Source organism: Vigna umbellata, chromosome 11 (assembly GCF_029865625.1).
Source record: "Vigna umbellata cultivar VRB3 chromosome 11, Vumbellata_1.0, whole genome shotgun sequence".
Classification (NCBI taxonomy): Eukaryota; Viridiplantae; Streptophyta; class Magnoliopsida; order Fabales; family Fabaceae; genus Vigna; species Vigna umbellata.
This window is the reverse complement of record NC_142175.1, coordinates 20,159,528-20,231,616: the sequence shown is the minus strand read 5'-3', so window position 1 is coordinate 20,231,616 and position 72,089 is coordinate 20,159,528. Positions and strand designations below refer to the sequence as shown.

Genomic DNA, 72,089 nt, shown 5'->3' with positions numbered 1-72,089 from the left:
AATTGTTTTGGTATATACTCTTACATTCCTTTCCAACTTTTAAGGGATTCAAGATAATCACAATGATTTGGAGTCAAAACTAGATTTTTTTAATAATTCATAATGTCAATAAATATAATATTTAATATTAAAAGGTCTATCAATTTGAAATGGACGAATAAACAACTAATTTTCTTCTTGATGAGAAAGAAGTTTGTGTCGTGTAAATCTCTCATTTCTTGCTATTTCACATTCCAACGAGACTACTCATTAGAGAATTGAACCAAAAAAAAAAATACAAAACTACCCTTTAAGTTTAGCAAAACTCTTAATCATAGCATTACACTATGCATATAATCTACAAATTTTTTATGTTATTAATTATACGTTATAAGAAAGGTCAGAAAAGAAAAAAAAAACATGATGGTAATTACATTAGTTGAGACATGTTTGTGAACTGAGAAAAAGAAAAGATGAAACAACAGTGAAATACAGAACAAAGAGAAACAGAAAAACACTTGAAACTCTAACTTCGCATCATGCATCGAAATTCTTGGAAGTCTACAAAGCCATCTCCATTCTTATCAACACCTTTGATCATACGTTTGCAGTCTCTGAGACTGCAGTTTTCAGACCCTAGATTGAAGAGAACTCTGTGCAGTTCCTTCGCTGAGATGAGACCATTCTTGTCAGTATCAAAGACAAGAAAAGCATCCATCAGATAATCATCAATCTTTTCTTCTTCTTCTTCTTCTTCTTCCTTTTCTTTCTCCATGCCATTCATGACAACAACCATGAACTCATCCAAGTCCACAAACCCATCTCCATTGAAGTCCAACACTCTCACCATGCCTTCGGCTTCCTTTGCAGCACTGCACTTGTTGTATCCAAGGCATGCAAGCACTTCACTCAGCTCAGCGGTTGAGATCTTCCCATCCCCATTAGAGTCAATCAGCTTGAAAACTTGATGAAACTGAGAGGAAAGCTCCATGTGAAGGAAAGAAGAGGTTGTTGACATGCAAGAAAATTTTCTCTTGGGTAGCTTTTCTTTACAGCATGCACTCATCATGATTCTTGGTTGCTTCAACATGGATTTGGCCTTCCTAAGAAGAAAGGTGAAGGGTTGCAACATAGTTGATAAAGAGAGATTGAAGATAAGAACTGTGACGATATATAGTTGAGTTGACTAAAGGAAATCTTGTTGAGCATGTGTGTAGTACTGTAGGGTAGGGTGACTTTATTTATGACATACCCTTTTTGTCACCTTGTGAATTGTAACACTTGTCCAACTTTTATTCCAACTTTGCAAAAGGCTGAACCCTTTCTGAGACAAAACATGGGGTCTTCATATTCTCTTCTCTTTCTTCTTGTGTGTTGCATCAGCTGGTTTTGAAACTGTGGTTGATTAAACCAGATACAACAGCTTTAGATAAGGATTAGAAAAGGTATTAGAGAGTGATGATAACGTAGGTTTTGGGTTTGATGAAGGTCTTAATTGGTGGCTGATGTAGAAAAGTCATCAAGTATTATTATCATCGACGTATTATTACTATGTGCTACCAACTTTCGCTTTCACAGGCCTACAGTATCTGTTGTGGTTTTCGAATGAAATTGACCAAGCATTTCTTGGTGACTGTGTATTTGGATTTTTCCATGCAAGAAGACAAGTTAATCATCTTTTGTGACGAACTTGTGTTCTGTTATAAGCAGTATTAAGATGGTTATTTTGATTCTTAAAGTGACAGGTTCTGTTATTCAGGTCAGTTACTAAAATTGAAATATATTATGGAATTAGTTAAATGATGGTTTGATTATGTTTTTAGTGTGTCAAATTTAGGACAAGAAAATTATAGTTTTGGTTGCTCAAATTTTATGATTCTCTTTAGTTCTTTTAAATTTCACAAATCTATATATTGTTTTACGAAAATAAGTTCTAACATTGAACCCTAATTTTAAATCTTAAAAGACTTATTTTAGTTTTTCAAATTAACTAGAATCATTTTTTTTTTCATTTTGAAGAAATAAAAAAGTTAATTTAAAATACAATTCAATCTTAATATTATATATTACTTATTTTCGTCTTTAAATATTTCTAATGTTATCATTTTATTCTTACTTTTTATTTTTAATCAATTTAGTTTTTGATTTATATTCGAGATTATTGAGAATTATATTATCATGGACTAAAATATCGGGAAAAGAAACTTGTTTCCCTGATCTTTAATACTTTATGGTTGCATTTATTTTTAATTTTTTAAATTTTAATAAGATATTAATAGATTGGTTGCATTCAAATTCAAACAAAAACATGATTGGTGTCGATGCTTTTAAGGTAATTTTCATATAATAATATCCCACCTTGTAATGAGAATGAATAGAATGAAACATTAATATTTGCAATTGCTTCCCTTATATTATTAGCATGCCGGCCTAAAAGGTGGTACTGTTGTATATACATCAATTATGTGAATTATTTTTTTTATCGTCTAACTATATTTCTTATTGTTTCGGTAGATACTTTTAGGGACCGAGAGACTAACCTGCTGACGCGTCTGGGCTGCTCGCTCGCTTCCAAACTCCTCCTGTTGGCCGATCGGTGTTGGCGCAAACCGATCGATCTCCTTCTTGACGAGGGGGATGTACCTGCAAAAGGTACTCCGACGCCCAAGTTAGGCGTGTGATTTGAAGAGCCTCGGCTCTTGGTTGAATATTTAGTGAATAGTTATCACTATTGAGTATTTGAGAGTCATGTAGAGTAAGTGGAACCTACCTGGCTTTTGGTCCTGGCTTTGTATTTATAATTTACCTCATGGATCCTGAGCTGATATAAGCCCAATAAAATATAAACAGAATAAGATATAAACAGATTACCTAAATATCTGGTTGGTTGTTTGTAACCGCTCGGTTAATATTTCATACTATACATTATCCCCCCCAAGTCCGAGTTAAGCGTTTGGCTTTAGCCGTGGTTAACTATAGGACTTATGAGTTTGAGGGAGGGTGTGTTTGTTGTATTGGTGAGCTTCTGCCGCTCTTGTCGGTGGTTGAAGAGAGTTCTTTTTAGAACTTTTTCCATGTAAAGACAAACCGATGGCGTTTTACCGCTCGTCCTTCAACATGAACCGAGAGGAATTTACCTCTCGCTCGTCAACAGGAACCGAGAGGAATTTTACCTCTCGGTCTTCGACAATAAGCGAGCGGATTTTACCGCTCGACAATCGACGCTCGACGATCGACACTAACCGAGCTGGATTTACAGCTCGTCCTTCAACAGGAACCGAGAGGAGTGTACCTCTCGGTCTTCGACAATAAGCGAGCGGGTTTTACCGCTCGACGATCGACGCTCGACGATCGACACTAACCGAGCTGGATTTACAGCGCGTCCTTCAACAGGAACCGAGAGGAGTTTACCTCTCGGTCTTCGATAATAAGCGAGCGGGTTTTACCGCTCGACGATCGACGCTCGACGATCGACACTAATCGAGCTGGATTTACAGCTCGTCCTTCAACAGGTACCGAGAGGAGTTTACCTCTCGGTCTTCGACAATAAGCGAGCGGGTTTTACCGCTCGACGATCGACGCTCGACGATCAACGATCGACACTAACCGAGCTGGATTTACAGCTCGTCCTTCAACAGGAACCGAGAGGAATTTACCTCTCGGTCTTTGACAATAAGCGAGCGGGTTTACCGCTCGACGATCGACGCTTGACGATCGACACTAACCGAGCTGGATTTACAGCTCGTCCTTCAACAGGAACCGAGAGGAATTTACCTCTCGGTCTTTGACAATAAGCGAGCGGGTTTACCGCTCGACGATCGACGCTTGACGATCAACGATCGACACTAACCGAGCTGGATTTACAGCTCGTCCTTCAACAGGAACCGAGAGGAGTTTACCTCTCGGTCTTCGACAATAAGCGAGCGGGTTTTACCGCTCGACGATCGACGCTCGACGATCAACGATCGACACTAACCGAGCTGGATTTACAGCTCGTCCTTCAACAGGAACCGAGAGGAGTTTACCTCTCGGTCTTCGACATTAACCGAGAGGGCTTTACCTCTCGACCTTCTACTTTAACCGAGAGGGATTTACCTCTCGACCTTCGACTTTAACCGAGAGGGGTTTACCTCTCGACCTTCGACTTTAACCGAGAGGGGTTTACCTCTCGACCTTCGACTTTAACCGAGAGGGATTTACCTCTCGACCTTCCACATTAACCGAGAGGGATTTACCTCTCGACCTTCAACATCAACCGAGAGGGATTTACCTCTCGACCTTCGACTTTAATCGAGAGGGGTTTACCTCTCGACCTTCGACTTTAACCGAGAGGGGTTTACCTCTCGACCTTCGACTTTAACCGAGAGGGGTTTACCTCTCGACCTTCGACATTAACCGAGAGGGATTTACCTCTCGACCTTCAACATTAACCGAGAGGGATTTACCTCTGCTTTGAGCTAGGAGTGTTGCCTAGTGAACGGGATTTACCGTTCGTCGTTGAGAGGGCTTTACCTCTCTCCCGAGGGGGATTTACCGCTCGGTCTTCGACCTAGGAGTGCTTCCTAGGGAACGGGCTTTACCGTTCGGCTTGGAGAGGGTTTTACCTCTACTTTGAGCTAGGAGTGCTTCCTAGTGAACGGATTTTACCGTTCGTCGTTGAGAGGGCTTTACCTCTCTCCCGAGGGGGATTTACCGCTCGGTCTTCGACCTAGGAGTGCTTCCTAGGGAACGGGCTTTACCGTTCGGCTTTGAGAGGGTTTTACCTCTGCTTTGAGCTAGGAGTGCTTCCTAGTGAACGGAATTTACCGTTCATCGTTGAGAGGGCTTTACCTCTCTCCCGAGGGGGATTTACCGCTCGGTCTTCGACCTAGGAGTGCTTCCTAGGGAACGGGCTGTACCGTTCGGCTTTGAGAGGGTTTTACCTCTGTTGGCTGAAATTCTTGATCGACATTGGTAACCGATGATCGAGCGTGAATTGCTCGGTTTTATTCATTGCACAACGAAAGTTTAATAACAAAAGTCTAAATCAAAAATTTAAAGATGACATTAAATAGAGATTTGGATTGCTATCTTCAGTTTATAACTCCGCGAACCGATCGTTCACGATGACGAGCAGGACTGCGACTATAGTCTCGCCTGCGTTCGTTCTTCCGATACGCTCGTTCGGGACTTCTTCTTGTTTCTTGTATGTAATTACGGAGGTGTCCTGCCCGAATGAGACGTTCTATTTCGTTTTTCAGCGTAATGCATTCTTCTGTGGTATGCCCCCGATTCTGATGGAAATGACAACTCTTCCTTTCATCTGCGTATCTTGGAGATGGCTTCGTTTGGAGTGTGAGAAGTTCAGCGTTTAGAGCTTCTTCAAGAACTTTTGCCCTAGGTGTGTTGAGGGGTGTATAGTGATTAAATTTAAATGTTCGGGAAAGCTCCCCGCTTTTACCATTATTGCCGAACGGTCGTTTACCGTCCTTTCTCCCTCCACTTGCCTCAGTTTCTTGTTGTCGCTTTCGTTGTGAAATTCGCATGTCCTCCATGCGGATGAATTCGGCTATCCGTTCTTGGAGCTCCTCCATTGTTTTTGGCGGTCGTGCATACAATTTCTCAGCAAAGTACCCTGGTTTTAGACAGGAAGGCAAATTGGTGATGATAAAAGATTGACTTACCTCTTTGACTCGTCGTGCAGTTTCCATATACCTTTTCATAAAGGCCTTCAAAGTTTCTCCCTTTTCCTGTTTAGTATTTACCAATTCCGCTGGCGTTACCTCCTGATTACGATTGGAGGCGTATTGCCTTTTAAAAAGGTTTTCCACAGTGGCGAAGCAATCCACTGTGTTTGGGGGAAGAGTGTTATACCACTCTAATGCTTCGTCCTTGAGTGATAAGGAGAAGGCTCTGCACATAACCGGATCACTGTCCGTGTAGAACACCATTGCATTGGTGAAAATCCTGAGATGATTGTCGGGATCTGTCGAGCCATCATACTTATCCAATACAGGAGGGTTCTTTTCTGGCATTGGAGTTTGCATGATGACCGCAGTGAAAGGGAGCAGACTGGAGGGCCGATCGGTTCGTAAAGGGGATGGTTCCCTTCTTCCCCGATCGTTCGGGTCAGTATGCCGAGATGGCTGCTGAGTACGACTTCCAGCGTTATCATTGTGTTGGTTGTTACCCCGATCGGCTGTAGACTCCGAGTGCTGCGCGGACTGTTCGGCACGACCGCGCTCTGCTCTCAACATTGCAATTTCTTCTGCGTGCCTTCGTTGCATCTCTTGTTGTGCGTGCGTCTGTGCTTGTATGGTTCTGGCTTGTGCCTGTATTTGCGCCTGCATCTGCGCTATCAAATCTCTGGTCTGTTGTTCTTCCTCCATGCTCCTCGTGGTCACCATTTGGGTTTGCCGCTCGGCCCCACGGTGGGCGCCAAAATGTTTCGGTAGATACTTTTAGGGACCGAGAGACTAACCTGCTGACGCGTCTGGGCCGCTCGCTCGCTTCCAAACTCCTCCTGTTGGCCGATCGGTGTTGGCGCAAACCGATCGATCTCCTTCTTGACGAGGGGGATGTACCTGCAAAAGGTACTCCGACGCCCAAGTTAGGCGTGTGATTTGAAGAGCCTTGGCTCTTGGTTGAATATTTAGTGAATAGTTATCACTATTGAGTATTTGAGAGTCATGTAGAGTAAGTGGAACCTACCTGGCTTTTGGTCCTGGCTTTGTATTTATAATTTACCTCATGGATCCTGAGCTGATATAAGCCCAATAAAATATAAACAGAATAAGATATAAACAGATTACCTAAATATCCGGTTGGTTGTTTGTAACCGCTCGGTTAATATTTCATACTATACACTTATGAATCAATTATTAATTAGTGTTACACGAGTAGTAAGCATAGAATAAAAAAAAGATCAATTTCAATCACTTGATTGTTTTTTATTATATTTTTAATATAACATCAATCATAACGAGTTAATGAAAAAAATAATTATTTTATTATTATTTATATTTTATATTTTAAAAATAAAAAAATTAGAAATCTATATAATATGGTATCACAGAGTCACATTTCAATTTATAATTGATTGGTATTTTACATTACATTAACTTTATATTCTTATTAACTTGTCTGGAAATGTTATTTATATAGATGAACTTCACCCATATCAATAGTTCAGCTATTAACACTAGTACAGATAAAAGAAATGGCACCGGTTATTTTCACTGATAGGCACCGGTTCATGAATCGAGGTATATTCAGGCGAGGTAAAAAGTGATAGACTTTATGCCTCGGTTTTAAAACGAGACTGTCAATACCAAATTTCGTCCGGATTGTTTTTTTGGCTTTTACTATAGTTTATGTTCCTATTTTTTATTTCTATTTTGTTTACTGTTTTACTTTATTTTGCTTTCTATCCTTTTATTTTTATTGATTTACTTATTTTATGATTTTTTATTTATTATGTTCCTATATTATTTTTATCTTTATCTTTATTTTTATTTCTCACCTTACTTATTCTTTTTCTTTTTTTCTCTTTTTATTTTTATTGTTATTATTTTATTTTATTTTTATTATTATTTTTGTGGTTTTATTCCACTTATATTCTATTTTGTTCTAATATTATAAAAAATAAATAAATAAAAAATAAAAAATAAAAAGAAGAAAAAGGTATTTTTGTCTTTTAGTAAGATGAAAAAAAAAGAAAAAAAGCAGAAAAGAATGTTTGGAAGTTAGGAGACAGGGTACGGGGTGTGCGTGTTGGAAGGGAAGAGCAGAAAACCGTGGCTGCGAGTGGCGGGGTGACAGAAACGTTTTGGTTTTTACGTACGAAATTGGGTACGGAGCGATTTGGGGGAGGGGACACAGAGAGAATTGCAAAAACACAGAGAGAATTGCAAAAGCACAGAGAGAATGGAAAAAGCACGGAGAGAATCGCAAAAACGCAGAGAGAGCAGAGGGAAGGCATTATTATTCTGGTTTTGGAGAGCAAGAAGGGGAGGATTTCACACACTGCCTTCACCATTGACACTTGCAAAGAAGGACCAGAGACATTATTCACAGCAAAGAGAAGGGAGAAGTCGGCCATTCAAGGGAGAAGGGGATTCATTGGAAACGCAAGCTTACCATAGTAAGTGGATCTTCGAGAGGTAAGTAATGTTGTTTTAGTGAGTTGTTTGCTTGCTCTGGCACATATGCACATATGTATGTTGAAGTTGCTGGGCTTGCCTATGACTGTCTTTGATTGCTCTTAGTGTTGTGGATATTGGTTCATGTTCACTGTTATCGATCATCATCATCCTCCCCAGACCCACTCCTATCTGCTTCTTTTGTTCCACTTCAATCAAAATAGGCTTCCACGCCTCTGCCCATTTCCAACCATCAACATTGAAATTGAAGCAGTAAATGGGATAACAGAGATAATAGAACAGCGTCTTCATCCTCACCGAACCATTCCGTTCTCCACTGGAACCGCCCTCCCAACCACCGAGAACTCCCTCGGCGTGTCACTCCCCCTCCCTGAATCATCAACCATATTCATTTGCCACCCCTCGGCTCATCACTCCCAACCACACGCCCCTGCCAAATCCATTTTCTTCTCCGTGCAACACCTCCTTCGAACCCCATATCTTCCTCTGCCTTCATCTCCGATTCCTTCGAGTCACCAACACCTATCATCTTCATCTTACTCTCCATTCATCATTCGCCTCTGACCACTCTCCATCATCTCCAACCCCGTGAACACCTCCATCAAAGAACATAACCCATCATCCACTGCACCTATCATCGCGCAAAAACACCATTGAGGCCTCTATTTCACTCTTCAGATATCTCCTTCATCCATTCCCAACAACCCAAACACGCCTCACGACCTTCAACAAGAGACCAATACTCTTTTTGCAGGATCCAAACCTGTAAACTGATATCCTTCATACACAATTCCATACCAATGCCATTTTCAAAATTTTTTAACCCAAACACCCACCAAGGCTGTCCCCGTTATCACTGGCGCCGAATCTGGAGCTTCCCCAGCAACCGCGTGTGTTGGCGGTGAGCCTGGGTCTTGCGTGAAGAAGAAAAGGAGAGGAAGCAGAAACCCGTCTTCCAGCCGCACGAGAAGAGAAGGAGCTGGCGGACTCTGCTTGGGCTGACGAGGGCTCCGGCGGCACAAGCGGTGGTCGATCTGGCAGAAACGTCAGTGTGCGCGCAGAGGTGGTGACTTTCACTAGGGTTCTTGGTCAGAGAGAAGGAGATGTTGGCCTCATTTGAGAGGAACGGCGTGAATGAGTAAATGAGGATGGGAGGGCAGAACCCCTAGGGGAATTCTAGGTTAGAAACCACCTGGGTGGGCCAAGCCCATAATTAAACGCACGTTAGGCCTTTTTCGAGCGTGCGTCACCGATTTCCCTCATCTTCACAACGAACGCTCGTCCATAACGAGCGTTCGTCATCAATTTCTCTCATCTTCACAACGAACGCTCGTCCATAACGAGCGTTCGTCATCAATTTCCCACATCTTCCCAACGAACGCTCGCCCATAACGAGCGTTCGTCATCCAACCTCATCTTCCCAACGAACGCTCGTCCATAACGAGCGTTCGTCATCAACTTGCCACATCTTCCCAACGAACGCTCGTCCATAACGAACGTTCGTCATCCAGCCCAATTTTCTCAACGTACGTTCACCATCTCCCTAACGAATGCTCGTTCCCCAACGAGCGCTCGTCTTTCAGCCTCGTTTCCCAGCGTCCGCTCGTCCCCCAACGAGCGCTCGTCCTTCAGCCTCGTTTCCCAGCGTACGTTCACCATCTCCCCAACGAACGCTCGTCCACAACGAGCGCTCGTCCTTCAGCCTCGTTTCCCAGCGTCCGCTCGTCCCCCAACGAGCGCTCGTCCTTCAGCCTCGTTTCTCAACGTACGTTCGTCAACTTTCCCCAACGAGCGCTCGTGATACTGATTCCCCCCAACGCTCGTTCCTCCTCATTCTCAACGAACGTTCATTAATCCACCCAACGAACGCTCGTTCTTTCTCCCCACTTTCAACGAACGTTCATTAATTCCCCCAACGCTCGTTATTTCTCCTCATTCTCAATGTCCGTTTATGATCCACCCAACGCTCGTTATTTTTATTTGTTTGTTTTTCTTATTTTATTTTATTCTATTATTTTTGTCTATCTTATTTCATTTGTCTTATTTATTTCTTTTATTTTTATTTTTATTTTTATTTATTATTTTATTTTGTTCTATCTACTTATTCTAGATATTTACTTATCCTAAAATATATATTTAATAATGCAATATTTACAATTTAAATAAAGGAATTTATAAAAATACGTTTTAAGGGTTTAGGCACATGTGTGATCGCACGCATCGTCCTTGTGCTGAAAACCTTTTCTCTTTCTTAATTGAAATTACAAAAAAAATGTTTTAAGGGTTTAGGCACATGTGTGATCGCACGCATCGTCCTTGTGCTGAAAACCTTTTCTCTTTCTTAATTGAAATTACAAAAAAAAATGTTTTAAGGGTTTAGGCACATGTGTGATCGCACGCATCGTCCTTGTGCTGAAAACCTTTTCTCTTTCTTAATTGAAATTACAAAAATATGTTTTAAAGGTTTAGGCACATGTGTGATCGCACGCATCGTCCTTGTGCTAAAAACCTTTTCTTTTCCTTAAGTAAAATTAACCAAAAAATATGTTTTAAAGGTTTATGCGCATGTGTGATCGCACGCATCGTCCTTGTGCTAACAACCTTTTCTCTTTCTTAAACAAAATACAAAAAAAGGTATAAAATCTTCAAAAAACCCGAAAACATCAACAATTTTAAACAACAAATAGTCTTGCTACCCAGAACTACGTGATCCTTGATTCTCCATCAAAAGTGGAGATACGTAGGAGCAAGGCCAGCCCTTGTCAGGTTCACTTTCCCAAAAATCCAAATTTATCCATAATCATTTTCCAAACAAAATTTTCTAAACAATTTTCAAACCAATTTTCAAAGCAGTTTTCTAAAAGAACTACGTAACCCTGATTTCTCATTTTGAATGAGAATACGTAGGAGCAAGGTCAATCCTTGTCGGGCCCAAAAAACTAAAAAAATATGTTTTGTTTATTTTAGAATTTTATTTTAGGGGATAGTTAAACATTTTGAAAATCACATCATATTCGTGCATTTAGTTAAAGGTACTGCCTTAGGGCAGGCGTTGTGGGGTGCTAACACCTTCCCCACGCGTAACCGACTCCCGAACCCAATCTTTGGTTTTCGTGGACCGTGCTTTATCGTTTTATGGTTTTTCCGTAGTTTTCCAGAATAAACTATGGTGGCGACTCCCAAATCTCTTTTCAAAACCGATTTCTTTTTTGGATCGTCGTCCCGTCGCGATTCCGGTTGCGACAGATGGCGACTCCACTGGGGACTATATCGAGAGTCAGGCCATTTAATTAGATGCGCGAACTTGACATGATTTTTCTTTGTGTTTTTCTTCCCCTGTTTTTTTTCTTTATTTGTGTTTGATAGTTGGAATAACTGCATGTGAATTGTTGAATATGGAACCCTAGGGTAGAAAACATGTTTATATCTGCCTGGGAATTTTTTCTGGTTGTTTTGCAGGTGAGGGTTTGGGTATGCATTGCATTCTCCCTTCACACACACACTTTGTGCATATCATGAGTGGGGCCCTATACCCGGGTCTGAGCGCAACTTAGAATTAGAGGAGTTGTGTAGCGGTGTCATTCTGGGATGTACTTCCTGTCTGGCTATCGTGAGAACTCCAGCTAGAGTTTGTTCTCTTCACTTGTGTCCCCTCATCTAGTTGATTACTCGACTGTTGTGGAGATGCTATGAAGGGGGCCATAGCTCTAGTGCCCATTGACCTCTAGGTTCAGGAGACCATCCTTGTGAGATTGCATATACTTGACCTCGAATCCAAGCCATTGAACCTTTATTAGGGCACAAAGGGAGAAACGTGTATTCTTGTAATCCTCACGCTGTTCGTTCTCTTTCGAAAATTATGTTATTGCATTTTCATGCCATGCATGCATTTGATTCGTCGTGTTGTTTTATTATCATGCATCATATTCATGCATCATTTAGTAACATGTTGGTTTTAGGGGAAATCACAGGTATACTCTTGACTTCACACGAGATGGATATTGGCACCAGATCTGATGCTACACTGCATACCAACTCCGCCATTTTAAGAAAGAAGTCTAGCCTAAGGACACATGTTGGAAATTTGACCGGGTTGATAAATTTAGGCCGAAGACTCAAGACCATACAGAGAGAAGCCTTCGTGAAGAAATATGGAAATTTGTTGAGTTTAATGGAGGTGAAAGTACAGTTGCCCGCTATTACAGCTCTAGCTCAGTATTATGATTCTCCCCTGAGATGTTTTACCTTCCAGGACTTCCAGCTGGCGCCAACTGTAGAAGAATTTGAGCATATTTTGGGCTTGCCATTAGAGGGTACCAAGCCATATCAGCACTTGGAGCATCATGCCTCTGTTTCTACCCTTGCTGCTATAATGAAAATACAGCCCAATGAATTGGAGAATCGGTTAATAACGAGACATCAAATGCGGGGGCTGACACAAGGATACCTTGAACAGTATTTGCATGACCTGGGCAATAGGGAAGAATGGGAGACCTTCATGGATGTACTAGCCCTCACTGTGTTTGGCATTGTCCTGTTTCCCAAACTGGAAGACTTTGTAGATTACACTGCTATTGATGTCTTCGTGGCAAAAAAGACAAGATCAGAAAACCCCGTAACAGCAGTCCTTGCAGATGTGTATGGGACTATGAGTTTTTGCCAGGAGAGAAAAGGGAAGAGGATTCTTTGTTGTTTGCCGGCATTATATGCGTGGATGACGGCACGAGTATTTAAGGGGGTAGTCGATGTTAGAAGTTCACCTGAGAATCTGTCGCATCAAGGAGGTAATGGGTGGGCTCTTTTCTTTGCCGGTTTGAGAGAGGGAAACGTAAAGTGGCGCCTTCCTTGGCTTGAGACTAAACCATCTATCCAACATTGTGGCAACTTCCCTAACATACCTCTCATAGGCGCTAGGTATTGTATTAACTACAACCCTATTTTGGTCCAGAGACAGTTCGGATATCCTATGAAGGGAGCGCCTTCACCAGATTATCTCACAGCCTTCTTCATCTACTATGAGGACGGACATTGTACTGAAATGTTGAGGAGAGTCAGAAGTGCCTGGGAAAATGTGGTGCGAGCAGAGAAGGACCTGAGGAGTGGAGTGATGGATAGTAGGGTTAGTTACCATACCTGGATTCTGGAGAGGGTAAGAGAAGTCAAGTTGCCTTTTAAGCCCATCAATGATCAATCGGCAAGTGAAGAAACATCCCAAGCCCCAGAAAGTGAAGAGGTGAAACAGCTGAAGGTTGAGGTGGAGAAATTGAGGGTGAGGAATGCTAGGTTGGAAAATGAATTACAGAAAGCTCGCAATGATTTTGTGGATATGAGGAATGATAACGAAGAAAAGTCACGGGCTTATGAAAACATTGTCAAAAGCCAGAAGGCAGAGAGAGATTATACATTCCGAGTAAAACAGGATCTTGCGGCCGCAAGTAAGGAGTTATCCATGAGGGTGAATGAGAAGAATGTGGCTCTAGAAGAGAGCAGACAGTGGAAGCAACTCTATGAAGAAGCCAAGAGGGATAAGAGGGAAGCCCTAAAAAGACTAAGGGAAGCGCAAGTCCAAGTACAAGAATCGGGGCATCAAATGAAGGAAATGGCTACATCATTTGAAGCGGAGTTGAATCAGGAGCGCTGGAAGCTGGCAGAGGCTGAAGGGGAATATCGAGCCATGTTAAAGCAGATGGAGGATTACATCGAGGAGCAGGAGGAGCGATGGAGGTCGATGGAATTTGAAGAAAGGCATCAGGCCTTGATAAAGCGAATGAAAGAGCACATCGCGGAGCAAGAAACGACCGTAAAGCATTGGAAGGAAAGCTTCTCTCGGTTGGCTGCTTTGGCAAATGGGGCAATTGAAGACATCCCCAGAATGGTGTCGGAAGCTGAAGCGAGTACCCACTTTTATAGCCCACCAGTAGAGATAGAGCTTTTTATTAATCACTGTAAACAGTTGATAGACGAGATGAAATCCCTCATCACTCGGGATAGGAATTGATGTATTTTGAGATCTTTATGATTTGTTTCCTGTAAGAAATGTAATGAACTTGTTTCCCTTTAAATGAAAGGTGTGGGATGTTGTTTAGCATCTGCTTGTGTTAATTTCCATCAGTGATGTCATTACAATCTTGTGATTTCCCCCTATTACTAGCATGCATCATCTTTTCTTTTGTTCAGCATGTTTCATTTCCATCTAATTAATTAAAATAATAAAGCAGTACGCGTGAGAAAAAACGACGACCAAATTTCCACGACACCCCTACCGGACCCGGGCAAATTCAAAAGCCATGGCAAGCTGGGAGGAGTCACAGGAGTCTCTCAAAACGGATGTTGGCCAGTTGAAGGACCAGATCGGCCAGATCTTGGCGACGCTTGAATCCATGAAGACTGCTGGAGAGTCTTCATCTACGCATGTTGGGGGGAATGCTCACCCTTATCCTCCAATGTTCAACGCTGCGAGCCAATCTGTTCCTTTCCCACTGTATGGTTTACCTCCGGGTTACACTCCTCCTGTAGGAGAGTACTCAGAAGTTGAGCACGCTTCATTCTCGTTCCCCGCGACTGTCAATATACCACCAACCACCGGCACTCAGGGACCTGTCTTAGTGTCGGCTCCCATGGTGGGCACGGGAATGAATGAGACCAACACAACTGATGGAATTCGGGTGACCCCAGTACCGCCTGTGGTTGCTAGGGAGGATTTTTCAGCCGAAGCTGCACCACACGCCACGGTGGTTGGGGGATTCGGTAGCCTCGTTGGAGCTACAGGTAGGTTGGAAAGTCTGGAGGCGAGGTTGAGAGCTGTTGAGGGAGTTGAGAGCTACGGGTTTGGAGATGCGGCCAGATTAAGTTTGGTTCCGGGCTTGAAAATCCCGCCTAAGTTCAAGGCGCCGGAGTTTGAAAAATATAGGGGTAACACTTGCCCTAAAAGCCATGTGACCATATACTGCAGAAAGATGGCTGCGTATGCTCATGATGAGCAGCTACTCATCCACGTTTTCCAGGAAAGTTTGGCTGGGGTGGCATTGAACTGGTACACCCACCTAGAGCCATACCGAATTCGTTGTTGGGCGGATCTAGCTGACGCCTTCGTAAAACAATATGTATACAATACTCATGTTGCTCCGGACCGTCTGCAGCTGCAGAATATGACAAAAAAGGACAATGAAACTTTCAAAGAGTACGCCCAGCGATGGAGAGAGTTGGCTGCGCAAGTTGAGCCGCCGTTGTTTGATAAGGAGATGGTGTCGATGTTCGTAAACACACTCCAGCCGCCATTTTATGAGCATATGGTTGGGAATGTATCTGTCAATTTTGCTGACACCATCATCATTGGTGAGAGGATAGAAATTGGATTGAAAAACGGGAAGATAGCATATGGCCCACCTGCAGCTACAAACTACAAAAAGCCCAGCTTCAATCAGGGGAAGAAAAAAGAGGGGGAGGTACATGCTGCGTCGGTAATGCCTGCGTGGAGAGGACGAGCTCCCAATCCTAATTATCGACCATACTTAAACCCACCTCCTTATGCTGCTAACACCACGTTTGTTCACCAAGCTAGGCCTCAACAACAACAAGCGTATTATCCACCGCAGCGTATCCCAACCGAAGCTGCAAGACCGGTCGCAAACATGGGCCCAAATCTGAATGTGGGTCACAACAACAACCCAAGGGGAAATCAATTTGTTAGGTTCACCCCAATCCCTATGACCTACACGGAATTGTTACCTAACCTAGTCAAAAAGGGTCTGGTCGCCATTTGTCCGATGAAGCCTGTACAGCCGCCGTACCCTAGGGGTTATGACGCGAATGCCAGGTGTAGTTATCATGCAGGAGGCGTTGGCCACTCGACCGAAGGATGTATGGCTCTCAAATACAAAGTTCAGGCTCTGATAGATTCGGGTTGGTTAAAGTTTCAAGAGGACCAGCCCAGCGTCGATACTAATCCATTGTCCGGGCACGGGAGTTCCTCGACGAACGCCGTCGAGGTTGGAAACCGTGATCTGATAAGAGATGTGGGCGAAATCCGAAGTTCTAGGAGGTTTATCTTTGAAGCTTTGTTGAAGAAGGGCCTAGTGAAGGGCGATTATGATCTAGGTATAGCGTGCGCACTCCATCCGGAGGCCGGGCACTCTATTGAGGAATGTATGGAATTTGAGATTTTTCTACAAGACTTACTTGATGGAAATCTGATGCAAGTGTGCCGCAAGGTCAGAGAGGAGGAAGTATTTGCACAAATTGGTGGAGAATCTGATGTGACTCTACCCGAACCTTTGGTGATCCATTTTACTAGGACCACCCCTGCACTGGTAACTGAAGGAAATCCGTCTGTGGTCATCCGAGTGCCAACTCCTTTCCCTTATAAGAACGAGAAAGCCGTCCCATGGAGATATGGGGCAACTGCATTAGACGAGGGAGAATATGCAAATCCGACTGTGGAAAACATATCAGGCATTGGTGGAATGACCAGAAGTGGTCGAATCTTTACACCACCAGAATTGGCGAGAGAAAGAACCAATGATAGGGAAGCAACAATGGCTGCAAAAGCAAAGGAGTTCTGGAGGGGGAAGAACGTGGAGGCCGAGGAGACCCCCAACACAGAGGAGAAGAGGGAAATATCTGAAGAAGAAGTTGGTGAATTCCTAAAGTTCATACAACAGAGTGAGTACAAAGTGGTGGAACAGTTGAATCGCATGCCTGCCCGGATCTCCTTGCTAGAATTACTCATGCACTCTGCCTCGCACCGAAAGTTGTTGATGAAGATACTCAGTGAGGCTCATGTAGAACAAGGTATTTCTCTGAACAAGTTCGAGGGCATTGTTGGCAACATCGTTGCTAATAATTACCTCACCTTCACTGATGAGGAGATACCCACTGAGGGGAGAGGGCATAACAAAGCCCTTCATGTCTCTGTGAAATGCCTGGATCACGTTATAGCGCGTGTCTTGGTGGACAATGGCTCCTCTCTGAACGTCATGCCAAAATCGACATTGGAGAAGCTCCCCTGTGATGGAATGCATATGAAGCCGAGCTCTATGATTGTGAGGGCATTTGACGGCAGTAAAAGGGTAGTGATGGGAGAAATTGAATTGCCCGTTCAAGTCGGTCCTTGTGTCTTTCAAGTGACATTCCAAGTCATGGACATCCTTCCGGCTTATAGCTGTTTGTTGGGTCGCCCGTGGATCCATTCTGCAGGAGTTGTGCCTTCCACACTACACCAAAAGCTGAAATATGTTATGGGAGATAAGCTGGTGATAGTATCAGGAGAGGAGGACCTCCTTGTGAGCGGACCATCATCCTCCCGTTATATTGAAGTAGCCGAGGAAGCTCTCGAGGCAACTTTCCAATCTCTGGAGATCGTGGGAAACACCTACGTGGAGCCATTCGCGGTCAGCCCACATCTGTCGCGTGCTTCTATCATGATGGCCAAAGTCATGTTAAAAGAAGGTTATATGCATGGGAAAGGTTTGGGTAGGTATGGACAGGGGCGAGCTTTCCCTCTGGAGGTCGTCGAGAACAAGAATAGGTATGGCCTGGGATACAAGCCCACCAAGGAGGATAGGAGAAGGATGATAGAAGAAAGGAGGGAGCGCAGTCTGGCTCGGATGGAAAGACGGGAGCCCAAAGTGGGAAGAATTCGTATCTGTGACCTCAAGGAGAGCTTTCGCAGTGCTGGTTGGGTTAACACTGGCCACATAGCAGCTGTGGGAGATGAAGATGGATCGGAAGGTTCCAGTTTCGTGTGGGCCTGCTCCCCGGATGCACGACTCGACAACTGGGAGATGCTGGATTTGCCCGTGATGCTTAATTTGAATAAGATGTAATAACTTTAATTAATCCTATAGCTTTACCCGGGGCTTTAGGATTCATGACTTACGGGTTGACGCTTTTAGTTTGTTATGCTCAGCGCGATAATCAAAGTGTGTTTGTTTGTGTTTTATCATCATTTTGCATTCCTCGTCGTTTTTCGTTTATTTATTTTCTTTTCATAAACTCAAATAATGCAGATATGACAATGAATGTTTTGAAAGTAATTATGTTGATATTCCTGATTTTGGGCGCCCCGTCAATAATACGGAAGATGATTGTGATGATGACCCGGAACCCCCTCCTGAACTGTTGAGACTAGTGGAACAAGAGTGTAAGGAGATGAAACCTCACCAGGAAGATGTTGAAGTACTCAATTTAGGGAATGGGGATGAGGTAAAGGAGGTGAAGATCGGTACAGCCATGAAAGCAAAAGTGAAAGAAAAATTGCGTGACTTATTGAGGGAGTTCAGGGATGTGTTTGCTTGGTCTTACAATGACATGCCAGGCCTCGATACAGATATTGTACAACACAAGCTCCCGCTCAAGCCGGAATGCCCACCGGTAAAGCAAAAGCTAAGAAGGATGAAACCGGAAATGTCCTTGAAGATCAAGGAGGAGGTACAGAAGCAATTCGATGCAGGGTTTCTAGCTGTGGCGAGATACCCAGAATGGGTAGCAAACATTGTACCGGTGCCTAAGAAGGATGGTAAAGTTCGGATGTGTGTCGATTATCGAGATTTGAATCGCGCAAGCCCAAAGGACAATTTCCCATTACCACACATCGACACCCTAGTTGACAATACAGCCAAGTATTCACTGTTTTCGTTCATGGATGGTTTTTCGGGGTATAACCAGATCAAGATGGCGCCAGAAGATATGGAAAAGACTACTTTTATTACATTGTGGGGCACATTTTGTTATAAAGTGATGTCTTTTGGACTCAAGAATGCTGGGGCAACATATCAAAGGGCGATGGTGGCACTTTTCCATGATATGATGCACAAGGAGATTGAAGTTTACGTGGACGACATGATCGCGAAGTCCGAATCAGAAGAAGAACACGTCCTCAACTTGAGAAAGTTATTCGAGAGATTGAGGAAGTATAAGCTTAGGCTGAATCCCGCCAAATGTACATTTGGAGTGAAATCCGGGAAATTGTTGGGCTTTATTGTCAGCCAGAAGGGGATAGAGGTGGATCCAGACAAAGTGCGAGCAATAATGGAAATGCCTGCGCCTCAAACGGAAAAAGAAGTTCGAGGGTTTTTGGGTAGATTGAATTACATTGCTAGATTCATCTCCCACTTAACTGCTACTTGTGAACCACTGTTCAAGTTGTTACGAAAGAATCAGGCTGTGGTGTGGAATGAGGATTGTCAGGCCGCTTTTGAGAGAGTCAAACAATACTTACAAGACCCTCCTATATTACGTCCACCGGAACCAGGAAGGCCACTCATTTTGTATTTGACTGTATTGGACAAGTCAATGGGTTGTGTGTTGGGTCAACATGATGAGGATGGCAAAAGAGAGCACACTATATATTACTTGAGCAAGAAGTTCACAGACTGCGAACAACGATATTCATCGTTAGAGCGGACTTGCTGCGCATTGGCGTGGGCCGCTCATCGTTTAAGGCAATACATGTTGAGTCATTCCACATGGTTGATATCCAAGATGGATCCTATCAAGTATATTTTTGAAAAGCCTGCTCTTACTGGAAGGATAGCTCGATGGCAGATGCTATTGTCAGAGTATGACATCGTATATGTCACTCAAAAATCTATCAAGGGTAGCGCACTAGCAGAATACCTGGCTCATCAACCCCTTTGTGATTATCAACCAATGCAACCTGAATTTCCTGATGAGGATATCATGGCTCTATTCGAAGAGAACAAAGAAGACCGAAACGAAAAAGCGTGGACGGTGTTATTCGACGGAGCCTCGAATGTGATGGGACATGGAATAGGGGCAGTGCTTATCTCCCCAGAGCGTCAGTATATACCAATGACGGCAAGGTTGTGTTTTAGCTGCACAAATAACATCGCTGAATATGAAGCCTGTGCCATGGGTATTCGAGCAGCAATTGAGTCTAAGGCAAAAATTCTGGATGTGTATGGAGATTCGGCTTTGGTCATCCATCAACTGAAAGGAGAATGGGAAACTAGGGATACAAAATTAATTCCCTACCAAGCTTACATCAGGGGATTAATGGAGTATTTCGATTCTATCACATTTAACCATATACCTAGAGAAGATAATCAATTAGCAGACTCACTGGCCACCTTGTCGTCAATGTTTGAGGTTGATCAAGATGCAGAATTACCAAAAATCAAAATGAAAAGCCATGCAGAGCCAGCATATTGCCACTTCATCGAGGAGGAGTTAGACGGTAAGCCTTGGTACTTTGATATCAAGCGTTATCTTAAAACCCGAGAATACCCTGAGGATGCATCTGAAAACGATAAAAGAGCACTAAGAAGGTTGGCCGGCAGTTTCATCTTAAGTGGGGATGTTTTATACAAGAGAAACCATGACATGGTCCTCCTCAGATGTGTGGATGCAAAGGAAGCCGAGTTGATATTGAAAGAAGTGCACGAAGGTACATTTGGTACACACATGAATGGACATTCGATGGCCAGGAAGATCTTAAGAGCTGGTTACTTCTGGTTGACCATGGAAAACGATTGTTGCATACACGTGAGAAAGTGTGAGAAATGTCAGATATATGCAGATAATATCAATGTGCCACCCACTGCTCTGAACGTGTTGTCTGCACCATGGCCATTTTCGATGTGGGGAATAGATGTCATCGGAGCTATAGAACCAAAAGCGTCAAATGGACATCGCTTCATACTAGTCGCAATCGACTATTTCACCAAGTGGGTTGAGGCTGCTTCGTATGCCAACGTGACTAGAAAGGTTGTGGTTAGATTCATAAGGAAGGAGTTGATCTGTAGGTATGGGCTACCTAACAAGATCATCACTGATAACGCTACCAACCTAAACAATCAGATGATGGCGGAGTTATGTGAGGAATTCAAAATTCACCACCATAATTCCTCTCCTTATCGTCCAAAGATGAATGGGGCAGTAGAGGCTGCTAACAAGAACATCAAGAAGATTGTGCAGAAGATGGTGGTCACCTACAAGGACTGGCACGAAATGCTTCCTTTCGCTTTGCACGGATACCGCACATCAGTACGAACATCAACTGGGGCCACGCCGTTCTCGCTAGTGTATGGGATGGAAGCGGTACTTCCATTTGAGGTCGAAATTCCCTCCTTACACGTGTTAATGGAAACTAAGTTAGAGGAAGCTGAGTGGGTTCAAACCCGATTCGACCAACTCAACCTTATCGAAGAGAAAAGGTTAACAGCAGTGTGTCATGGACAGCTGTATCAAAGGAGAATGAAAAAGGCGTTTGACAAAAGGGTGCACCCAAGAGAGTTTCATGAAGGCGAACTGGTGTTGAAGAGGATTTTGCCCATCCAAAAAGATCATCGAGACAAGTGGACCCCAAACTATGAAGGGCCGTTTGTGGTGAAGAAAGCATTCTCTGGTGGGGCACTAATTCTCACAAGGATGGATGGGGAGGAATTACCGTTACCGGTTAATTCTGATGCGGTCAAAAAGTTCTACGTATGATGATTCCGTGATAAGGGTTGCCGTTAGCGAATATTAACATCGCCTTTCAAATTGTTGTAATCTGTGTTATTTCATTCAATAAATACCGCATATTAAATTTTTGTTCATACTTTCTGAAATTATTGCATGTCGCGCTAAGCTGTTTAGGTAAATAAAGAGGAATGAAAACGAAAATAATTGAACGAATGTCAATAAAAGCATCACGGGTATTCAGTCGGCTTAGCTCGGTCCTGGTGGGTGTCGTAAAAAAGTAAAAAAAAAAAATAAAAAAAAAATAATAAAAAAAAGGCAAAAGAAAAGACACATGTTGAATTCGTTGTCAATGAGGTTGTCAAGGGCGTAGTGTTTTCGAGAAGCAAAAGCAAAATAAATTTTGAAAATACCAAAGTTGGGTCTTCTCCTGATGCAAGGTTTCGGGGGTAACCATTGTTCTTTTCCTGCTAGAGCATCTGCATTCATATTACTTGAACCCTCAACCTTTTCATTTCCCATTAAAACAAAGGGTTGTCATGAATACAATACTGGGGCAGTGTTCATCATGGTACACATCCCCAACGATCTGTTGATTGGGAGATAAAAAAATAAAAAATAAAAAATAAAAAAAAAAGGAAAAAAAACAATGAAGTCGATGTGTCAACCACTACCGAGTTTTATTCCAGGGCTAAGGTCGCGAGAAAGTAAGGTAAGCAAAGATTCAGAGTGACGTGTGGCCATTTTTTCTTTATCCAAACGTTAAAAGAAGTTTATCCAATTGCACCCCTTTTGAGCCATAAATTATATTTGTTTTCATCACCCCCGACAAGAATCATTAGCACATCGATGTCAACCTAAAGGGTACATCAAGGGCATCCGAAATCAAGGAGGGGATTTCTAAAAAAAAAAGAAGAAGGAAAAAGAAATAAAAAATATATAAAGTCTCGAAGAAGTACACAACAGAGACCACGAAGCAAGCGACCCAAAAGGGGAAGAAAAGAAAGAAAAAAACAGCAATGAAAATAAAAGGATGCCCGAAGTTTCAAATCTTTAGGAATAGTTGACTCGACACCTTGCAAATGATTCTTGTTGAAACAATTTAACCGCCAAACACTTATTTGAGCCTTCATTATCCATTTCTTTCAAAACCCTTTTACCTTTAGCCACGGTACAAGCCAATAAAAGTCCACGCTGACTGAAGACTGTTTGTCCTAATCTTTCTCACGAATTTAACCCTGAAACGAAATGATGTGGTGAATGGCACAATCACTCAAAAGAAAAGAAAAAAGAAGGAAAGAAAATAAAAACATCGAAAAAAAGGGAAAAGACAAAAAATGTGAAGTCTCCCCGTCAATCAAGAATCGCCCAATTGGGGCAATCCTTCCTACCCGAACCTTTCCACCTCTCCAAATCAAGTTTACTATACGCAACAAAGTTGGGGCAGCCCTTGCGGGCCATGCATGTGTAGATACTAACAACACTTCCCAATGTAAGAAAATTCAAATGCTAACGTTACCCACAGGTAATCATTCAACCATCCACCTTTCATACTCATCTCCCGCACCTTTTCAGGTTCAAGCTAGTGCTAGAGGGAATTTGAACCCCTAGTTACGTTCTCTTCCTTTCATCAAAGAACCCACTGCTTCTTGACATTATTTTGATTGAATGCATTTCGAACGTACATCGCGTTTGACGTCAACATTGACAACGGATTCCAAGCATAGAATTTTCACAAAAAAAAAAAAAAAAAAAAAAGAAGAAAAAAGTGCAAGAAAGAGAAAGCGCGAGCAAAAGAAGGGAACGAAACCAATGGCTCATATGCATTCATGCACCATCATAACATAACATCATTTCATAGAAAGCAAAGAAAATTGTTCAAAAATCCGTAAAGGGAAAATGGAGTGGTGAAAAAGGTTAGCAGACCTTTATATCTAAATCTCTCTAATGTTTTGCTCAGTATTTACCAATGTTTCTTCAAAAAAAGATCTGAATCCAAGAGTTTCTTCTGCGATAGCTCACCTCAAGGCACTCGTCGAGCCTATTGATCCTCATTCCATTCATCCATAGGGTTTGTACACCCTCCACGAGGTTAGTACACCTCACATCATTCATCCATAGGGTTTGTACACCCTCCACGAGGTTAGTACACCTCACATCAGTCATCCACAGGGTTTGTACACCCTCCAAGAGGTTAGTACACCTCACATCATTCATCCACAGGGTTTGTACACCCTCCACGAGGTTAGTACACCTCATATCATTCATCCACAGGGTTTGTACACCCTCCAAGAGGTTAGTACACCTCACATCATTCATCCACAGGGTTTGTACACCCTCCAAGAGGTTAGTACACCTCACACACAGTCATCCATAGGATTTGTACACCCTCCACGAGGTTAGTACACCTCACATCATTCGTTCAGGGTTTGTACACCTCATTCCCCTCAAGCACGGTTTTGGTTCAACGTTTTAAGCCCAGTCTTGTCTGGCGCCTCTAGTTTTTCTTTGATTTTGGGCCCCTCTGCTCGGCAATGATCGTTTATGTTGCAATCTCACATCCTTCATCGATTTGTTTAACTTATGTTTCGTATTCATTTTGCTTCCTTAGAAATCCAGACGAAATTAGTATTTCTATCTTTACTTATCTTTTACTAAATAATATGAAGACATTACATTGTCATATTATCTAGTAAAATCTAAGTAAAGAGGGGCAGCTGTCAATACCAAATTTCGTCCGGATTGTTTTTTTGGCTTTTACTGTAGTTTATGTTCCTATTTTTTATTTCTATTTTTTTTACTGTTTTACTTTATTTTGCTTTCTATCCCTTTATTTTTAGGTTTAATACGTATTTTGGTCCCTCTTTTCGTAGGGTCTGTTCAAATTGGTCCTACTTTTTTTCAAAAGTTCACTAAGATCCCACTTTTCGCAAAAACGATGCACGTTAGTCCTTTTTTAGGTTTAATACGTCTTTTGGTCCCTCTTTTCGTAGGGTCTGTTCAAATTGGTCCTACTTTTTTTCAAAAGTTCCCTATTTTGATCCCTATTTTGATCCCTCTTAGTGAACTTTTCGTATTTTGGTGAGCTGTACATTTTGATCCCTCAAAAGTTCACCTCAACGAAAAATGTACAGCTCACCAAAATACGAAAAGTTCACTAAGAGGGATCAAAATAGGGATCAAAATAGGGAACTTTTGAAAAAAAGTAGGACCAATTTGAACAGACCCTACGAAAAGAGGGACCAAAACACGTATTAAACCTAAAAAAGGACTAACGTGCATCGTTTTTGCGAAAAGTGGGATCTTAGTGAACTTTTGAAAAAAAGTAGGACCAATTTGAACAGACCCTACGAAAAGAGGGACCAAAATACGTATCTATCCTTTTATTTTTATTGATTTACTTATTTTATGATTTTTTATTTATTATGTTCCTATATTATTTTTATCTTTATCTTTATTTTTATTTCTCACCTTACTTATTCTTTTTCTTTTTTTCTCTTTTTATTTTTATTGTTATTATTTTATTTTATTTTTATTATTATTTTTGTGGTTTTATTCCACTTATATTCTATTTTGTTCTAATATTATAAAAAATAAATAAATAAAAAATAAAAAATAAAAAGAAGAAAAAGGTATTTTTGTCTTTTAGTAAGATGAAAAAAAAAGAAAAAAAGCAGAAAAGAATGTTTGGAAGTTAGGAGACAGGGTACGGGGTGTGCGTGTTGGAAGGGAAGAGCAGAAAACCGTGGCTGCGAGTGGCGGGGTGACAGAAACGTTTTGGTTTTTACGTACGAAATTGGGTACGGAGCGATTTGGGGGAGGGGACACAGAGAGAATTGCAAAAACACAGAGAGAATTGCAAAAGCACAGAGAGAATGGAAAAAGCACGGAGAGAATCGCAAAAACGCAGAGAGAGCAGAGGGAAGGCATTATTATTCTGGTTTTGGAGAGCAAGAAGGGGAGGATTTCACACACTGCCTTCACCATTGACACTTGCAAAGAAGGACCAGAGACATTATTCACAGCAAAGAGAAGGGAGAAGTCGGCCATTCAAGGGAGAAGGGGATTCATTGGAAACGCAAGCTTACCATAGTAAGTGGATCTTCGAGAGGTAAGTAATGTTGTTTTAGTGAGTTGTTTGCTTGCTCTGGCACATATGCACATATGTATGTTGAAGTTGCTGGGCTTGCCTATGACTGTCTTTGATTGCTCTTAGTGTTGTGGATATTGGTTCATGTTCACTGTTATCGATCATCATCATCCTCCCCAGACCCACTCCTATCTGCTTCTTTTGTTCCACTTCGATCAAAATAGGCTTCCACGCCTCTGCCCATTTCCAACCATCAACATTGAAATTGAAGCAGTAAATGGGATAACAGAGATAATAGAACAGCGTCTTCATCCTCACCGAACCATTCCGTTCTCCACTGGAACCGCCCTCCCAACCACCGAGAACTCCCTCGGCGTGTCACTCCCCCTCCCTGAATCATCAACCATATTCATTTGCCACCCCTCGGCTCATCACTCCCAACCACACGCCCCTGCCAAATCCATTTTCTTCTCCGTGCAACACCTCCTTCGAACCCCATATCTTCCTCTGCCTTCATCTCCGATTCCTTCGAGTCACCAACACCTATCATCTTCATCTTACTCTCCATTCATCATTCGCCTCTGACCACTCTCCATCATCTCCAACCCCGTGAACACCTCCATCAAAGAACATAATCCATCATCCACTGCACCTATCATCGCGCAAAAACACCATTGAGGCCTCTATTTCACTCTTCAGATATCTCCTTCATCCATTCCCAACAACCCAAACACGCCTCACGACCTTCAACAAGAGACCAATACTCTTTTTGCAGGATCCAAACCTGTAAACTGATATCCTTCATACACAATTCCATACCAATGCCATTTTCAAAATTTTTTAACCCAAACACCCACCAAGGCTGTCCCCGTTATCACTGGCGCCGAATCTGGAGCTTCCCCAGCAACCGCGTGTGTTGGCGGTGAGCCTGGGTCTTGCGTGAAGAAGAAAAGGAGAGGAAGCAGAAACCCGTCTTCCAGCCGCACGAGAAGAGAAGGAGCTGGCGGACTCTGCTTGGGCTGACGAGGGCTCCGGCGGCACAAGCAGTGGTCGATCTGGCAGAAACGTCAGTGTACGCGCAGAGGTGGTGACTTTCACTAGGGTTCTTGGTCAGAGAGAAGGAGATGTTGGCCTCATTTGAGAGGAACGGCGTGAATGAGTGAATGAGGATGGGAGGGCAGAACCCCTAGGGGAATTCTAGGTTAGAAACCACCTGGGTGGGCCAAGCCCATAATTAAACGCACGTTAGGCCTTTTTCGAGCGTGCGTCACCGATTTCCCTCATCTTCACAACGAACGCTCGTCCATAACGAGCGTTCGTCATCAATTTCTCTCATCTTCACAACGAACGCTCGTCCATAACGAGCGTTCGTCATCAATTTCCCACATCTTCCCAACGAACGCTCGCCCATAACGAGCGTTCGTCATCCAACCTCATCTTCCCAACGAACGCTCGTCCATAACGAGCGTTCGTCATCAACTTGCCACATCTTCCCAACGAACGCTCGTCCATAACGAACGTTCGTCATCCAGCCTCATTTTCTCAACGTACGTTCACCATCTCCCTAACGAATGCTCGTTCCCCAACGAGCGCTCGTCCTTCAGCCTCGTTTCCCAGCGTCCGCTCGTCCCCCAACGAGCGCTCGTCCTTCAGCCTCGTTTCCCAGCGTACGTTCACCATCTCCCCAACGAACGCTCGTCCACAACGAGCGCTCGTCCTTCAGCCTCGTTTCCCAGCGTCCGCTCGTCCCCCAACGAGCGCTCGTCCTTCAGCCTCGTTTCTCAACGAGCGCTCGTGATACTGATTCCCCCCAACGCTCGTTCCTCCTCATTCTCAACGAACGTTCGTTAATCCACCCAACGAACGCTCGTTCTTTCTCCCCACTTTCAACGAACGTTCATTAATTCCCCCAACGCTCGTTATTTCTCCTCATTCTCAACGTCCGTTTATGATCCACCCAACGCTCGTTATTTTTATTTGTTTGTTTTTCTTATTTTATTTTATTCTATTATTTTTGTCTATCTTATTTCATTTGTCTTATTTATTTCTTTTATTTTTATTTTTATTTTTATTTATTATTTTATTTTGTTCTATCTACTTATTCTAGATATTTACTTATCCTAAAATATATATTTAATAATGCAATATTTACAATTTAAATAAAGGAATTTATAAAAATACGTTTTAAGGGTTTAGGCACATGTGTGATCGCACGCATCGTCCTTGTGCTGAAAACCTTTTCTCTTTCTTAATTGAAATTACAAAAAAAATGTTTTAAGGGTTTAGGCACATGTGTGATCGCACGCATCGTCCTTGTGCTGAAAACCTTTTCTCTTTCTTAATTGAAATTACAAAAAAAAATGTTTTAAGGGTTTAGGCACATGTGTGATCGCACGCATCGTCCTTGTGCTGAAAACCTTTTCTCTTTCTTAATTGAAATTACAAAAATATGTTTTAAAGGTTTAGGCACATGTGTGATCGCACGCATCGTCCTTGTGCTAAAAACCTTTTCTTTTCCTTAAGTAAAATTAACCAAAAAATATGTTTTAAAGGTTTATGCGCATGTGTGATCGCACGCATCGTCCTTGTGCTAACAACCTTTTCTCTTTCTTAAACAAAATACAAAAAAAGGTATAAAATCTTCAAAAAACCCGAAAACATCAACAATTTTAAACAACAAATAGTCTTGCTACCCAGAACTACGTGATCCTTGATTCTCCATCAAAAGTGGAGATACGTAGGAGCAAGGCCAGCCCTTGTCAGGTTCACTTTCCCAAAAATCCAAATTTATCCATAATCATTTTCCAAACAAAATTTTCTAAACAATTTTCAAACCAATTTTCAAAGCAGTTTTCTAAAAGAACTACGTAACCCTGATTTCTCATTTTGAATGAGAATACGTAGGAGCAAGGTCAATCCTTGTCGGGCCCAAAAAACTAAAAAAATATGTTTTGTTTATTTTAGAATTTTATTTTAGGGGATAGTTAAACATTTTGAAAATCACATCATATTCGTGCATTTAGTTAAAGGTACTGCCTTAGGGCAGGCGTTGTGGGGTGCTAACACCTTCCCCACGCGTAACCGACTCCCGAACCCAATCTTTGGTTTTCGTGGACCGTGCTTTATCGTTTTATGGTTTTTCCGTAGTTTTCCAGAATAAACTATGGTGGCGACTCCCAAATCTCTTTTCAAAACCGATTTCTTTTTTGGATCGTCGTCCCGTCGCGATTCCGGTTGCGACAGAGACAAAAAATAGTCTGATTCGACCTCGGTTAACAGAATCGAGATTGTTCTTCTCCCTCTGCTGCCTCGGTTGGAGGCTGAAACGAGGCAGTAGGGTATTTTTTTTTCGTTATAATTTTCCTAGTATTCTGGCAGTGGCAAGCGTTATTATGCTCAAACGTTATGCTCAAACGTTATGCTCAAACAAATTACACACAAACTTGCCCAGAGAAAATGCACACAAATAATCTACCTTAGTTAATTTTCATTAACAAATTACACACAAACTTGCCCAGAGAATTTATAGTTGCAAATTACACAAATAAGAAACTTTGAGAGAACTGGATTAAGCAAAACCATGGAGTTCTTCATTTTTCTCCCCTCACCCCTTTTGCAGATCTGAGCACTAGCCTGCTTAGAAAATGATGGCAAATTAACACAGGAATTTAATTTTGGTGCCTCGGGCAAATTAACACAAGCAAATTAACACATTTACCTTTTGCAGATTCGCAAAACCCTAATCTGACCCCAATCTGACCCTAATCTCAGATTCGCACCACCACCACCACCACTATCACCGCCGCCACCATTGACGCACCACCACCGCATGCTCTTCCCTCCAGAGGCGACGCACTCGTAGGAGAGAGCGAGACCGAGAGAGAGCGAGACCGAGAGAGCGACGGAGCGAGAGCGAGGGGAGGCGACAGTGAGGGGAGGCGAGAGCGAAGGGAGGGAGGCGAGAGCGAGGGAGGCGAGACCGAGGGGAGGGAGGCGAGACCGAGGGGAGGGGAGGCGAGACCGAGACCGAGGGAGGTGAGACCGAGGGGAGGGAGGCGAGACCGAGGTAGGCAAGACCGAGGGGAGGCGAGGCCGAGGGAGGCGAGACTGAGGGGAGGGAGGCCAGAGCGAGGGAGGCGAGACTGAGGGGAGGGAGGTGAGAGAGGCGAGGGCGAGGGGTGAAGGGGGCTAGGTCTTCGTGTTTGGGGAAAATGTCTGGGGAAATAAGAGGCTTATATGCCTCGGTCCTTTTCGGCCTGAGGTAGTAGAGGCTTATACGCCTCGGTCCTTCTTACCAACCGGTGCAGTATACCCCTTTTACCTCGGGTTTCTCTTAACCGCGTCAGAAACCGTGTCAGAAACCACTAATTAGGCACCAGTTGTTTTCACAACTGAAGTGGTATTCCTCTTTGGCACCGGTTTAGTCTGAACCGAGGCCTATAAGGTCTCGTTAATTACAAAACTGCCACCGTGTCTGAATAGACAGCGGTTTGATGTAAACCGAGGTTTATTGTGCGAGTTTAAAAGCACATTTTGTACTAGTGTAAAGACATTTAGTTTGTAGTATCTTTCATAAGTCTAATGATATAAGACAAAAAATAGGTATGAAATATGTCATCATTTAGTGCTCTAATTTTTCAAAAGAGGATTTTCCTCTTTTCTCACATGATTGAGGATAAGTTGTATTGGTTGAAGGTATTCGTGGAGTTCAATGAAGAAGAAGAAACATGACTACTCAAATATTATGTGTAGGGTGTTATTGGTCTACCCTTAAAAGTTGATGTTAAAGAGTAATATGCATAGTTTACCTTCAAAGTCTTTATAGATAAAAATGTTTGGTTGACAATCTTACTAAAAATACATTCATTTTACACTCTTCATAGTAATATAATAATATGTATTATAATTTTAAATTAAAAAATAAAATAAACACAATTCAAATATTATTATTTTTTAATGTCAAATATGTAATTTTGTTTGTTTTTTCATATAACCATCGAAGATGAAGAAATTATTTGACATTCTTGTTTAAAGATTTGAACATATTTTGGAGTAACCTAGAATCAAATATTAATCTTTTGCAGTCAAATATCCTCATACAAAAGTAAAAAAGAAAAAAAAGTATAATAAAGTCATATTTCAAAAACTTAAAAATATGCTAGTTCAAGCTAAAGATTTGTAGGTCAAGGAGATATCATGCATATTATGAAACTGTCATTACACATCACAAGTACAAAAGAGGATCATTTTGAGTTGCATACGGAACATGTGCCATGATTTCGATCGAAATGAGTGAAACATATTGACGACAACAATTTGACAACAGTCATAATGATGAAAGGTTAAGGGCCAAACTAGATTTGATCAATGAAATCGAAGAAACAATTCAAATACAAGATGAAGCTATTAATGAAGAGATTAATATTTATGTCAATCACCAAAATTTTAATACATGTAAACTCGTTTGTGAAAAACTCAAAGATATTCGTTGAGATTAGAAATAGGATAAGTTGGTACTATATTTAAATCACCTAATACCAAGTTAGACTTCTATAAAAGTGTGCATATAAACTTAGAGAATTGACTAAAAAAGTAATAGTAAAAATTTAAAAACATTTTATAGTTAACCATTACTAGAAAAATAAAGTCACATAAAAGATCAATAAGGAAATCAACTACTATTAACATATCAATTGATAAACGTATAAAACATAAAGTTTAATAACTTAATTATGTTCTATTATACCTCCACTATAATATATTGATAATAAATCAACAAAAAGATAAATATTTATTATTATTATTATTATTATTATTATTATTATTATTATTATTATTATTTATATCTTATAATCTAAAAGTAAGGAGTCAAGAAATCTATATAATAACACATTTACAGCAAGAAGTAAAACTTCAATTCAAAATACTTTATATTATAGTTATTATTTCATATTGATTTGGACCTATTAATATTATGAAGCTTGATTGTGTAGTTATGAGATGTTATTCTTCATTTTGCCATATAATCAACTCTATATAAGGTTTGAAAGATACAAAAAAAATAAACATATTTTCCTACTGTAGTGTGGACGTAAGCATACATTAAACCACGTTAAATTCTTAACATTAGGTATCATGAGCCAATTTCTTAGTATGCTTATGATTTCAGCTTTGTCTGATCTTCCCCATCAAAACATCAAAAAATATTTAGTTCTCTTGTTCTTCGAGTAATGGCATTAGAAGAAGGAAAGGTGAAGATTGAGAAGTTCGATGACGGTAACTTTAGGTTTTAGAAGATGCAGATAAAGGACTACCTATATCAGAAGTTATACATACCCTTAAGAGGGTAGATGTCAAACGACATAAAGTAGTCAGATTGGGAGTTGTTAGATCGACAGACACTTAGTGTGATCCGATTGACATTAGTCAAGAATATTGCGTTCAACATCATTAATGAAGTCATTTGCAACCAATAAAGTGTATTTGATGCACAAACTAGTTAACCTCAAAATGGGTTTAGTTACTCATCATATTAGTGAGTTCTAATTCAGTTTCAGCATTGAGTACTGAAAATAAAAGAAGTAGGCATAAAGGTCATAATCAAGGACAAAACAAACCAAAGTCTAGAGAAAGACCACAAACAAAATTTTGAAATGATGTCACAAGCTTGAATTGTCGGAAAGAGGGCTACTTTACAAATCAATTTTAGGCTTCAAGGAAAAATAACAACAAAAAGAAGCAAGATGATAATAAATTAACAAATGCAGCAACATGTGAAATTGCATATGTACTAATATGTAGTTTAGATAGTTCCATTGACTCATGGATTAAGGACTGAAATGCATCATTTCATACTATACCTTCCTAAGAACTATTATCTAACTACGTTTCAGGAAATCTTGAAAAGTTTACCCTATAGGAAAGTTTGGAAGGTTTACCTTGCTGGAAAGTTTGAATGGTTTACCATGCAAATGGGAAATTTCTTATTATAAGGGAGGTGATATTAACATCAAAACCTCTAATGGATGAAATAACTGGAAAACACTAGAAAGGGGTTGATTAGTGTCTTGGAAAACTTTTTTCCAAAAGGTAGTTTAACAATTTTGTTAAAGATTAAGCGATTTACACAAGTTGTCAAATGCTTGAGTTATAAAGTTCTGTTTGAACTGCAAGTTCAGAGATAAAATGTTTTTCAATTGTTTAGGCAAATATACTACAGTGCTTTGAGAAAGACAACTCTTAATAAGGATAGCGTTTAGTGACAACAGATTTTATAAATAGTTGTGTTAGCAAGCAACAATAGAGTTTATAAGTAAAACGTTTTACAGGGTTGAAGTAATAAACACACAATTATTTTATACTAGTTCATTCCACTGAGTTACGTCCAGTTCTTCTCTTAGAGAGTTCCATTATAATCTTCAACAAGATTACAATCTAGTATTCACATCACTCCTAGTATCACCTAGTCAATCCCAATAACCCTCATTACTCTTACTAGAACCGAGTATCACCCATTCTTGGTTGTGTAGTATTCTTCACCACTCATGGTATCCTTAGACAATCTCGGTATCTTCCTGATACGCTATCTAGTTGAGTTTCACACACTTCTGGTTTCCACTAGACAAACCTGTTTAGCTACCGTTTAACTCCACTGAGTTAACCATTAAGTGTTTGTATTCTCTTCAAAATGTGCAATCAATCAAATCGCTTATATGTTCTTAGACGATTACGTTCACAGAGAGGATGCGTTTACAATACAATTCAATCTAACAAACTTTTAGAGTTTTCTCTCTTACCAATGTAAGCTTATGATTCTATAAAACTTGGGAGTATTTTCTTTTCTTTTAAGCTTGCTTTTCTTCTCAGATGATCTCTTTTGTATTCATGTGCTTATTCTCTTGATCTTCTATTCAAGGATATTCAATTTATAGGCTTTAAGAAAATGATCGTTAGATAATACTTGTTTTTTATCTTCAGATTTTCTTAGCCTTTTTGTAGGTAGTAGTCGTAGATTAAAGCCAACTTGTCAAAACAAGCACGCTTTTTCATTACTTTATCAAAAGTAGGTTGTATGAACTCTTCAACGCGACTTTTGATGGAAAGAACATTCATTGAATGTCTTCTTTGTCTCTAATACTCACTTCTGACTTGTACATGATAGAGAGCATGTGGATGCTTAACATATGTAATTTGCAAATAGTAGAGTAGATATGCATGCATGCAAGTATGTCCTTTTTCATATCACTTTTGTTGTTTTGAAACATTGAATTTAATGCTCTTTAATGCATGTTCAGAACAACTATAAACTTTTCAAATTTTTTATTGTTCAAATAAGATTTGATCGTTTAAGCATTTCTATATAGATACCAAGCAGTTTATAAAAGTTTCTTCGTTTAAGGTATTGTTTACATTTTTACGTTTGAGAGAATATCTGGATGGTAGAAAAAGCACATGTTACATTTTTAAGTTAGGTGGTGCAACTATCATTGGAAGTTTAAACTTTCTCCTCTTAACCATTGAGGTTGCGTATGTAGCTATCTCAAAAGCAAGAAAGGAGATAATATAAATGAAGAACCTTATAAAATAATTAAGGAAAAAGAAATATGACTCTTTGTTGTTTAGTGACAATGAGAGTGCTATATATCTTGCTGAAAATCCAATTCGTCATTCTAGATACGAGCATATTGAATTGAAGTATCATTTTATGAGAAACCTAATAAATGATAGAAATTTGTATTTGTCAAATATTCCAAGTGCAGAAAATTCAGCTGATATATTGACCAAGATTGTTAGAACAGATAAAATGAAGATTTGTATTGCCTCAACTGACTTTTAAGAATAATTAATGATGAAGGCAATTACACTAGGTGATAACCGTAAATCAAATTTCAAGGGAAAGAATTGTTAATATTATGAAACTTGATTCAGTCCCACATTATTTAGTATTGTGAAAGTTTCTCAATTTTTTTCTTATACAAGCAACACTATATAAGGTTTGAAAGATATACCATACATTAAATTCTTATATTGTTTATTTTTCTATACTTCTATTGTCACCTCCATTTGATTTTCACTCATACTTGATTAAGGTTCTTTCATTATTGGAATCCACATATTTACAAAGCTTAAAGATTTCATGTCATCAACAGGTTGTTGCATGCAAATAAATAATATATATAAGTTACTACTTAGTTGTGTTTAATAATTCTGTATGCATAGTTTTTATTTTATATAAACTACTTTCATTATGACATCTGAGTCAACCATTGTTGAACCTAAGCCGCAGGTAAAATCAGATTATTAGCCCCCCCGGTTTTCTAAACACGATACAAGTTGAAGGAATCTCTCCGTAAAATTGAAAAGCTAAAAATGCTGGGAACGTGTTACCTATTCCAACAGAAAACTTGGACCACCAAGCCATATAATAGCACAAACTAATCTTATAATTTTATAAAAACCAGATATCTTTTCCCTCACGAGGTATAAGATTTCTCTTATAGATTTTCAACATAAATCATTTATTAAAATAAAACAAATTCAAATGAAAGACAATTATTAATTACGACTTATGTGTGATAACCAGAAAATTTATCACCACAGCTAGAACTTCCCCCTACAGAATATACTGCTGCAAAACTAATTCTTTTTTTTTAAATGAATAAAACGTAAAAAATACAACAATGAGACTCATGGTAATACAAATCAATTCCGACCGGAGAAATTAGCTTCTAAAATACAGAAGTTAGGAAGGTGTGGCTAAGAGAAAATACTACTACGAACTTTTCATACACGGTCATGGTATATTATTGACACGTAATCCAAGGCAAAGGAGAACAGAGAAAATTATGAACAGAAAGATTTAAACAAAAAAATCGTACATCTGAAAATGCAGGTTGAACTTTACCAATATGATCCATCAACATGACTGTAGCAAAACAGGACCAACTGATAAAGTAAGCATGTCACTGAGAGCAACCTGGACGTCCTTGGACCCATGCTCACAGCTTATCAAGCTAGAAATAAGAGGGAAGAAATGAGACAGGTTCTTCTCAAAGGAAACATCTCCCAAACTACAAATAGCGTGCAGAGTAGCCACAACGAGAGGTGAACGAGAAGCCAATTCTCTACTCTTCCCGGAGCCCAAGGGAACATACCAATGTGGCACTCGACCATGAGAAGATTCAGATTTTAGTCCAAAACCTGCAACTTCAATATAAAACTCCAAAACCTCCTGACAAAGCCGAATGAGATGAGATTCGACCTCATGCGCTTCATAACTAGTAGGCTTGTCAAGGGCAAGGTTTTGTAAAAATGTAAGGCAGATCTGATACGATTCATTCTCAAGCCGTAAGAGTGGAGGGTCTTGCATTTGACTCATAGAGCCAAACTCTAGGAGCTTTGAACGTAATATGGCATTGTTGTTAATCTGATGCGCGTGTAACGCTATTTCGTGCAACGCATCAAATAGGACTATCATGGCTTTTGCTGAAAGGTGAGAACGATACATGTTATAGATCTCCGTCACCGCCTGCCAATTTCAAAAACGAGAGTTAACACCATTTTTCAACATTACATACATATATTTTGACTAGGACGCAATAGGAAAGGCACAGGCTCCCCATCAGGTGCATAAATTAGTAAGGATTTAATGTAACTTTTAATAACAATTCATCTTAACCAAGCAGTCCCAGACCTTCTGGATAGACTAAATACCACAGCAACAGCACTTGGGCTCCCCCGTTATATCTTTCTACTCGGCATTCTAATATATTTTGGGGGAACAGAATATAAAATTACCTGAATCAGTAAAAGCTGAACAGCAGCTCGACACTTTGCATCAGTTAAATGAGCATAAACACCACGATTTCTCAAGTGTGTTAAATTATCTGGGAAGCCAGATTCAGCAAAATCTCTATCATCAGCGATTGAAGCATCCTCGTCACTTCCAGTTAAGTCCTCGATTTCCAGAAACAAAAAGTTAGGAAGTGTTGCCTTTGCTGCTGCTTTTAATGAGAAAACTACTTCTAACCACTTTTCATCAGAAAATAGCTCCCCCGCATGAGTCATCAAGCGAACAAAAGCCGCAATACCAATGCCTGCAAGGCTTTGATGAGGACGATTTATAAAGTTAACCAGGAGCATCAGCACCTTTCTCAAAAGTGGATTGACAGTGTCGTAGAAGTTAACAAAAAGATCTACAACCAATTGGAGGGCTAATGTGCATGTCTCGTAAAGCCAGACATCTTGATCAAGCTCACCATGATCCGCCTCTTCTTCATTGACTGGTGAACTACTTCCTGAAGGATCAATACCATGTCGAACATAATCGAAAATTGGAAATAAGACAGACTCAAATACTCTTTCCCATAAAGTTAGCGAAAAGAGATGGCCATAGTTACGTAAGGTTTCAAACAGGACTTCCAAGGCACTCTTCCTAATCTCAGGTCTTGGGTCAAAGCTAAGCTCAGACAAACCTGCAGAAAATAAGCAACAAATAAGTATATATCTGTAATAGCTTAGCTTCTAAAGACATGAAGCAAGATGATAACAAAGGAAGCACTAATCATTTGACAATGATATGCAACATAAGTTTATTACTTTTTCCGTAATATTTATGCCTAGATAAACTTCATATAATGCCTTCACCTGCCAATAAAGGAAACCAAAAATAGAGATGATCATCCTTGTCAGCAGCCTCTCCATTATCACTTTTCCCCTCCTTTGCTGTTTGAAGTGAAGAAGGGGAAACCTTTCCAGAAAGTTCCTTATCCTTACTCCTTGATGATGAGCCAAGGTCCCCCGCTGCTAGTTTTGTTGCACAAAACCGGAGAAAAGCAATGGCATTTAGGCTAATCTCTTTATTGAATTTACTACTGGTAAACGCAATTAGACAGTTTACACAGTCAGTGAAGGTTGTAGTTTCAGTCTCAGTGATGTAAGGGAAGTAATCGCGAATAATCTTCTCAATAATTTCAAAAGCCAAGAGTACAATGTTTTTGTGGTCATCGTAAGCTGCTGTTGTGAATACCTGAAATCAGGTCTATGAGCAATAAGTACATTAGATAAAAAAATTCAACAAACATTTTGTTAACTGAAGCTCTCTATAGACAATAAGAGTTTATCAGCTATACCATGAACATGCTCTTCCATCCTGATTTGACATTGTTGACACGAGATAGAACCATTTGAGAGACACATCTGATGATTAACTCTCTAATTTCAACCGCACTACTCTTTCTCATAACAATGACAAAAGGCTTCATAAACTCATTTTGAAAATTATAATTAGCCAGCTCTTCCCGCTCCAGAAATTTCATTGACAACTGACGTAAGGAATCCATTGCAAAAATTGCAATTGAAAGGTTTGCAGAACAGCCAATAGTTACAAAGAAATCCGAGAGAACATGCCAGATGCTTGACCACACAAGCCTTATGCGGTTCATATTGTAGTGCCTGTTATATAATAATCATGTCAAATAGTATAAAAAACAGTATATAAACATCAATCAATCATGCAAAACAAAAAAATCATATGCTTCATGCTCTGCCTAAACATTTGTTTTCCAAATGAATCACACTTTCCCACCTTGATCTTTGGGCACACTTATAATGTCCTTCTTTTCAACAAAATTAAGCACTTTATCCCTTGGCTCACCATCTGAACCAAAACTGAGCGTCAAAACACATAGGTGACCTCTTGACATGCAACCTCGTGATATTTTATCAGAGTTCAACAGAAAATACAGTTCAATTCAACAATTTTCTCAGACTACAAAAATGTGAGCAAGAGAGTTGGGGATTTAATCAACCAAAAAGAGAAAAAAAGGTTGCCAATATGCTCAGTTTATAAACAATAAAATAAATATTGTCCAGCACTATTAACTGTGCTTCTCTTGTAGAAGACCCCAACCAATGAACCCCATGATCCATGAGAAGTTAACAGTTTAGATATAAGGCAAAGACGTAGCATGTTTGAAGTACTAGGTGACAAATACTTACGCAATCTCAACAATCTTTGTAAGGCTAAAAACACGTGGATCAGATGGAGATCTCAGTTCCTCCATGGAGACCTTGCACAGAGCCTTAACAAAATCTATTATGGCCTCACTGTTCAACTTCTGACTCCGAGTGAATATACGGCTCATTTCAGAGTTTCCAACTTGTTCCAACATATTTAAATTAGAAACTAGATTGTTCACCTGTTCTGAAGTGACTCCAGAACCATTACTACCAATTCCAGCACTATCATATGAACCCCGCATCAATGAAGCAGCTGCATACTGCATCCTCCCAAGTCCCTTCTTCTTCAAAACAGGAAGAATGGTTGACTTCGCTTGCTTTGTTTTTTCTGAATCATTCTGAGGAAATGCAAAGAATGTGGCATCTGGTGGAGCCCCCTCTCCAAGAAGATGTAAATGCTCAAACCGAGAAACACAAGTCAACATATGTTCCCAAGCTTCTTGTAAGTAATTTCCATCTTCATCAGCAATAACAACTATTGCCTAGTAACAAACAGATGGTAAGTTTAGTCATATAACGTAATCATTAAAACCTGAACATTGAGTTCAAGTACCATGAATACATTATCCATAACTTAAGAAAGATCCAATAAATAATGACTATAATATGCCTTTAGACATTGTTCCCAGAACCATTTTCAGCAAATACAACAAACCTCCACAAAAATATTATATTAATTTGGTAATTATCATATATGAAGAACAAGAGACTGAAGTCCAAATGCAGAGAGTGTAGCTTTGGACACGATAAAATCATGCACTAAAGAGAAAAATGTACATATGAACTTGAAATGATAAAAGATGATATGGCAATGTAATAATACACCAACAACGATCAATTTTGAAATGGGAGGCCACGAGTAGTATGAAGTAACATAACACAATGAGAATTGCTAATTGATAATCACTTCAGCTTTCATGTTGTTCATAAGTCAGGTAGAAGATAAGTTAAACTTTACCAACCTTAATTGCATATATATTTTTCTGCTTAATGTCAGCTGGTGAATGTAGTGAGGTAAACTTTGCTAACGACGTCACAAAAACATCTCTGTGAGTCTTCATCGACATTACAGAAGTAACATGAATAGCATGGCGGAAGCCTTCAAGACATAGAGATATTAAAACTTCATCGTCACTTTGATCAAGAGGAACACTAAAGGCGGCTAACATAGGTGCCCAGCACACCTCAATCATGAATCTCAGGATTACAACATCTGTGGCAGCATAATAAATTGATCTGCAAATTACAATTAAATGCATATCAACAAATAAAAAAAAAAAATCTACGAACTACTTTTGTTTAACCAGTCAACTTAAAAAATTAGCAAACAAGTGATCTAACCGTCATTAAAATATTAGAGAAAAAGAAAGAGTAAAAAAATTGGTGAAAATTTTAGCTAGATACACCTCACACTTCAAACAGACATGGATCATGTAAAAAACGGTTAAATATTGGATATGGCAGGATCCATAACAGCCTCTAGCCAACAGCAGATTCATCGTGTCAAAAACAGCAGGTTAAATGTTTTGCTCAACCTGAGAAGATTTGGAAAGCAAATTATCACTTCCAGAGAGAGGGAAAAATACAAACATACTCAGATCTGCTAGCTTTTTCTTTGAATTGTTCTTGCATATGACGGATAAGATCATCACTGGTCTCCAAATTCTCTTCACCACGTTTACGGATCACAATATTCAATATACTATCCAAGCCTAATAGTCGATTAGGGCTCACAACCTGTTTTTGTTGAGGAGCCTCATCATTTTCTTTCATTTTGATTTCATTTCTAGATATTCTGTCAAACAAGGACTTCAAGTATTCCTCAGGCAGATCTTTTCCATCATCAATGCCACGATTATTTCTTATGAAATCATCAGGAGACATCTGCATAACTCAACAACCAAAAAGAAATTAAACCATTTTGTATGTCGTCATTATTTGTATCATTTTACAGAACATAAGAACTGTGAGCATACCTTATTCTTCACCATGGGATTGTGAGCATCAGTATTAAGCATTATAACAGAATAGGCAAGGACATAAGCAGTGTCAGCACTAGAAAAGGCCTTTGGATTACATTTGCAGTAACGTTCAGCAAACTTTTCCATGATCCTATCAATTTTCTGTGCCTCACCAGGCAGTCTAAATCCTTGAAGAAAGACCCTGATTGCCTCGTCAAACTCCATATCTTGAAAGTTAAAGGAATCCACATAGGCATGCATTACCTTCAAGGCTAACTCTTCTCTTTCTCCCAGATAATCACCAATCATAGTCTTGTTCAACCCAGATGCTTCTTTAAGAAAAGCAGCTATATCCTTTGGTGAATCACCCACCTTGTTGGCATTGATGAGAAATTCAATTCCTTTCTCAGGCCTCCTATTGAAAAGTGATATACCTTCCTGCCATCCACTTGCATTAGCTTCATTGTAAAAGGCCATAGCAAAGATATACTCTGTTTATTGGTAAAAAAACTTGTTCATTTGTTTACCTGGAGTTCCAGTTTATAAGCCCGGCGTTGCTCAATATTTGAAACACCAGAAGCATCATTGGAGATTTCTGATTGAGTGTCAGATCCATCTGGAGGGTCTTCTCCATTCCCATTTACCATGGTAAGACCTCCAGTTTCAGGGCTGTCATCCAATGCTTCAACTTTCTTGGCTGAATGAGAATCAGGAATGCGCAATTGTTTGTTCATCCAGTCCCCCATTGATTTTAGAACTGCAATCAAGCCTTTCATGGCTTCAAGTTTTAGTGTTGCTTCCTGGGGTGGCAAAAGTGTGGTTGTTACACCAGGGGGCACACCTTGAGCAGTTTTAAGGAGTCCATTGACCATCCTAGGAGGAATATAACAACTAGATATAAATTATACAGTGTATATACTACGTGACAATGAAGACAACCGTAGCTACACCAGCATGACCGGTGAACAGTGTATGATAAACAATCCAACACAGAAATGCTATTAAACTAGATATCAATATTGTAAACGTGAAATTGCACATATTTTTAATGTAAAGCAAAATAACTATAAAAATAAATAAAATAATAAATAGCACACCTCTCAAATATGTTTGATGAATTGACATCACAGTCATAGTTAATAAATATGTCAACCAATATCTGTGAATCAACGCAGAGCTTTTCCAGAAATCGAAGCACTATCATCTTCTGCTGAAAATTAGGCTGAGAAACATTTTCTAGGACCCTGAGAACAATCATAGGGAAAAATACTCCAATTTCTGCTTTCAATCCAGCTCTAAATCTTGACACCAGACTGATAAAAATGGAGCATGACAGCTGAAATACAATTAAAAGAGTTGAAGCACTGTTCTTCAACAAGGATAAACATAAGTACTGTTTGATGGCACCTAAAAACCTGCTCAAAAACAATCAAAATTTAATTATCAGCACTATTTTTTGTCATTTAGTAAAATTAGAAAGAAAACAAAACATAGTTTCAAGTGGTGCATAGAGTAGGATCTATCTTAAATTCAAGAGTCCAACACAAAAAGATTATGTCAAAATACAGTGATAATCCATACTAAAATAGTATAATAGCAGAAGATGATGCCCGTGCAATTCATACACGGCAGGTGCATTAATATTAGTTTCTGATGAATCAGTTATGAAAACAGAAGGAGTGGGTATTCAAACGTATTTTGGCACAACGAAAAATGTTAGGCTAAATTAGGAAAAAGTATGGATGGTAAAATTTATGGCAATACAATTGTTTTTTTAACTTAACAGGCAGCTAGCTACAAATAGAGTTTGCAAAGTGATAGGTTTAGTGGCAAGGTCTATGTTAGAAGAAATAAAGGTAGCAGGTCGTTATAACCTCCTACAGTTGTGTTGTAAAACAAACTATTATATATAGTATATGTTAGGGTTTTGTAAGGGTTTTTTTGGAGTTTTGTGTAAAGGGAAAAGTCGGGAGAGACAAGTCCTCTTGAAAGACCTTGAGTGTTGTACGTGGTTGTTCTTGTTCTTACCACATTGGTAGAACAACTCTGTTCTGTTTTCTAATAAATCATCCAAGAATCTGTCTTGGAATTTTCTAGTAATTCTGGAAGCCTATCAATTGGTATTCAGAGCTTCTTTCTTGGTCCTGTGGATACAAGAATTCATGTAAGACCGTGAAAGACAGGAAAATCAGAGTCGTGAGCACTTCCAGCGTTTGGAAGACATGATTAGAGGGCTCACCATGGTGGTAGAAACAATATCTTGCAGTGCTAACAAGGGAGAAACTGTTTCAGTGATGCATTCCGGCAATGGGTCACGTTGGGAGGAAGAGAAAAGTACAACACTGTCTTCCTCAAAATGGAGAAAATTGGACATCCTTGGTTTTGCAGGAGAGGAGGCTTATGGTTGGACTAACATACTTAAAAGATATTTTCGATTGAAAGAAGTGAGTGAGGAGGAAAGAATGCATGTCGTCATAGTTGCTTTAGAAGGGAAAACCTTGAATTGGTTTCAATGGTGGGAAACCTGCAATCCAAATCCTACACGGGAGGCATTCAAGGTGCTGTTGTCCACAGGTTTCAACCAAAGATGCTTCAAAACCCCTTTGAAATTCTGATTGGCTTGCGACAAACAGGTTTAGTGGAAGATTATATCGAGCAATTTGAACAATATGCTGGGTTCTTAAAGGGGATTCAGCAGGATTATTTGATTGGCATCTTCTTGAATGGTTTGAAGGAGGATATCAAGGCTGAGGTTAAGTTGTATGAACCTAGAAATCTTGTTGAGTTAATAATGAAGGCTCAAATGGTGGAAGAAAAGGTCCAATAGCAACTCAATAAGGGGTGGAACAATAAACCCAACAAACAACAAACTTCGCTAGGATAGGCTCTAAGTCATGGCTTTGATACCATGTTAAGAAGTGAACTTTAAGCCTAACTCAACAACCCCACAAAACCAGCTTGTAAGGTGAGTTTTGCATTCACTTATATACTCTAAACTAACCTTATCACTAATTAATATGACACTTCCAACAAAGAGTTAAAAATAAACATCATCATGAAACTAGTATTATGCCTCCCAAACTTCGAAAAAAGAATTTGAGTTTGAGTATGGCATATTAGGAGTTGGAATTGGGACAATCTTAATGCAAGGTTTAAGGCCTGTGACATATTATAGCAAAGCCTTCAGCCCTAAAAATGTATCTACAAAAGCATACAAAAGGGAATAAATGGTTGTTGCTCTGGCAATTCAACATTTGAGGTTTCATTTGACAGGGAAGAAATTCAAGGTTTACTCCGACCAAAAGAGTCTTAAGCAATTGTTGCAATAGAGAACCACAACTAGAAGCCAACAAAATTGGGTGGCAAAGCTTCTAGGTTACAATTTTGGCATAACGTACATGCCATGCACGTTTGATTTAAGGTGGCAACACTTTGTCAAGAAGTATTGAGGAACCAGAATTAAAGAGTATGATATATACCCTTATTTGGTTTGATTGTCAAGAGTTGATGGAAAATCTTCAAGAAGATAATGAATGGAAGAAAGAGATAGAAGAGCTGCAACAAGGAAATCATGATAAGGCCTACACTAGGTTCACATATAAGCATGGATTGGCAAGATGATACACAAGAGAATATTGGTTGTTGCTTAGGAATCACATTGGATTCCACGGTGTATATAGAAGAGTTTCATGCCACTCCACAAGTAGGACACTCCCATTTTTATTGGAAAAGGTTGAAAAAAGATGTTCACAAATTTATCCAAGCCTGTGATACTTGTCATATGTTGATAGGATATTAGGTAATAGGATATAATGGGTTTAGGATAGAAGTCGAACAGGGGGAAGTGAGCCGAACGAGTTGTTGGGTAGTTAGAAGTGGGTTGCCTCTATAAGAAGGCAAGGAGGGTCTAGTAGAGAGGGGAGTTTTAGAGTATTCTTTTGTAAAGTCTAGACTTTGACCATAAGAGGGGGATTAGGCTCCCGTTAGTGCTATATGTGTACATTGTTTCAATAGCAATACAAAAACCCATTCTTTTTACAGTTTGAGTTCTTGTTTGTTTGTGTGAGTGCTTGTTCTTAGTTAGGTTTCATACCTAGAAACCTAACAATTGGTCCGACCTGCCGGATCCAATTTGGGGGAGAAGGGCGAAATGGATGGCAGAATCGACGGAAGATTAAACGTAGTGGAGGGTCAACTGGAAGCTATGGAGATCATTGTGGATGGAATGAAGGCTGAGACAGCAGCACTGCATCAAGATTCGGCAATGATACGTCAAGACTTGCAAGAAGTCATGAGAATCTTGGGAGGAAGGAACCGTGACTAGGAGGGACAATGGGACGGAAGTCAGGTGTCCGTGAACGTGAATAGGAGGGTGAGGCGAGAAGAAGATGATGGAGGAAGAGAAGTCGAACGTCCGGAGGGGCAATATAGTTGGAGGAAACGAGGGAGTTACCGCTCTTTGAGGGACTTGATCCTCTAAATTGGATCAACCGGGTGGCGGAGGACGAAAAGGTGCGCCTGACATACATTAGCATGGAGGGAAGCATTAGGTATTGGTTCCGGGCCTGGAAGGAGAAAGCCAAGAATCGTTATTGGGAAGGTCTGAAGGGAGCAATGGTGGTGCGATTTGGAGGAAGGAACAGGGGTACAATCTGTGAAAGGTTGGCGGCCAATAAGCAGTCGGGGACTGTGGAAGAATACATTCAAGATTTCGAAACTTTAGTGGGTCAGACAAAGGGAGTGGCGGAAGAGCAGCTAATGGGTACTTTGATAGGTTTCCGAACAAGAAACCCAACCAAGAACTCCCTCACAGTCTCTCACACCAAGAAAACAGAGAGATATCTGATGAATTGTGTATTATTAACAGAAAGAATAGAGTGTGTTTACAAGATGCAGAGGCATAACCCTCTTCACAGGTCTAAGGCCTGTCAACAAACAATGTACTCAAAAACTGCCTTCTAACTATCCAATCAATCTATTTATACAATTCCTCTGCCTTCTATCCTAATCCCCTTTCCCATTATATCCAAATACCCTATATCCTAACATTACACCTCGCTGCAGAACAACCTTGTCCTCAAGGTTGGAATCGGGAAGCTTAGTCTCATGGCTCCTCTTCCTCATCGGGTTACCATATGAAGGGAACCCACTGGCTATGTCCTCAGGAGGCTTGGGTTCTAGTTCAGCCTCGCTCTCTTTTTCCTCTTCTTCTTCGGCCAGTATCAACATTCTTAATCCCCTCTCTGGGCATCGATGGCTGGGGCTAAAAGGCCCGCCGCACCAGAAGCATCTTCCCTCCTCTCGCCTCTTTATGAACTTCGAGTACGGTAGGTCGTGAGTATACCTTTCCCTCCCGTCGTCGGTGGTTCTCGTTGTACCGCCTCCTTGAGTCGCCTCTTTCTTTACGGACCCCACGCTCTTAGCGATCCCCCGGTCCCTGTGTGTCGTGACTGGGTTCGCTTCTTGTTATTACTTTTGTCGCACCTCCCCAAAAGCTCTGATTCTTGGTCGACTGTCCGCCTCCGATCTTCGAATGGGAACACAGCTTACGTCACGCGCGACTCGCATGGCGGTCATTAGGTCCTGCGGATCATGGGGCCTCACTTGGTCGCTCACCACTTCCTGGAGTCCCGCCATGAAGTATCCCAGGAGCTGTTCTTCAAGGATCCTTGACGTCTGTCCCACCAACACCTCGAAATCCCGATCATACTCGCTCACCGGTCCCACCTGTTTAATGGCGGCCAACCTCTCATAGACGGACCCTCGTCCCCCTTCTTCGAACTTGATCACCAACGCCCTTTTCAACCCTTCCCAAGAATTGTTCTTGGTTTTTTCCCTTAAAAAACGAAACCAATATGCTGCATACCCCTCCATGCTGATGAAGGCCAATTGCAATTTCTCGTCTTCCGCCACCTTCTGCACTTCAAAGAACTTTTCCGCTCTACTAATCCAAATCAATGGGTCGCCTCCTTCAAACCCCGGTAATTCCACCCGTTTCCTCCAATTAGAAAGCCCTTCTTGATTCCCTTCTCCTCTTCTTTCTCTATCTCCGTTGGGTCCGCCACCGTTGTCATTCACCGACGACTCACTGCCACCTTGGTGGTGGCCGTTTGGGTCGCGATTGCGATCCCCTAGCATTTTCAGGATCGCTTGGATATCTTGACGCATTGCTTCGTAGTTCTGTCTTAAGGCTCCTGTTTCATGTCGCAGGTATGCCATGTCAGCCTTCGTCTCCGCCATTGCGATTTCCACCGCCTCCAACTGACCTTCTACCGCCACTACTGTTCCCTCCATCACGTGCGCTCGTCACTCCTCTATTTGGGATCCGGCGGGTCGGACCAATTGATAAGTTTCCGAACAAGAAACCCAACCAAGAACTCCCTCACAGTCTCTCACACCAAGAAAACAGAGAGATATCTGATGAATTGTGTATTATTAACAGAAAGAATATAGTGTGTTTACAAGATGTAGAGGCATAACCCTCTTCACAGGTCTAAGGCCTGTCAACAAACAATGTACTCAAAAACTGCCTTCTAACTATCCAATCAATCTATTTATACAATTCCTCTGCCTTCTATCCTAATCCCCTTTCCCATTATATCCAAATACCCTACCTATATCCTAACATACTTTCTCGCAAGACTGCAAGAGGGCATCCGCAATCAAGTTCGACCCCATGACCCACAAGAACTGAGGGAAGCTATGAGGATCGCAAGGGATATAGAGGAGGCCCATGGTGATGTAAAGGCTAGGAACTGGAGTATGACCAAGAATCAGGTGTCTTGGGGGCGAACGACAGGAGCGGTGACACGGTCTAAGCGCAGTCACAATAACCCGGATCGGGAGTCGCCTAGAGTGTAGGGTCTGTGCGAAAGGAGGGAAACATGGTGAGTGGGGTAGTGAAGGCGAGAAGTGATAATAACGGTGAGGACAACCTGATGAGAGTTGAAGAGAATAATAATAATAATAATAAAAGTAACAGTGAAGGTGTTGCAGAGCAAGTGATTAGTGGTATTGAAACAGTGAAGGTGGTGGATGTGGCCACCAAGGACCAAGGGAAGCAAAGGGGGCTTGCAGTTCTTGATACACCTATAGAGGGGAGAGAGCTGCTTCAAGCATTGAAAGACATCGAAGACCATTTTCTCAGGGCTAATGATTCTGGAAAAGAGGTGACCAGAATGTTGTAAGTTAATAGAATCCAGGAAGAATGGAAGACATTAGAGGAGGATTTGCCACCACCCAAGCCTCCAGACCTGAATTGGAGGGCAGTAGCCAGTGGGTTCCCTTCATATGATAACACGATGATGAAGAGGAACAAGGAGATCAAGTTTCACGGTTCCAACCTTGAGGAAAAGGTTATTCTGCAGAGGGGTGTAATGATAGGATATTAGGTAATAGGATATAATGGGTTTAGGATAGAAGCCAAACAGGGGGAAGTGAGCCGAATGGGTTGTTGGGTAGTTAGAAGTGGGTTGCCTCTATAAGAAGGCAAGGGGGGGTCTGGTAGAGACGAGACTTTTAGAGTATTCTTTTGTAAAGTCTAGACTTTGACCAGGGGGATTAGGCTCCCGTTAGTGCTATATGTGCACATTGTTTCAATAACAATACAAAAACCCATTCTTTTTATAGTTTGAGTTCTTGTTTGTGTGTGTGAGTGCTTGTTCTTAGTTAGGTTTCATACCCAGAAACCTAACATATGTAGATATACATAACTACTTCTCCTTGAGGATTATTGCAAAACGTTCAATTCCTGAGAGAATTTGGAGGATTTAGGCATACACTTCAATACATGACTAATGAGGGGATTCAAAGAAATATTAGTAGTTGTGGAATGTTTAACTAAATATAGCCATTTTGTGGCACTCAAACAACCCTATACTCCTAGAGCAATTCTTGAAGTTTTTGTAGAAGAGAAAGTGAGGCTCCATGGCATTCCTAATTCAATGGCAAGTTATAGAGATCCATTGTTCATTCAATTCATTTTGGAGGCAGTTTTCCAAGATGCAAGGGACCATGTTAAGGATGAGTACAACTTACCACTTCATACGGATGGGCAAACAAAGTGATTAATAGATGTCTTGAAACTTATTTATGGTGTTTCATTACAAACTAACCCAAGGAATGGGTTACATCGCTACCATGGCTCAAAATTTTGGTTCAACACTGCATTTCATGAGTCTACACACCTTTTTGAAGTTGTGTATGGCTGTCAACCTCCTACGATAGTGCAAGTTGTACAAAAGTTGTTAAAAGAGAACTCATGGACAGAGATGAACCTTTGAGGCAATTGAAGAAGCATATATTAATGGCACAAGATAGAATGAGGGTGCAAGCCAATAAACATCATACAAAGAGGAGTTTGAGGTTGGTGACATGGTTTTCCTTAAGCTCAAAAAGAACCATCAACATTCTATGAGAATAAAATAAGCCCCAAGCTAAGTGCAAGGGATTACGTCCCTTTTGAGATCCTAGAGAAGATTGGAGAAGTTGCCTATCATCACCACATGTTCCATGTTTCCTTACTCAGGTGACTATGAGGCAAAAGATGAATTACCTATAGGACTAGAAGATGAAAATATGGAAATCATTGAGCCTTGTTCAAATATTAGCTTCAAGAAGCATTATGAAGCAGGGAGAACAAGTTAACCAGTGGTTGTTCATTGAACATGAAAGGCAGTAGAAGAGGCCACAGAGGATGAGATTTCTTTAAGAAGTCAATTTCAAGGATTGAATGTTGAGGACAAGACAGTTTATTCAAGAGGAGACTATCCCAAAGAGTTAATGGGTCTTTGAACATGGTTGGTTCATTGAATATGGAAGGTAGTAGAGGAGGCCACAGAGGATGAGATTTCTTTAAGAAGTCAATTTCAAGGATTGAATGTTGAGGACAAGACAATTTATTCAAGAGGAGACTATCCCAAAGAGTTAATGGGTCTAGCGGGCCTCTAGCCCATGAATTGAGCCACAAGTCAAGACGGGGAAGGGTGTGAGTGGGAAAGAAAAGCAGGGATAGTGATGTGACATGACTAGGAAGAGTAGTTAGTAGAGGAGAGAGAGAGAGAAAGAGAGAGAATTTTCCGTTATTGGCATCAAGTGTGGGGAGTGGAGGGGGTATTATGCTTTCCTACTTGTTGGATAGAAAACCTTGTTGGTTTGCTCTAGAGGAGCCTAGTCTAGGCCGTAGGATTTTTCATCCTTCTGTATTTCTTTTTCTTGCAATCAAACAGAATCTCAGACTTATTATTATCTTTCATTTCCTTCTATTTCTTTTGCTTAATCTGTGGTGTGGATCTGTATTAGTATTCACTCCCATCAAGATTGAGAAACTCCAAGAGTGAATACCGGTGGGAATTCTTCTTCAATCCTATTAATATGGGAATGAAGCCAAAAATGGAACAATCATTTTCAACTAGGAAAAGGACCTTAATCATTGTAGTTTGCATTGCATTCCAGATAATAAGTGCTAAAGGAGGGAAAGATGTTGAAGGATCAAGATATCAACAACAAAGATTACACTGTCCATGCAAGTATCGATGAAGTATCCAAACCTATGAATCACAAATACTTTTATGATGAGAATGATTTATAATTTTTTTATTTTGGCAATGTCCAAGAAATATGATTGGTTATTTGGGTTAAAATCTTTATATACATACAAGTGTATCTTGCTCTACCTTCTTAAAATCTATTCTGGGCGAGTTTAAGTACAGTTATAATCTGCCATGTCAAAATTCTAAAGACTTTAATGATGACAATGATTTATAATTTTTTTTTTTATTTTGGCAATGTCCAAGAAATATGATTGGTTATTTCGGTTAAAAGCTTTATCGACATACAAGTGTATCTTGCTCTACCTTCTTAAAATCTATTCTGGGCGAGTTTAAGTTCATTTATAATCTGCCATGTCAAAATTCTAAAAGACTTTCATCCCATAAAGCACTTTGTTCTAATATTGGTGTCATCATATTTCTAAATCCTTAACTTTATAACGTACAAGCAAGAAAGTAATTGTTATGACTTAAAGTTCACTCCCAGACAGAACATCAAGACAATGCAATGAAGTCTACCCCTTCGCTACTATGTTCAACACAGAAAATTCTCCGTCCTGCATCTAGCAGCAAAAATAAAATAATACACAATACCTGAAAATGAATTTCAGTAAAACGAAATACCTGTCACTAGTCCTGAACACAGCCCCAGCATTCTCCAGCAAAATCTTCAGCAACTCCAGAGCCACGATCTTCCCCTTCATCAACTGCGGGTCTCCTACCGCCTCCTTTGGAGGCGTCTTCATGGACAACTTACAAAGCGCCCTAAACACCAAAAAAGCATCTCTCCTCAACTTATTCCCAATCTGAACCTCTAAATCATCGTCCCTCTCCACCACTTCCCCATCCACAAGCTCCCCCTTCCGTCCCTCTAACGCCGTCTTATACATACTAATCTCCCAATACTTAGCATCCAACATGTCTTTATCAGTAGAATCCAACAAGTCAGTAGGGTTCGTAGTCTCCACCGTGGTGGTCTCGAACGCACCGTCGTGCCCACCTAGCAAATTAACCTTCCCACTTGGCGCCGTAGGGTTCAAAACGCCGTCAATGTCCTGCATTATCTTCGTTATAAAGCCCTGCACAAACTGCGTCATTGAATTGTCTTCATCGGATTTCTCTGCAGGCTCCATCAATTCCGCCACTACGATCGGTTGAATCGGCACAGTCGAGGAATCCGCCTCCATGCGACGGAACACGATCACCAGCATTTGGATCAACGACGCCTTCGCGGTCGTTTGATTCACCACATTGTTGCTCACGAGATATATATCGTAGCAGGTTCGCACAATGAGAAGCAAGGAATCACCGTGGATGCGGAGCGAAATTGACGTCACGGCGGAGAGCAAGGTCTTGAGGACCAGTAACTCCATCGCATCGTCGCCGAAATCGTGACATTTGCAGACCGATTCAATGAGCTTGGACAGGAGCTTCGCCTCCGGCGCCGCAGCACCGGAGGCCGGCTCCGCCTCGCCGCGGATGAAGCCATGCGCAATGAGCTTCTGGATGGCGTCCACGGCGGGATCGGCGATCTTGAGGACTCCGGAGCCGGCAGCATTGATGAGAGGCATGAGGATTGACTCGGACTCTGCCAAGGAGAACTCCAACGGACCTCCGTCATGGAGCGGACCAGGAACGTCCGGTTCATTGTCGGAGGGAGATCCCGGCGTCGGAAAATGCTGGTGCTGGAGGCCGAGCCTCTCAATGACGGATTTGCACTCATGAGTGAGTTTGGCATGCTTCCGCCACGACGCGTTCTTGATTATCTTCTCAAGCGCGGGTACCACGACCAGCCTCAGACGGGAATAGGCTTCCGAAGAAGCCATTCCCGAGCTCGGAGCGAGTTGCGACTCGGCTACGTCGCGGAGGTTGAGATCTTTGACGGGAATCCAATGCGGACGCGTCTACACTACGATGTCGGAGCCATGAGCTGCGAACTCGGCTGAATCTTGAAGGTGAAAAAGAAATAGTCAGTGAACAATGTTGAACGATCTGAATTTCAGAGAACAAAACGTTACTTGATGTTTGAGCTTCTGAGATCGTTTTTGGGTATGCGAGGTTCCTCACTCTCAGCATGAATTGACAAAAGAACCCTTCGTTAGTTATGACGTTACGGGATTATTGGACGTAACGAGACGGAGAACGAAAGGGTAGTTATGTGTTTTCAACTATCTCAGATCACCGGAGACGTTGAAAATCTTTTAATTATGGCTTTGTTACCAAAGTAGGCAAAAATGTGGTATTTATTACCAAAGTAGGCAAAAATTGACTAAAAGTGAAGTCGTGGGGGATCCAAACAACTTCAAATGAAGAAGTCGTGACCCCCCTGCACGACTTCACACTGTTCATAGCAACAGTGTTGAAGTCGTGCACCCTAAAAACGACTTCTGGGTCCTGTAATCGATTACCATTTTTTGGTAATCGATTACACAATGTTGAAATCCTGACCCATGCAAGACTGAAAATGGACGAGCGTTCACTGAAAATGGACGAGCGTCCACTTCTTCTGCCGAGCGTCCACTGAGCGCATCTCGACGACGCTCGTCCAGACAGGTAGAGAGAACGCTCGTCCAGAAAGCTAAGAGGACGTTCGTCCATCTAGCTAAGTGGACGCTCGGCAGGAGAAGTGGACGCTCGTCCATTTTCAGTGAACGCTCGTCCATTTTCAGTCTTGCAGGGGTCAGGATTTCAACATTGTGTAATCGATTACCAAAGAATGGTAATCGATTACAGGACCCAGAAGTCGTTTTTGGGGTGCACGACTTCAACACTGTTGCTATGAACAGTGTGAAGTCGTGCAGGAGGGGCACGACTTCTTCATTTGAAGTCGTTTGGGCCCCTCACGACTTCCCCATTTTCGTAAATTTGGTTGAATTTGCCCATTTTGGTAATATTATAGGCAAATATGCCTAGTTTGGTGAAAAAACCTTTAATTATTGTTCTTCTATTCTTCCTTCTTATAAGGATAATATTTTATCTCAGGATTCTTTTGTCATTAACTACTTTATATTTACATTAAAAAAATACTTAATAATATTTAATCACTAAGTATTATATTACAATTTTGAAAAGGTTGTAAGAATTGAATTTGAACCCGCCACACTGTTACAAAAAGCGTGTGCAACATTTTGACATTTGAGAATTGGTAATAAAATTATCTGTGGAAAAGCTTCATGATTATGTCAGACAAACAAATTATCTATTGCTGTCAATAATGACTGGACAAGATATAATATATATATATATATATATATATATATATATATATATATATATATATTATCATAAAATTTTAAATTAAATAATACAACAATTTCTTGCATAATATTTCATTTTTATTGAATTTATGAAAAATATCCTTTCCGAACACCCATAAAAAAGTTTTACATGTTATCTTTCCAAAATCTAATAAAAAATTGATATTTATATTTTTCTAATTAACTTATTCTAAATTATTTTATATTTTAAAGTAAAAATATTATTTTATTAATGTTGAAAGAGTGTTTAATGAAAAATTAAGCATTTATATATCATCACCATGAAAATATACTACTATTTTTATTTTATGAGGTGTTTATGTGATTTTTTTTTTCTAATAAGATTTTCGTGATGGTACTTATGATGTGTTTACTTTAGAGAAAGGACTTGGAACAGTGAGTAGATGAATTTAGAAGATTTGAGGATGAATTAATTGTTGTTTATTTGAGTGGATTTAGAGGCAAGTGAGACTCAATTTAAAAGTAAAGTTGCTGAGAATTAATTGATAAAAATTGAAGATTACTAAAATGTTCCTAGTTATTAAAGTAATATAAAATGATAAATGTTAATTTTATATTTAATTGTAAAAATGTTTATAAAGAGTAAAAAATTATCATTAATTATTAAAATTAATTTTAAAAATGTACAAAAATTGTAATTTAGTAAAATGAATTTATTTTTAAATGTAATATTTTTGTAATATAATTTACTACCAAGTGATATGATTTTATTTGTTATCGAAGTGAAATTGAATATTTTTGAAGGTGATGGTGGTATTTAATTTCAAAAATATTGTGTTGAATGAGAAAACGTTGGTCAAGGATAATAGAGACATCTAAACATGAGAATACAACCAGGGTAAGATGCTACAAAAAAGAAAGAAAGCTTGAATTTGTTGTTTATTAATTCGCACCAAATTGTCTTATCTATCAGTGAACAAAATCTCAAACTAATAGTAACTTTTTCATCTCCTACTTTCCTTTGCTTATAGAAAATACTCCATTTTAACAGAGGAAAATAATTATCAAAATAACAAGGAGAAGTACGAAACTGAAAATTTCAATCATCTATGAATGCATCACTATTGTATTCTATAAACTACAATCAAATGTCTACGACAATAAATAAGAACAGTGACTTGTTTGAGTTTTCCTACATGCTTTAGGTTGTAGTTGCAGCACCTGTTTGTTTCTTAGGACATTCCAAAAAACCATGTCCTTGCTCACCACATTCACAATATGTCCTTCTCTTCATCTTGCCACTTACTATGGAGCTTGATTTATCACCATCCAACCCAATACGCAAAAACTTGGTAGAACCGAATACATGGAGGTGTAACCGAATACACTCCTCCACTTCCCAATATAGGAGTTGGGAATCGAATAACGTTGTTTGGGAACCGAATACACAACAATCGTGCAGGGGGAAACTGAATACACAACGAGGGAATCAAATACACCCCTTTCGCTTTTGGCTGCCAAGAGCGAAACCGAATACCACTCCCCGTAACAGAATACGCCGCTTCTGATCTTCATCTTCTTCAACGAATCATCATCTCCATCCATCAACCTTAACATCAACCATACACCGGCACCGATCCTTCTTCGTCTTCGTCTTCAGCTCCAACGACATGCCTCCAACCTGCAACAATAACTTGGCATCTCTCAAAAATACATTACCTTTGAGATGAGCTTGCTCTCAACCCACAAAACATCAGTTCACCACAAAGTTGACCTCGTCACATGGGCAGCTACGTGTAGCAGAAAATAAAGGTACTACATTATATCAAAACAGGTTTAAAATTGGTTTATTTATGTTAAGAATGAGTCTTGGAATCTATTATCCTCATTTTGGAATCGAATCCCTTTTGTACGTCTTATTTTTCAGTTGGTATTTTACAAAGCAATGAGGGCATATATGATAACTCTCCAAATTTGCATATTTTTTTGTGTTTAGGAGTCTTTCTTAGCTTCTTTTAGTTTTTAATTGTTTAGAATAGGCTAGTTTTAGGATTTTTCTTTAAATGTGTAGATTAGTAAAATTGTAGTTAAAATTAGGCTTTTAAGAGTATTTTTTTAGTGATTGCAAATAAATAGGAAATTAGGAATTTTTTGGAACATATTTGAATAAAAATTCTTTTCTTTAAATTTTGTTTAAATAGGTTTTAACTTCCTTATTTGGTAAAATGTCCTTTTCTTTATGTAGAGTGGTCTGGTCATTTGAAATTGGGCCTCAGCCTTCGACTGATTGGAGCTGACTGGGCCTCTAATGTTAATTGAAGAAGAATTGGGATGTTGCTACGACGTACAAGTGTTGTTGTTGATTGGAAGCTCACTTAATCAAAATGCTACAACTAAAGTTAATGAAACTGTGCGTTTTGGAACTGATAATAGTTGAAAATCTGTTATTTTTATACTTAAAATTGATATCATAAACAACCTTTATGACTTAGAAACTAGTTTGGAATCATGCTTTTGCTTATGTTTTTGGAAATAAGAGAGTTAGACAGGTTTTATGCTTGATTTCCTTGTTTTTGCAAATTTTGAGATGAATTTGACTAAAGAAGAGAAGTAGGAAAGAGATGGAATCAGAAAAGGACACAAAAAGTGCACAAGAAGAGAAGAACCAAGTGCCGCTCAGCGGAAATTACCGTTGAGCGGTGTTCTTCAAGACTTGTTGACACCGTTGAGGGGCAGAACTGCAGCTGAGGAGTGGAATAGAGGACACGCAATTGCCGCTGAGCGGTATTTTACCGCTAAGCGGCATTTTACCGCTAAGCGGCATTCTGATGGGCTTGGGCTCATTTTTCTGTAATTTTTAGAATACTATATAAGGCTTTAGTTAACCTAAGTCAGTCATCTTTGGTTGGGACGAAGCAGAAACACACTCTTTTACCCCTTGGAGGAGGATTTTGGATGCTAAGGCTCCTTTCTCACCTTTCTAGGGTTCTATCTTTTCACTCTTTCATTGTAATTCATATAGTTTCACCATGAATATGGTGAACTAAACAATTATTGTTGTTGGGGAATCAATGTAATCCCTTTGAAACTCTCATGTATGGAATTTGTTCTTCAAAATCTTCTTTAAGATACATGCTTTCTTTCATTAATTGTTAGAGTTTTTCCTCTTTGCTCAAAGCATGCATTGTTTAACTCATTCGATGTCATGATCATTGATTATGTCGATATGGACACATACAGGAAAATCTAGATCTGGGGAATCTCTCCCAATAGTAGTATAAACCTAGATATAGGAGTATGATGGTTGGTTGCCTTTAAGCTTCTGTTCACTATAATGCATGATTAATTGCTAGGGAGACAAGACATTGTAAACTAGTGATTATGATTAGGCTTTCTTCGCCGAGACATGGGGTTTAAGGTAATTTAGAAAGTGGAATTAACAATTAATGAAGAAAGATGAATTCCTGAATACATAAGAGTAGATAAGGATGAAATTGATATATTTCATCCATATATTTCAACTCACGTGTTTTGTTTCTTCTTACCATTGATCAATCCATGCATTCATATTTACTTTTGAGTATTTGCATTTAAATCTTAATCAATCGGTTTTGCAAGTCTTAGCTAATCAACAAACCACACAATTGTCTAGGTCGTGAGTCCTTTGGGAGAACGATACTTGGTCTTACTAGGTTTATTACTTGATACGATTCGGTTACACTTGCCGAGGATGTAACAAGTTTTTGGCGCTGTTGTCGGGGACTCGTGGTTTAACTAGTCTATTTGTGTGATTTTTTATTTACTTTGACTTGATTTGTATATTTGTGATTTTATTTTTTATTTTTTATTTTATTTTTATTTTTGTATCTTTAAGTTTATCTTTTTTTTGTTTTTATTTTTATCTTTTTGTATTTCTAATTTTATTTGTTTTATCTTTCTATTATTTTTTATTCTCTATCTTTTTGTGCTAACAATTGTTTTTAGGAACTTATTTTCTTGTGTATGTAGGAAGCAATTCGTACTAGAAGCAAGAAAAATTCAGAACCTCTTCTTGAAGGCTTGGACGAGAGTAGACGGAGGAGAAGAATCCGTACATCTAGAGAACTTTTCCCTCCTCCATAAACATTCTTACAACCTTCACCACAAAGGTCTAACCAAAGCACTGAAAATATGGCAGAGGAGAATAATGGTAGACGCACTCTTGCAGATTACACCACTATGGTTGACCATCAACATTTTAACAATATAGCAAGGCCGAGGGTCAATGCTGCAAACATGGAGGTTAAACCAACATTGATACAAGTGGTAAAGAGTAATCAATTCAATGGGCTATCACATGAAAGTCCATATGAGCATCTCACTACCTTTAATGAAATTTGTAACACTGTGAAGATAAATGGGGTGCCGAATGAAGCAATCAAGCTTAGCTTGTTTCCTTTCTCATTGGAAGGCAATGCTAAGTTATGGTTAAACTTTTTTCCAGAAGGAAGCTTTATAGAGTGGGAAGCTGTGGTTGCAAAGTTCTTAAACAAATACTTCCCACAACATAAAGTCAATAAAGGGAAGCAAGAGATATCTTCTTTCAGACAAGGCATGGAAGAGTCATTAGGTCAAGCATGGGATCGTTATAAAAGTTTGCTGAGAAAAACTCTTACACATGGCTTTGATGAAGAAGCAGTAGTCTTACTTTTCCTTGGAGGTCTTGGTTCACAAACCAAGTTGTTGCTAGATGCCTCAGCAGGAGGTAATATTAACTGAAAGACTCCAGAGGAAGCAACCGAGTTGATACAGAATATGGCTACTAATGACAATGAGTTGCACAGTGAAAGTGGAACTCCTATTCAACAGAAAGGGGTTCTACAATTGCATTCAAATGATGTCTTGCTTGCTCAGAATAAGATTATAACTCAACAGTTGGAGAATCTAACAAAGACACTTGCTCAATTGACAAAGGAATTAAAGACTGTTGCACAAGTTCAACAACAGATGTGTGAATTATGTGGTGGTGACCATATCAATGATCAATGCGCTTTTCCAGTGGAGGTCCTAGAAGATGTAAATTTCATGGCCATTCAATTTCCATACCGCCAAGATAATTTCAGCCAAGGGTGGAAACCTCACCCAAGCATGGATCAAGGTCAAGGACAATTTGGACAAGCTGGGCAATCAGGACAATTTAATAGGCCACAACAACAACCAACACTATGACAACAAGTGTCTACACTCAGTGAAAGACATACAAAGTTGGAAGAAACTCTTCAAAAATTTATGCAGGTAACTATTTCCACTCAAAAGAGCACTGAAGCGGCTATTATAAACTTGGAGATACAAGTTGGCCAAATATCTAAGAAGCTGGAAGATATGCCTGATAAGAGTTTTGGGGCTAATACTAAAGTTAACCCAAAGGAAGAGTGTAAAGTTTTAGTGAGTGTGAATGTTGAAAAAGTTGAGTTAGAAAGAAGAGAAGAAAAAGAAGAGAGAATAGAGAGAAAAGAAGAGAGAGAATGAGAAGATGAGAGAAAAGAGACAGAAGAGAGAAAAGAGAAAAAAATTAAAAAAATTGAAAATATTCTTCCTTTTCCAACAGATCATGAGAAAGAGAGACAAGAGGGGCTTTGTAACGATATCTTCAATGAAATGGATGTTGATTTACTTGTGAATGAAGCATGACAACAATTTTCAGCCCAGGTAAATCATATGAATCAAATCTCCAAAAGAAAAAGATATATAGAAGATGAGATTAATGAGTGCAAAACTGCTAAGAAGAGATCTTTTCCTCCAAAATTAAAAGATCCAGGAAGTTTTATCATTCCATGCGTCATAGGAAAGGAAAAGATAAGGAAAGCCTTACTTGATTTAGGGTCAAGTGTCAATTTGATGCCTTTATCTATACTTAAGCGAATTGGGGATCTTGAAGTCAAGCCAATAGAGATGACTTTGCTAATAGCGGATGAATCTTCAAAGAAGCCTTATGGTGTAGTGGAAGATGTTATGGTTTGTGTAGGCAAACTACAGTTCTTGGTGGACTTTGTGGTGATGGAGATGGAGGATGAAAGGGTTCCTTTGATTCTTGGAAGACCATTTATGAAAACGGCCAAGGTCATCATTGATGTAGATGAAGGAATGATAGTGCTTCAAGACTAAGAAGAAAGGGTAATCATTGATGTCTTCAAAGAAGAGCAGCAGGTGAAAAAGGAAGAGGCTAGTCATAAAGCTACATGTCAAGATGTACCCATGACTAGTCCTAAAGATGCAAAGTCGGACTTCCCAGGTAAAAATTGTTTCTTGTCACAGGTTAGGGAAGAAGAAAAAGATGGCAAAGGAAGAACGATTCATGATGACTTCATGCAAGCACAACCCAAACTTGGTAAACATGTGAGATTCAAAAACAGGTTGTGGGTTGTGAAAGACTATAAAGAGGATGAAGTGATAGAAATTGAATCTCCACATTCAAGAAGAATCAAGGAGGTGGACCAGAAGCAGTTGATGAGTTGGTGTGATAACATAAAGATGAACACCAACATTGAAGATGAAATTTGAACTTTATTGGGTCAAGCTAATGACGTTAAAAGAGCGCTTACTGGGAGGCACCCTAGTGGTTTAAGAACATTAATTCTTATTTTATTGTTGATTTTGGTGATGTAATTTTATAAACTTTGGACATTATTTTTATGTTGAAATTTTTGGGTATAACATCTACTGATGGATGCTAGGTGGTTAAGTATCTACTAAAGGATACTAGGTTTATTAAACAGGTTTGTTACACCTACTGATGGGTGTTGGTGGATTTTGGGTCAGGCTCGTGACGTTAAACAAGTGCTACTTGGGAGGTAACCCAGTTGATTCATTTTATCTTTGTTATTTGTTTTGATTCTGCTTTAGTTGCATGATAGGGATTGAATGTTTGAGTAAAGTGAGAAATTAATTGAGTGGAGTGAGTGACGGGCATGAGAATAAGGAACCTAGGGCAAGTTAGGAAGAAGAAAAGTAAGTCACGCAAGTGCCGCTCAGCGGAAATTTCCGTTGAGCGGTATCACTACAAACTTGGGTTGGTCTATTTACCCTTAGCGGGATTAGGCCCATTTAGGTATTTTTATACCCTAGGGTGCGATTTTGGTTCTATTTTCAGATCTCACTCTTCTCACATACTCTCAAGCACTTTTCTAAGTGTTCTCTCCACTTTTCCTCTTCCCCCTTTACAAAAACCTCACTTTCATTCACTTTCTCACTAGGGTTCCATCCAAGTTTGGGGTTTAGTGAGAGCACTGCAATTGGGGGGCTGTTTTCTTCAAATTCCTAAAGCATTTTCCTTTCATTTAACATCTCCACCCAAGTAAGTCAAGCAATTTTCATTCTAGGGTTCTTGAAAGCATGAACATGGTTGTTTAAGAATGATTTTTTAGGGATTTTGATTTTTATACATGAATTGATGAATAAATTTCTGTTTGAACCGATTAAAATGATTGATTTGGGTATGGAACTAGAAAGATTGCATATGGGTGGAGTTAGGAAGGGTTAAACTTGAGTTTTGAAAAATCTGCAGAATCGCCGCTCAACGAAAATTTCCGCTGAGCGCGATTCTTGCAGAGGTGCTTTTAAGGCTCTTTTGCTTGCTGGTTTGCTTACAGGTTGCGCTGAGGGGCTCTGTTTTCCCTCAACGGTGGTTTTGCAGGGTTTTGTGATGATGTTTATGGTTTACTAATGGTAAACAACATGTCTTGTGGTTTTGTGATTTGTGTTTGATGTAGGGATGACCTCTTCTTTAAGCAAAAGATTCAAGACTACAACTTCCAAAAGAAAGGATAAGGAACCAGAACACACCCAGTCTAACAGGTTTCTTTCTCGCAAACATGAGAAGCATTTTAAGATTGTCCAAGATAGGAGGCTCCTGATGGAAAGGAAAGTTGGACTGATTCCTAGCTTTGCTCCACAGTTTGGTGAGCAACTGATGAGCATAAATTGGACGAGATTAGTCACATACCTTGCACCAGCTAACATAGCAGTGGTGAAAGAATTTTACACCAATGCAAGGAGGTTGGGTGATCATCCTGCTGAAGATTACCTAAGCTATGTTAGAGGCCATGCCATTCGGTATGATCCTGACTCTATCAACAGATTCTTAGGTACTGAATGGGCTGGTTAGCAGTGTCAGTTCGTTCTCTATATGGAGGAAGGAACTGATTTTGATGATTTTGATAAACATTAGGAGGACTGACTTAACTCCTCTAGCAAAGTATTGGATAACATTCTCTCATGCCAATATTCAGCCATGCTCCCATGTTTCAGACATCACTGTTAGCAGGGCACTTCTTCTATACTGTGTGATCAGAGATTTGAGCATTAACATTGGCCAGGTGATAACCAATGAGATACAGGTGTGTGCCAACACTATGAACAACAAGGCACCTTTAGGACATCCCTCCTTGATTACGCACCTGTGTGAGATAGCTGGAGTGAACATCTCTGCTCCACCATTTGAGAGGCCGATGAAAGCCATTGATGAGGCCTATTATAGGCAATATTGTGGAGGTGAGGAGACAACTCAGTCAGTTCCACCACGTCGTCCTCGTAGAGGGAGAAGACCAGCACAGAGTCAGGCATCTACAGAGACTCATGAGGCAGAGCCATTCCAGACGAGGGACATATATATGTCTCTTGTAGATGCCCAAATGTAGTCCATCCACAGAGGACAGGTGGCCACTGTTGAGATGATCATTGGGATGTATGATACACCCTCAGCACACAGGTGGACTATGGACGAGTTCCATAACGTGGTGGCATGGCCAGAGGATGACGCACATGGTAGTAGAGCTGGAGCAGCTGAAGCTTCAGCTATAGAGGAAGATGAAGATGATGATGATGATGACGCATTTGAGGATGCTGAAGATAATGAAGAGGAGGAAGATACAGATGACAGCACAAGCTAACGAGGAGTTGAGATAGCATTTACTGATGGATGCTATCAAGATTGGAGCAGAATCTTTTATATCTTTTGTTTTGTAATATTGAACTTATTTGCTTCTGTTTTTAGAATAGGGCTGATGTACTCAATTTGAAACTTTATCTGTTTGCTTGTGACTGTTCTGTGATAAGTAACGCTTGATGATGTTTTGATCTTGATTGATGTTGAGAATGTGCACATTATATGCTTATACAGGTGGTTCACAAGCTGTGTGAACAAATGCATGATGTTGTGATTGTGATTATGATGCTAAGCAGGATGTGTATGTGGAATGTGAATGAACTTATATGTGAGATTTTGATTTCCAGAGTTGTTGTGATTTAATGCTATTACTTTGAAAGCATGAATGACTTTGCCCAGGTTTTCTATGATTGAATTATTTGCTTGTTTCATCAAATAATCAAGGCCATTTGTTGGTAACCCTTTTGTTAGCCAAATGTATCATTTTAACCCAATCAAAAGAGAACACTGTGTGTTCTATTCTTTGAACCCGTAACCTTGAACAAGATAGAAAACCCTCTTTGAAAAGCTTTACCTTGAGTTAAGTTGAAAACATTTTGTGGTATTGATAAATGTTCAAGTTTGGGGTTGTTAGGAAGTTTAGAAAGGGAAAATAAAAAGCATTGAGCTAAAAGTTAAGCATGTGAAAAGCAAAAGAAAAAGGAAAAGAAAAGCTCAATGCAAAAGAAAGTTGGGAATAATTAAGAATGGTTGTGTTTAGATGATTCTCTTAACTCAAGGGTTTTGTGACTCAGAAAAACCAATTTTCTTGTTAGCCAACCACATTATAAGCCATATAAAAGTCCTTGTGATGATGTTTGCTTGTGAGTATTTTTTATTGTGGTTAAATGAAAGACAAAGTTAATTCATGTGACATTGTGATAGTAGAGTGGATGAGTGAATACCTTTTATACACTTTTGTGTTTAAGTGAAACACTTTATCTAGTGAGGAAAGATTCCATGAACACATAGAAACATCTATGCTTAGTTGATTGGTCATTCATGAAAATAACATTTGTTGGATATTATGTGATTGAGTGAACACTAAAGCATGTGCACATCTTCATTGAAGTCTTTGTGAAGAGCAAATTTGAGTATTTACTTGTCCTGGAAGAAGGAATTTTGAATATGGTGAACCATTGTATGGATTGGTAGAAAATTGAGTTACATTTTGTTTGCTTGAAGACAAGCAAAGTTCTAAGTTTGGGGTTGTGATAACAGTTGAAAAACTGTTATTTTTATACTTAAAATTGATATCATAAACAACCTTTATGACTTAGAAACTAGATTGGAATCATGATTTTGCTTATGTTTTTGGAAATAAGAGAGTTGAACAGGTTTTATGCTTGATTTCCTTGTTTTTGCAGATTTTGAGATGAATTTGATGAAAGAAGAGAAGTAGGAAAGAGATGAAATCAGAAAAGGACACAAAAAGTGCATTGTTTAACTCATTCGATGTCATGATCATTGATTATGTCGATATGGACACATACGGGAAAATCTAGATCCGGGGAATCTCTCCCAATAGTAGTATAAACCTAGACATAGGAGTATGAAGCTTCTGTTCACTATAATGCATGATTAATTGCTAGGGAGACAAGACATTGTAAACTAGTGATTATGATTAGGCTTTCTTCACCGAGACATGGGGTTTAAGATAATTTAGAAAGTGGCATTAACAATTAATGAAGAAAGATGAATTCCTGAATACATGCGAGTAGATAAGGATGAAATTGATAAACCCCAACAACATAATCATCCATATATTTCAATTCACGTGTTTTGTTTCTTCTTACCATTGATCAATCCATGCATTCGTATTTACTTTTGAGTATTTGCATTTAAATCTTAATCAATCGGTTTTGCAAGTCTTAGCTAATCAACAAACCACACAACTGTCTAGGCCGTGAGTCCTTTAGGAGAACGAAACTTGGTCTTACCAGGTTTATTACTTGATACGATTCGGTTACACTTGTCGAGGGTTTAACAAGAACGCTATTGGTGTTGCACACTGTTGGGCCGCTGGAATGGAAATTGGGCTCCAACTTAATGAAGCGTAGCTTTTTGGAGTAGACTAACATTGTTGCTGCTTAGGGGTTAGCGATTCATTTGGAGAAACTCACATATTCCTCTTGATTGGGGACTATTATACCAGGTCATGGCTAGACATAATGTTAAAGCAAAGAAAGGATTTTTTTTTTCTTTTAATGTAATAACTAAGTGTCATCTTGGTATAAGAGTCTTAATGCAACATGGTGTGCAACTATGAGTTTGAGGAGCTAGTGTATTCTATGTGAACACTCAGCAAGTGTACCGAATCGTATCAAGTAATAATAAAATGGTAAGACCAACTATCGTTTCCCAAAGGACTCACGACCTAGACAGTTATGTGATTTGTTGATTAAATTAGACTTGTGAACGAAATCATTGTGTTTGAATTGCGGAAAATAAACATGAATGCAAGTTTTTGATCAATTGGATTGAAAGAAGCAAAAGAGATTGATGTAAAATATGGAATGATGATGTTGTTGGGGTTTCCAATTTATCCTATTCACTCTCATGTAATATTTCTCTTGGGAGAATTTCCTCAGTTCTAGATTTATCTATATGTCTCCATATAGATAACATCAATGATCATGCAATTGAATGAGTTAAACAAAGCATGCATAGAGTGTAGAAGAAAAACCCTAACAAATAATGAAGCAAAGCATATATAATCAAGAATCAATTCAATACATGAGAGTTTCAAAGGATTACATTGGTTCCCCAACAACAATGAAGGTTTAGTTCACCATAGACATGGTGAAACTAGATGAAAAACAATGAATGAAAGATAGAACCCTAGAATTTGAATAAAGGAGCTTCCGCACCCAAAATCCTCCTCCAAGGGGTGAAGAAAGTGTGATTTCACCTCTTTCTGTCCAAATATACTAACCCTAGGTCGACTAAACCCTTATATAGTTTATTAAAATTTACAAAAAATAGGCGTAGACCCAATTAAATGGCACTCAACGGCACTTTTGGCACTCAACGGTAAGTGCGGTTCTTCTAAATGGCGCTCAGCTGCAGTTTTGGCCCTCAGCGGTGACTGCGGTGCTTCATAACACCGCTCAGCGATAAAAGTTGCGCTGAGCGGTGAATGCGACTCTTCTTTTGTGCACTTTTACTTCCTTTTCTAGTCCAGCTCCTTACTACTTCAACTTCTTTCATCTAATTCATCTTAATTCCTGCCAAAATAAGGAAAACCAAGCATAAAACCCATCCAACTCTCATACTTCCAAAACTTAAGTAAAAACATGATTTCAAGCTAGTTTTAAGTCATAAAGGTTGTTTTTGATATCAAAATTAATTATAAAAATAACAGTTTTTCAACTGTTATCACAATCCCAAACTTAGAACTTTGTTTGTCCTCAAGCAAACAAAATGTAACTCAGTCTTCCACCAATCCATGCAATGGTTCAACACATTCAAAACTCTTTCTTTCAAGACAAGTAATTGCTCAAATCAGCACATCAAAAAGAATTTAGTCAAGATGCACACATGCTTTAATTCAATCAACCTCATTGTGGTGTTCACATATTCACATATTATCCAACAAATGTTATTCTCATGAATGATCAATTAACTAAGCATAGATGTAATTATGTGCTCATGGAATTATTCCTCACTAGATAAAGTGTTTCACTCAATCACACAAGTGTATATAGAGGTCACTCATTCACTCTACTATCACAATATCACATGAATCAACTTTGCCTTTCATTTAACCACAATTAAACACACTCATAAGCAAGCATCATCACAAAGACTTTTTTATGACTTATAATGTGGCTAGGCTAAGAAGAAAATTGGTTTTTCTGGATCACAAAATCCTTGAGTTAAGAGAATCATCATTTAAACACAACTATTCTTACTTCTTCCCAACTTTCCTTTTCATTGAGCTTTTCTTTTTCTTTCTTTTCTTTCCTTTTTATTTTTCTTTTCACGTGCTTAGCTCAATGCTTTTTATACTCCCTTTTTAGACTTCCCAACAACCCCATACTTGAACTTTTATCAATACCACAAGATATTTTTAACTCAACTCAAGGTAAAGATTTTCAAAAAGGGTTTTCTAACATGTTCAAAGCTAAGGGTTCAAAGGATAGAACACATTGTGCTCTCTTTTATTGGGCTAAAATCATGCATTTGGCTAATAAAGGGTTACCAACAAATGACCTTGATCATATGACACATACAAGCAAGTGATTCAATCATAGAAAACTAGGCAAAGTCATTCATGCTTTCAATATAATAGCATTCAATCACAAAAACTCTAGAGTTCAAAACCTCACATATAAGCTCATCCAATCATTCCACATACACATCCTGCTTAGCATCATAATCACAATCACAACATCATGCATTTGTTCACATAGCTTGTGAACAACCACCTGTACATCAGCATATAATGCATAATCTCAACATCAATCAATATCCAAGCATTATCAAGCAATACTCATCATACATAAATCACAAGCAAACCATCATAGCAGATAAAGTTTCACACTGAATACATCACAACCTATTCTAAGAACAAAAGCAAATAAGTTCAACAATACAAAACAAAAGATAGAAAAAAACCTGCTCTAGAGGTGATAGCATCCATCAGTAGATGTTATCTCAGCTCCTCATCAACCCATGCTATCATCTGAATCTTTCTCCTCTCCTTCATCTTCGGCATCTTCAAACTCATCATCATCCTCCTTATCATCATCCATAGCTGGAGCTTCAGCTGCTCCAGCTCCACTAGCCTGAGCTTGCTCCTTTGCCCATGCCACCATATTGTTGAATTCATCCATGGTCCACCGATGTCCTAGTGGTGTATCATACATCCCAATGATCATCTATGTTGTGGCCACCTGCCCTTTGTGGATGGACTGCATCCTAACATCTATAAGAGACATATACATATCTCTCATCTGAAACGGCTCTGCATCATGAGGCTGTGCAGGTGTCTGTGGTGGTCCTCTTCCTCTGCGAGGATGCGTGGTGGTACTGGCTGAGCTGCCTCATCTCCGCCACAATACTGCCTATAGTAGGCCTCATCAATCGCCTTCCTAGGCCTTTAAAACGACGGTGTATAAATATTCACTCCAGCTAGCTCACAAAGGTGTGTGATCAGAGAAGGATGCCCCAAAGGTGTCTTGTTGTTCATAGCATTTGCACACACCTATATCTCATTGGCTATGACCTAGCCAATGTTAATGCTCATCCCTCTCAGCACACAATACAAAAGAAGAGTCCTACTGACAGTACTATCAGAGACATGTGAACAAGGTTGGATGTTGGCATGAGAGAACGCCATCCAGTACTTTGCTAAAGGAGTCAGATCGACTCTCCTGATATTCACAACAGCACCATTTCTATTTCTATGAAAGTGCCCTCCATGCACACAAAGCACGCTCTCCACATCAAAAAATTTGCTCCTTCTTCCATGTTTAGAGCAAACTGACACTGCTCACCAGCCCATTTAGTATTTAGAAACCTGTTTATAGAATCAGGGTCATACCGAATGGTGTTTCTCTAACATAGCTCATATAGTCCTCATTGGGATGATCACCCAACTGCCTTACATTGATGTAAAACTCTTTCACCACTGCTATGTTAGTTGGTGCAGGATAAGTGGCTAGTCTCCCCCAATTCCTATTCTCCAATTGCTCTCCAAACTGTGGAGCAAAATCAAGTATCAACTTAGCCTTCCTTTCCATCAGTAGCCTTCTATCTTGGACAATATTGAAATGGCGCTCATGCTTGCGGGAAAGGAACTTGTTGGAATAGTTGCGTTATGGTTCCTTATCCTTCCTCTTAGATCCTATAGTCTTGATTCTCTTGCCCGATGAGGAGACCATCCCTACATCAAACACAATTCAAAAAAACCACAAGACATATTGTTAAGCATTAGTAAACCACAAAAAACTCCCTAAAACCATTCCTATCACCGCTGAGGGCAAACAGAACCCCTCAGCGCAACCTGTGCAGCAAAACCAGCAAGCAAAATGACTCAAAACACCATTTTGCAGAAATTGCGCTCAAGGGAAATTTCCGCTGAGCGGCGATTCTGCAGATTTTGCAAAATGCTCCAAAAATGCTTCTAATCTCCACCCACATGCAATCTTCCTAGTTCTAGACCCAAATCAAGCAATTTAATCGGTCCAAAAAGTAATTAATTCATCTAATCATGCATAAAAAACAAAATCCCTCAAGAATCATGCTTAGACAACCATGTTCATACCAATTCATGCTTTTAAAAACCCTAGAATGTAAAATGCTTGTACTTACTTGGGTGGAGATGCTAGATGAGTGAAGAATGCTCTAGGAATATGAAGAAATCAACCCCTAACAGCAATGCTCTCACCAAACCCCAAACTTGAGTGGAAACTTGATGCAAAAGTGGTTTAACGAGAGATTTTATAAAGGGAGAAGAAGGAAAAAGTGTAGAGAACTCTTTGGAGAGTGCTTGAGAGTGTGTGGGAAGAGGGAGATATGAAAGTGGCGGCCAAAACGCACCCTAGGGTATAAAAGAGACCTAATGGGCCAAATACCGCTGAGCCCAATTAAAACAAAACAGTAACCCAATCTACAGCCTTCGCGCTCAGCGGTAATTATCGCTGAGCGGCATACGCGACACTAACACTTCTTCTTCCTAGCTTGCCCTAGGTGTCCTTTACCAATGCCTCTCACTTACCCAATGCATTTAGTCTCTCACATCACTCAAACATTCAATCCCTATAATGCAACTAGAGCAGAATCAACACAAACAAACAAAGATAAAGTCAATCAACTGGGTTGCCTCCCAGGTAGCGCTTGTTTAACGTCACGGCCTGACTCAAAATCCTCCAACACCCATCAATAGGTTCAAATCTTACCATCACCCTTCAGTAGGTGTACCTTTCGAGTATCCTTAGTAAATACTCATCAACCTAGCATCCATCAGTAGATGCTAAACCCAAATATAACAATGTTCCAAAGTTTCAAATTACATCACCAAAATAAATAAATTCAAAGAAATTAATGTTCTCAAATCAACTGGGGTGCCTCCTAGCAAGATCTCTTTTAATGACACTAGCTTGACCCAATAAAGCTCAAGTTCCTTCTTCAATGTTGGTGTTCCTCTTGCTTTCATCACACCAACTCATCAATTGCTTTCGGTCCACCTTTCTGACTCTCCTTGAATATGGAGCTTCAATCTCTATCACTCCATTCTCTTTGAAGTCTTTCACAACCCACAACTTGCTCTTGAATCTTACTAGTGTACCAAGTTTGAGTTATGCATCCATCAAGTCACCATGAACCGTCCTTCCTCTCATCTTTTTCTTCTTCCCTATCTTGTGACAAGAAACAATTTTTACCTTTGATGATCGGCTTTGCAGCTTTAGAGCTAGTCATGAGTGCATCCTTACATGCAGCTTTATGATAAGCCTCCTTCTCTTGAATCTGCTGCTCCACTTTGAAGACATTAAATATCACCTTTTCTTCTCGGTCTTGAAGCACTATCATCCCATCATCCACATTGATGATTACCTTTGCCATTTTCATAAATGGTCTTCCAAGAATAATTGGGATCTTCTCATCTTCCTCCATCTCTATCACCACAAAATCCACCAGGAATTTAAGTTTGTGTTTGCAAACCACCACATCTTCCACTACACCATAGGGTTTCTTGGAAGATCCATCAACCATGAGCAAAGTCACCTTGGTTGGATTGACTTCAAGATCATCAATCCTTTCAAACATAGATAAGGGCATCAAATTAATGCTTGACCCTAAATCAATTAAGGTCTTCCTTATATTTTTCATACCAATGACGCAAGGAATAGTAAAACTTCCTGGATCTTTTACTTTTGGAGGAAGTGGTCACTAGTGTAGAAAGGGCTTTAGACGTCTGTTCTTTTGGCTTTTTGATGTCTGACCTGTACCCGACGTCTTTGTGGATGACGTTAGTAAAACGTTGGGGGTATGCCTCAGACGTCTATATAGACGTCCGTTGTGGTCAGGCCCGACGTCTATATAGACGTCCCAAGCATACACCCCGACGTCCAATAGACGTCTGAGGTATACCCCGACGTCTACATAGACATCGGAAGAAGATACCCCCGACGTCCATATGCCTGAAACGGGTTGTTTAGGGATTAGGGGGTTGGACGTCGGTTTGTGCACTACCAGACGTCTATAGACATCCGTCAGTGCACTAACCGACGTCTACTGGGTGTATTTTTTTTTAAAATTAATTTATTTTTGCATTAAAACCACACCTGAAAAGCAGAAAATTGTCCCAGAACAATATAGTATAGTATATATGCGTTTCATATAAAGAAAGTTCTACTTAATGTACAAAATAATCCAATACCAAAACTATCAAGATATAAACTTAAACTAAAACTAAGCAATGTTCAACAACAAATAAAATTGTTCCTAACTTTATCTTTGTAGAAGATAAGCTGTCCACTCCTGCCTTATCTGCCTAATTGTGTCCTCTGGTATAGGAGATGTACTCTTGAAGCAAATTGAAGAAAGATTCATTATGGTTTCATATATGTTTAAATATAAATTTGATTTGTAATGTATTCAAGGTATGCATCATTACCTCATTCCAGTCATCTGTAATGACAGCTCAAATGGTGGTCTTAATGCAACACATGACATAGAAGCCACATTCCCATGAATCTTGTTGCTGGTTACACTAAAATGACAAACTAAATAGTCAAGAATTTAGATCATTCAATAACATAGAAAATGAATTAGAACTATAAATGACTTACAACCTTTGGATACAAAATTTGAACTAGTTGACCTCGAGATTTACCAATAACTCTGTACAGATTGAAAACATTAAGTAAAATTATCATAACTTTATTTATCATAAAAGTTTAAGGTGAACATCAAATTCAATGTCATTTTTGAAGAAACACTTACCCTTGAAGCATGGTTCTCAAGTCATTTTTCATCTTCCTGTGCAACGAACAAAACCACATAATTTTACATTGTTTGGGAATAATGACCATCAACTGCCAGTGCGACCTATCACGAAGGACAAATAGTTATTTAACTAATTAAGGAAACTTTAATAATGAACTTTTACATATAACAACACCTACCCATCAATGTATGGCACAAGATATACGTCTCTTTTTGACTCATCCATCCATGTTTGCAAATAATGTTGTTTGTTTTCAAGTGTGTTACCAAAAGGTTGAATGGTCTGAGGTTCAACAAATTCGTACATGGAAGACCGACCTTGGTCTACAACGATTGTGCCCATGTACCTAAAACAACAAAGTTAAGTTCACTAGTGCAGAATTGGCTTTTAACGTCCCCCCATAGACGTCCGTCCACAAAAGCCCAACGTAAATAATTGACCGGTGGCATATTCGTAAATAAGTGAAACTCTAGACGTTCGTTGTCACTAGTGCAGAACGGGCTATAGACGTTCGTTCTGTGGGCCTTTTGATGTCCGACCTCCAACGGACGTCTATGCAGGTGTGATGGACAAATTTGTAAGCACCAAAATATGATGTCACAAACTTGTTTCACAATCGGCAAGTATGACCGAATCGTTCAAGTAATAAAACTTGGTAAGACCAAGTATCGTTCTTCCCAAAGGACTCACGGCCTAGTTTAGTTATGTGATTTCTTGATTAGCTAAGACTTAAGAAAACAATAATTGAAATTTTAATATGCAAGACGAAAATAAACATGTATGCATGAATTG

General features: G+C 39.7%; 2 protein-coding genes and 3 pseudogenes across 2 annotated transcripts; 3 read left to right on the top strand and 2 right to left on the bottom strand.

The window, feature by feature from the left end:
- Positions 1-333: 333 nt before the first annotated feature.
- Positions 334-1,352, bottom strand: LOC124823747 (uncharacterized). The gene has a single exon (XM_047296042.2). The coding sequence runs from the start codon at positions 1,109-1,111 to the stop codon at positions 506-508; it is 606 nt and encodes a 201-aa protein (XP_047151998.2). The 5' UTR covers positions 1,112-1,352; the 3' UTR covers positions 334-505.
- A 33,903-nt stretch (positions 1,353-35,255) lies between these two features.
- Positions 35,256-52,288, bottom strand: LOC124848739 (brefeldin A-inhibited guanine nucleotide-exchange protein 2-like). The gene is made up of 11 exons (XM_047326509.2): positions 50,786-52,288; positions 41,711-42,028; positions 41,141-41,486; positions 40,629-41,051; positions 40,247-40,536; positions 39,615-39,888; positions 38,632-39,134; positions 37,764-38,085; positions 37,279-37,660; positions 36,430-37,106; positions 35,256-36,160 (listed from the first exon to the last, which is right to left on the bottom strand). Exons 1-11 carry the CDS (start codon positions 51,985-51,987, stop codon positions 35,549-35,551), a joined length of 5,349 nt encoding a protein of 1,782 aa, XP_047182465.2. The 5' UTR covers positions 51,988-52,288; the 3' UTR covers positions 35,256-35,548.
- Positions 44,764-45,575, top strand: LOC148191122 (uncharacterized; annotated as a pseudogene).
- Positions 52,289-57,654: 5,366 nt separating the features above from the next.
- Positions 57,655-58,587, top strand: LOC148191121 (uncharacterized; annotated as a pseudogene).
- A 153-nt stretch (positions 58,588-58,740) lies between these two features.
- Positions 58,741-59,919, top strand: LOC148191120 (uncharacterized; annotated as a pseudogene).
- Positions 59,920-72,089: the final 12,170 nt, after the last annotated feature.

Bases quoted from the DNA above. Each gene is read 5' to 3' on its own strand.
- LOC124823747 (XM_047296042.2), bottom strand. From the start codon at position 1,111: ATGTTGCAACCCTTCACCTTTCTTCTTAGGAAGGCCAAATCCATGTTG.
- LOC124848739 (XM_047326509.2), bottom strand. From the start codon at position 51,987: ATGGCTTCTTCGGAAGCCTATTCCCGTCTGAGGCTGGTCGTGGTACCC. The intron at 41,487-41,710 runs GTGTGCTATTTA...TATTCCTCCTAG, and splicing joins TCATCAAACATATTTGAGAG to GATGGTCAATGGACTCCTTA. The intron at 39,889-40,246 runs GTATGTTTGTAT...TGTAATTTGCAG, and splicing joins GAAAAAGCTAGCAGATCTGA to ATCAATTTATTATGCTGCCA.